Source organism: Eurytemora carolleeae, unplaced genomic scaffold (genome assembly GCF_000591075.1).
Source record: "Eurytemora carolleeae unplaced genomic scaffold, Eaff_2.0 scaffold167, whole genome shotgun sequence".
Lineage (NCBI taxonomy): Eukaryota > Metazoa > Arthropoda > Copepoda > Calanoida > Temoridae > Eurytemora > Eurytemora carolleeae.
In genome coordinates, this window is record NW_019396219.1 from 98,230 (window position 1) to 159,177 (window position 60,948).

General features: G+C 32.9%; 2 protein-coding genes and 1 long non-coding RNA gene across 6 annotated transcripts; all 3 read right to left on the bottom strand.

Annotated features, from left to right (window-relative positions):
* Positions 1 to 3,091: 3,091 nt before the first annotated feature.
* LOC111698479 (uncharacterized) lies at positions 3,092 to 4,843 on the bottom strand. The gene is made up of 3 exons (XR_002764542.1): positions 4,771 to 4,843; positions 3,999 to 4,097; positions 3,092 to 3,252 (listed from the first exon to the last, which is right to left on the bottom strand). It is a non-coding gene; the product is annotated as an uncharacterized LOC111698479 (long non-coding RNA).
* A 1-nt stretch (position 4,844) lies between these two features.
* Positions 4,845 to 7,509, bottom strand: LOC111698484 (uncharacterized). Its single transcript, XM_023468834.1, has 7 exons — positions 7,488 to 7,509; positions 6,705 to 6,816; positions 5,835 to 5,893; positions 5,744 to 5,782; positions 5,094 to 5,166; positions 4,932 to 5,038; positions 4,845 to 4,865 (listed from the first exon to the last, which is right to left on the bottom strand). The coding sequence occupies exons 2-7, from the start codon at positions 6,793 to 6,795 to the stop codon at positions 4,845 to 4,847; spliced, it is 390 nt and encodes a 129-aa protein (XP_023324602.1). The 5' UTR covers positions 6,796 to 6,816; positions 7,488 to 7,509.
* A 21,218-nt stretch (positions 7,510 to 28,727) lies between these two features.
* Positions 28,728 to 58,039, bottom strand: LOC111698466 (sortilin-related receptor). Of its 4 annotated transcripts, XM_023468812.1 has the most exons (39): positions 57,959 to 58,039; positions 57,213 to 57,286; positions 55,772 to 55,929; positions 55,135 to 55,237; positions 54,869 to 54,941; positions 54,445 to 54,598; positions 53,849 to 53,987; positions 53,129 to 53,205; positions 52,657 to 52,762; positions 51,907 to 52,008; positions 50,784 to 50,897; positions 50,379 to 50,458; positions 49,282 to 49,423; positions 48,640 to 48,753; positions 47,823 to 47,973; positions 46,847 to 47,073; positions 46,177 to 46,302; positions 45,510 to 45,789; positions 44,576 to 44,968; positions 44,182 to 44,301; positions 43,408 to 43,680; positions 42,809 to 42,905; positions 42,168 to 42,244; positions 41,559 to 41,684; positions 41,393 to 41,459; positions 40,873 to 40,960; positions 40,097 to 40,216; positions 39,699 to 39,791; positions 38,750 to 38,842; positions 37,985 to 38,066; positions 37,544 to 37,704; positions 35,547 to 35,740; positions 34,781 to 34,935; positions 31,971 to 32,234; positions 31,649 to 31,740; positions 31,211 to 31,261; positions 30,481 to 30,687; positions 29,911 to 30,035; positions 28,728 to 29,806 (listed from the first exon to the last, which is right to left on the bottom strand). In XM_023468812.1, exons 2-38 carry the CDS (start codon positions 57,279 to 57,281, stop codon positions 29,919 to 29,921), a joined length of 5,085 nt encoding a protein of 1,694 aa, XP_023324580.1. In that variant the 5' UTR covers positions 57,282 to 57,286; positions 57,959 to 58,039; the 3' UTR covers positions 28,728 to 29,806; positions 29,911 to 29,918. The 4 variants fall into 4 exon arrangements, with proteins under 4 accessions (XP_023324580.1, XP_023324581.1, XP_023324582.1 ...); XM_023468813.1 differs by lacking the exons at positions 54,869 to 54,941; positions 55,135 to 55,237; positions 55,772 to 55,929; positions 57,213 to 57,286; positions 57,959 to 58,039 and adding an exon at positions 54,805 to 54,828 and having other exon boundaries at positions 28,728 to 29,804; XM_023468814.1 differs by lacking the exons at positions 53,849 to 53,987; positions 54,445 to 54,598; positions 54,869 to 54,941; ... (2 more) ...; positions 57,213 to 57,286; positions 57,959 to 58,039 and adding an exon at positions 53,369 to 53,377 and having other exon boundaries at positions 28,728 to 29,804.
* Between the last annotated feature and the right edge of the window lie 2,909 nt (positions 58,040 to 60,948).

Genomic DNA, 60,948 nt, shown 5'->3' on the forward strand with positions numbered 1-60,948 from the left:
TTTGATGGCCAGCTCATTGAAAAAAAAGATAAACTGTAATGTAAAAAAATGGCCAAAAAAAGTAAAAATTTTGTTTTTGTTTTAAACAAATATCAAAAAGTGACACATGTTTCTACATCAATTTTACAAGGGTTTTTTAAAAATATAGTTGTTAGATCTGTAGGTTTAGTCACGAAAAAGATATTGGATATTTTAGACTTTTATTTTACACAGACCGGACTTTTACCCTAAATAAAAATGGTTTTTACAAAAATTCTTTAAATTTCTATTTATTAAAATCACTTAATTTAACTGTGATAGTGTCAAAAATGAGAGTGCAAGGATAAAGAAACTAGCCAGTTTATGGTTAAGTACTAGCCAGTTTAGGGTTAAGTACTAGCCAGTTTAAGGTTAAGTACTAGCCAGTTTAGGGTTAAGTACTAGCCAGTTTAAGGTTAAGTACTAGCCAGTTTAGGGTTAAGTACTAGCCAGTTTAGGGTTAAGTACTAGCCAGTTTAATGTTAAGTACTAGCCAGTCTAGGGTTAAGTACTAGCCAGTTTAGGGTTAAGTATTAGCCAGTTTAAGGTTAAGCACTAGCCAGTTTAGAGTTAAGTACTAGCCAGTTTAAGGTTAAGTATTAGCCAGTTTAAGGTTAAGTACTAGCCAGTTTAGGGTTAAGTATTAGCCAGTTTAAGGTTAAGTACTAGCCAGTTTAGGGTGAAGTATCGCCGACTCCTAATTCCCATGCTTAGTAACACATGAAGTTTAATGGTTGGAAGTTTTAATAAACATTATAGAGTTATTTTATATGTTATTTCTGAAAGATAAACTGTTATTTTGTGCAAATATGTAGATCAAATGTACTTCATATTAAATATGAAATATTATTTAACTTGACAAAGTTTATCCATTTCTATTGGATGCCGCCAGAAATCCACTCACTACAAGGGAGGCCAGGGCAAACAAAACCTCTAAAAACAAAAACAAAACAACTTTATAGTTGTTGTTTTTTCATCGATAAATGTGATAAGAGAGCCTCCAAAATATTGTTTTTTTACCAATAAATGTGACGAGAGAGCCTCCAAAATATTGTTTTCTTACCAATAAATGTGATGAGAGACCCTCCAAAATATTGTTTTCTTACCCAATAAATGTGATGAGAGAGCCTCCAAAATATTGTTTTCTTACCAATGAATGTGATGAGAGAGCCTCCAAAATATTGTTTTCTTACCAATGAATGTGATAAGAGAGCCTCCAAAAAAATTGTTTTCTTACCAATAAATGTGATGAGAGAGCCTCCAAAAAATTGTTTTCTTACCAATAAATGTGATGAGAGAGCCTCCAAAAAATTGTTTTCTTACCAATAAATGTTATGAGAGAGCCTCCAAAATATTGTTTTCTTACCAATAAATGTGATGAGAGAGCCTCCAAAACATTGTTTTCTTACCAATAAATGTGATGAGAGAGCCTCCAAAATATTGTTTTCTTCCCAATAAATGTGATGAGAGAGCCTCCAAAATATTGTTTTCTTACCAATGAATGTGATGAGAGAGCCTCCAAAATATTGTTTCTTACCAATAAATGTGATGAGAGAGCCTCCAAAATACAAACCAAAGTTTCCTCCGATTGCTGAGAGAAGGTCAATGAAACTCTAAATAATAAAAATGGTTTCCAATTATATTTACATAGTAGCTTGTACGATCACAGCGTTTCCCAAAACCTTCGTCTGATCAAGGAGAAATTGAAAAAAATGATCAGAATTTTACTCTTAGACGAATATGCCTTCCTCGTTGTTACTTGAACAAAGATTTAAATCGGACAGGGAAATCTACAAGAGAAGTTTCACTTGAAATTCCGTCTACAATCTCTGTAATACTAAATGTGCAGACTATCCTGTTGTTATTTGAGTATTCTGTGGTACTTCGTGAAAAGGGGTTTAAGGAATTGAGTATTTGAAATCCTATTTTTACTACTTCTTACTTTGAATACTGTTAGATCAAATAATCTAAGTTTAAAATATCAAAGGTCTACTCCATCAGGATTAGAAAATTTAAATTCGCCGCAAATAATCCGGCATGAAAAGATCACTCTTTTAAAAACAAAGTATACTTGGAAAAAAGAAAGCTGCCCCTAGCCCCCCAAAAAATCGCAAAATATGTCAGAATGGATCTTTCATTTAAAAAAGATTTTTCGCATTTGCAACTTTTTTGAAATTCATACTTTTTATCAGAAATGCTTGTTTCCGTTTCCAATCATAGATCTGGCGTTCTACTTCTAATTCTATTTTGCGTATTCAATACAATACAACAGTAGAATCAAATTCAGAAACCTTGTTTTACAAAAACTGGCAAATCTTATTGGTGAATCCCCTACCTGTGATTTAAACTCCATTAGACTATAATTAGACTTATTGGTGAATCCCCTACCTGTGATACTTCATTAGACTATAATTAAACTTATTGGTGAATCCCCTACCTGTGATTTAAACTCCATTAGACTATAATTAATCTTATTGGTGAATCCCCTACCTGTGATTTAAACTCCATTAGACTATAATCCATTCCATCCAAATAAATGTTGAGCATAACGTACCCTGTTGAATAAGTGATGTTCTGCAGCATTTCCGACATTTCCTGACAACAAAATTTTGAGTTGAATTTGAAGTTTTCTTTAAAAAACAGTAATAAATATTAATTAATTATAATTCATCTGCGCTACTATTTAAAGCTCTCTTACCTAGCCCTTGTCCTAAACTAACTTGTCTTTATAATTATACTTAACTTTAACTGAGGAAATAATATAAAGTTTTAGATTTTTGTTTTTTGATTTTTTCTTTAATTATCATATTTTAAACTTTAACTGAGGAAATAATATAAAGTTTTAGATTTTTGTTTTTTGATTTTTTCTTTAATTATCATATTTTAAGATTTTAAGAACCTGCATCATAAAATTTAAAATATCTTTTAGTAGCAATATCTGTTTGTTTGTTGGAGCATAAGACATTTTTGAACCCCTTGACTGATATGCCGCAAATGTTCATTAAGTAACTTGTTAGAACCACGGGAATGTTCCTAGCGTGGTTTGAACATTTAAGTTAAATAGGTTGACTTTTATAAAGAAAACTACCATCTTAGGCAAAGCTGAGTTTAACAGTTTTTTTTTATAAAATACTAGCTTTTGTCAAAGGTGAAGTTGAAACAGTAGATTCCATCTTCGCATGCACGCAGTCTTCAGGGCAGGTTCCCACTGGAGGTATTATAAAATCAGGATTTCTGAAATATTTTAATTATTAACATCTGCTTCGCAGAACGGGTCGTTATTTCACTTAATTGTCCCAAGGGACTTTAAGTAACTTTACGTATTACGTCCCAATGTTTGGGGAATCATGGGTCGGTAATGTTGGTCAAAGGGCGATAAAAAAATCATGATTTCTGAAATATTGAAATATAAAATCAGGATTTCTGAAATATTGAAATATAAAATCAGAATTTCTGAAATATTGAAATATAAAATCAGGATTTCTGAAATATTGAAATATAAAATCGGGATTTCTAAATTATTAAAATATAAAATCAAGATTTCTGAAATATTGAAATATAAAATTAGAATTTTTGAAATATTGAAATATAAAATCAGGATTTCTGAAATATTGAAATATAAAATCAGGATTTCTGAAATATTGAAATATAAAATCAGGATTTCTGAAATATTGAAATATAAAATCAGGATTTCTGAAATATTGAAATATAAAATCAGGATTTCTGAAATATTGAAATATAAAATCAGGATTTCTGAAATATTGAAATATAAAATCAGGATTTCTGAAATATTGAAATATAAAATCAGGATTTCTGAAATATTGAAATATAAAATCAGGATTTCTGAAATATTGAAATATAAAATCAGGATGTCTAAAATATTATATAATAAAATAAAGATTACAAGATTACTGAAATTTTAAAATTTCTGTCAATTTTTTGAAATTATGTTAGAAATCCTTTTTAAAAAAAATCTTTACTCAAATAATTGTTTTAAGTTGTGTATGAACTGGAGGGGGGAGCAGAACCCTAGAGACTTATCTATTTGTGAGTAGATAGGACTGATACAGTTACTAAACCTAAATAACAGAAAAAGATAGTTTTGAGTTTTGTTTTAAAACATTTAGGGTTTTTAACGTTAAAACTGCTCCATGAGGAATGTGAGTTTTTTATCTCATTAAAAAATGCTATAACAAAAAGTTTTCTTTTATTATGCAATTTTATTCTGTGATCAAAGATATTAACAAATACGATTTTTAAGACGATTTATTAAAACTATTTTTAAAATGTTTATGTCATAAGCCTCTTAAAGGTCTAAAAGATTTGAATGTTTAAAAGGGACCTCACAGGGCGTCCAGAGAAATATGGAAATTCAGTGGTAATACCTTATTTGTCATGCAGTTTTTAAAATCTTTTCATTTTCAAAACTTTTCAAATTTTCGGTTGACTTTTCATTTCCCAAGATGAAAATTGTGATATCTCGACCATTTTTAAACAGTCGGACAACATTTTTTTGGAAATCCCAGAATCAGGAAAGATTTTAATGTATCATTTGACACGTTAGCTTTTCTTCATCTTAATGATTAAAATGTGGGAAATTGAGTTCTAAAATTTTAATTCTACTGTTTGAAAAATATGCATTTTTAGAAGCTGTTTTCACATTAGGGATTATTTGATATATGCATACAGTATTAATTGCAAAAAATTGAAAGCTGATAAAAAAATTCAAACAACGTCATTTTTAGTTTTTACCTTTCAAAAACAATGCTACTACTTTTAACTTCGCATTCGGTTTTTGAGTAATGTGATATTTTATCTGCAACTATTTAAAACGATAAACAACAAAACTTAAAGATTATTTTAACATTTTGTTGGTGATATTTTTTAGTTGAAAATATTTTTTTTATATGAACCATTTGGCTATTGCTGCAATGACAAAAAATGTTTATCGTTAAGATTCCTAAATGCATGTATTCATTTTCATCAGACTGATCCACACAAGCGTAGCTATTTAAAAACCCTTGAAAAAAAATTTAAAATTTTATCATTTCTTGCGTTTTTTGTTTAATTTTTACCTCTTTTTAAATCCGTTTTATCCATCACGGATTTTGTTAGCAGAATGTCATTTATGGTGTTTTCTGACAGAATCTAAAATATGATTAACAGGCTTTTAAGAATTACATTTTTTAAATGCAAGATATAGTTTGAGGTCGAACTTAATGAATTTTAAAAACTAGCTGTACTTTAAACACGGGTAATTGAAACTTTGAACCTAGTTTAACCACTTCTTTCTGATTATTAAACCCAACCTCGGAGCAATTTTATTTAACCAGGAACCTAATTTTACAAATATAAACTGTTTACCGCCGCACCGGTTCAAATTTGAACCAGAAATTCAGCGACGTGGCTCAAAGGAATTGAGTCTTTGCAACAAACTCTGATTTTCTAGTCCTTTTATTGTTCAAACCAAATGTCGTAGACCTTCGATATTTCAAACTATGAAATATGTTAGCTCAACTTATCTAAGTTTGAAATATCAAATGTGTGCATCAGGTCGCTAAGATATTGGAATTCGAAATTTAAAGTTTGTTGCTAAAACTCAATTCCTTTATAACATACAATATGATTGCAAGAATGTAGAAGATACGTGTTTTTATGTACTAATAATTAATTAATTTGTTATTAAGCAAAAAATTTTAATTTGAAAAACATATTTGATTTTTACCTTATCATTGTTTAGCACTGATGAATACGTACTTAGTTTCTGAACAACAACAAAATTAAAATCAGAAATCAAAACAAAAATGTATTCTAACCGTATCTGCTAAAGTGATTCCCATTCCAGAATAAAAGATGGTGTTTGTAGGAGCAATTTCTAAAAAATACAAAATTTTAAAAGATTCAAACAAGACTAAAACTACCAAGGCTGTAATGCAAGGAAAGTGAATTGAATTTGCGTACACTCTGAGTACATATACTCTCTGGGCGGAATTTGTAAACAATAATAGATGCATCAGTGTTCGTTTTGTATCCGAGGGGGTTAAAAGCAATAAATTTTGATAATTTTTATAATTCACATAATAGTTTCCTATGACCAGAATATTTCATTGATTTTTTTTATGTGAAAGATGGATCCCATGTCAGGCTTCGACATCCGTCTTGTGTTTACATTACCGCCCAGAGACAGTACACTGCAGTACAAAAGATGCGTACACCTCTGAAATAACTTTCCTTGCATTACAAGAGCAAAAAGAGCATGGTAGTAGTTTCTGAGTGGATAAAAGAAAAAACTTAGTATGATCAGTTTGGATAACACATAAAACTTTCTCTTTATACAATATAAAAAATTATGCGTGGATTTAAAAAATTTTAAGAGATTAAAAATTTGTTTGTGAGAAATTATTGAAATTCTGAGCATCCAAAAACCTTTTCTGTGGTCATGTGAGTTGCCATAAAAATGTGTTGGCTCGGTTCAGCCGTTTCTTGGATAAAAAAAAAAACACAATTACAAGCAAAGTTTATAAATATATCGATAAATCTGTTCGTCGGCAAATCCTGCTTACAACTTTTAGGATTAAATTTATAAAGAGTTTAAATTCATATTTTAAATAAAAAGAAATTCTAAAGTGTTAAACTTTAAAAAAGGTATGAAAGTACAATGTGTCCCAGGAAAAAAAAATGCAAACCATGATCAAGATATAGAACACTACTTCTGTCCGTGACAACTGCAAATGATAATCCAGTCATTCTCCGACCAACTCTATCAGTATGCTTCATTTTACCCACGCTACTAAAGCACTACAAAATGTACTTTGGATTAATTTGAGGGAGTGACAGCAATTATCATAAATGTCAAAATTAGGAATTTCCCAAATGCCTGGGTATCTGGGAAATTTCCCAAATGCCTGGGTGTCTGGGAAATTTCCCAAATACCTACATATATTTCAGGGTGGTATATTTTTAAGATTTTGGAAATTTCTCAAATGACTGGAAATTTCCAAGATACCCAGGCATTTGGGGAATTCCCCAAATACCCAGACTATTGAGGAAATTCCCAAATACCCAGACATTTGGGGAATTCTCAAATACCTATAGGAATTTGGGGGATTTCCCAAATGCCTGGGTATTTGGAAAATTTCCCAAATGCCTGGGCACCGGAAAATTTTCACAAATGCCTGGGTGCCTGGGAAATTTCCCAAATACCTACATATATTTGAGGGTGGTATATTTTTAAGATTTTGGAAATTTCTCAAATGACTGGAAATTTCCAAGATACCCAGGCATTTGGGGAATTCCCCAAATACCCAGACATTTGGGGAATTCTCAAATACCTATAGGAATTTGGGGGATTTCCCAAATGCCTGGGTGTCTGGGAAATTTCCCAAATGCCTATTTAAAAAAATGTAAATGCTGTCGTATCATGACTATTAAACACAAATAAACACATTTTATTTTGAAAAAAAAGTTACCTTGAACTGCAATACATATTCACCTTGAAATTAGATAAAATTTCATCAATATAGCATATACAATATACATGTTTAATTGAATTTAATTGAACGATGCTTTTCATTTTTCTTAAAAAATTTATTTATATTTCACACTGTAAAGTAGATATATTTTAAGTTCTCACGTTTTTTTCCAAATTTTTATTTGATTTTTTGATATCTCCCAAATTTGTCCCATTTTTGATTTGATATGTCCCTATATTGCACCATTTTAATTTGATATTTCCCAATTTTGTCCCATTTTGATTTGATGTGTCCAAATTTGTCCCATTTTGATTTGATATGTCCCAATTTTGTCTCATTTTGATTTATTTTGTCCATATTTGTCAATTTTCTAGCGGGCGGGATCTATGAACAACTGAAGTGGGCACAACGAGTGACCACTTTGAGATAAAAAAACAGTTTTTGGTCTATCAAACTGTCCTTAATCGTTTAAATTGATCAATAACACAGAAAGAACTTCTAATAACTGTGATTTTAAATATTCCTCGATTAAAGTATTGGTTGCAGCAGTCTAAGCTAGAAGCTCCCAGTCCTATTTTAGTTCAGTGTTTTATTTGATCAATATATTTTACATGCTATCAAGTAAAACAGTGATAACCAGAAAACTGTAGAATAGGAAGACGACATTAATAGCATTTGATGTTGTTAATTGAAATGGCTCCTTTTCCTAATCTTGATTGTGTGGATAGTTCAATTCCATTTTTTTCCTTCTAATTCTAAGGGACTGCATCCATAATTTCAAGTGAGCCTTCATTTATGTCCAATTAACAAATGGTGTTTTTAAACTTGGTTTCTTCCGTTATCCATTTAAACCCAATAAAACTGCATGAACAATGAACATCCCTGTTTTGCACCAAATAACAACATCTTCACAACTCTATAGAGCATACCTTTTACTTAATATTCTGCTTTAATAATATTAAAGGGGGGTTGTGTATAGTGTGCACAATGTACAGGGCTTCCCAAAAGAGACGAAGTTCGGATTTTATTCATGGTTTTCTTACTTGTATAGCTAATTGCAGTTCTAAAACACATATTTCTTTAACAACTTTGTTAAGGCAGATGACCAAATTTAATCTTTATGTCATTTTATTTGTAAAACAGGTCTTCATCAGAGTCTTATCTTTTGTTGGTAACTTTGTAAATATTCAGATAAACATCCTTATTTAGATGAAATAGTTAAAAAAAATAGTTAAAACTCCATGAGAAAAATTTGTTTACCGAAAATGTTTTTTTTTAGCAGAAAAAAGTTCAAATCTATTGAAAAGGTTAGTGTTCCTTTGTAACTGCATCTAGAAGCTGAATTGGATCATTATTAAATCTTCCAACAGTTTCTTTATATTCAGCTTCTAGCTCATTCTTAAACTCATCTGTCCAGTTCTCAAACTTTTCTAAATTTAAAAATAACATTTAGAAGGAGTTATCAGTACTTGACTGTACACAAGCAGGTCGGTATATAGTATACCTGCAGGGGAATATATTTTCAAGAATTTATCCCCCCCCTTTTTTGTCTTACATTTTTCCAAAGGCGACTTCCCAAGTCACAATTTCCCAATTGGGATCTTCCCAAATGTGCAATTTTCCAAGCCGCAGGCTGCAATGAGGGCCAAGCGATACGGCTAGGATCTGCTAGAGGGCTGAGCGCTACGGCTAGGATGTGCTAGAGGACCGAGCGCTCAGGATAGAACATGCTAAGGGGACGAAGTAGCCATTTGGAAATTGCACATTTGGGAAGTTGTCACTTGGGAAAATACCCTTGAGAATTTGCCGTTTGAGAAAATACCCTTGGGAAGTTGACGTTTGGGAAAATTCTTTAGGGAAAGTTCCTAACATCCCCTCTTTTCCCTCCAAAGGAAATGAGACGATAGTTTCTAAATGAAATAAGAAAATTTAAATGCAATAAGGAGATAATTTCCAAATGTAATAAGGAAATAATGAGATAATTTACAAATAAAATGAGGAGATATTTACCAAAAGAAATGTGGAGATAATATGTGAGATAAGAAACCATTCTTATACTGACATTGTTTTCCAAACCCTTCTTATCAAACACTTTTCAAACGAAGTTTTGTTTTTCATAAAAATGAAAAAAAAATCACCTCTTTTCTTAATATTATAAAATTAATCATTTCATTGCTAAATTTCTAATTGCAAAAAAATGTTTACATCATTAAAACTTTATTTTCCTTGTATGCTTTCATATTTTCTTGCCTTTTTGTTTGATGCTTAAAAAGTTGAAAAATGCTGAAAGATGAAGAACCAGAGACTGAATTTAAAGAATTTGGGCAGGTTTGCTGAACTACCTTCTGCCGGTTCAAATGTGAAGCAATGACCCATGTTAAAAAAATAAGGAATTAGTGTGCAGATTTAAAAGAATTAGTTTTTGCCGCAAACTCAAATTTTCTAATACCTACATCTTTGCAACCAGATGATATTTTAAGCCAAGGCTATTTGATCTAACAGAACTCATAGTTTGAAATATCAAAGGTCTACGACATCGGGTTGCTAAGATATAGGGGGGAAACAGTTAGAGTTTGTGGCAAAAATTAATTTCCTTTAAACCGGCGGCAGTAAGCAGCACAAATTCAAAAATTCGGTTTGTTTCTTTGACCTGCCTTCCCCATCTAAGCATGGCATGTGTAAGAATTAAGATCGTTAAAATTAAAAATATGACATATTACGTAAAAAGTGTTCTGTTCCTTCTCTATATCAAATGGGTTCGGGTCACAGAAGATGAAATCTGGGAATGATATTCCTTTATAGAGCTGGGCATTCATCACACAATATATATTTCTAATTTCTAATCTAAAGGAATTGAGTCGTTGCCAACAACTGAAATATTTTCTAATCCCTACATCTTTGAAACAGCTGTATGTGAAACCTTAGATTGATAATTTAGGCTTAGATTATTTGATCTAACACAATTCATAGTTTGAAATATCTAAGATATTCGACATTGGGTTACAAAGATATAAGGATTAGAAAATAAGAGCTTGTGGCATAAACTCAAATCCTTTCGATTATTAATTAGTATAATTGTATTCATTGTAAAACGATATACAAAACTATTTATCCAGTTGTTTAAATTTTTTGTTTGGACCGTAATCTTAAATCTGAGAAAAAAAAGAATTCCCAACAAAAAGTTAAAAAAGAACCATTGAATAATTATGAATGATGGCCATCTCTATTCCTTGAACTGGATCTCCTTGAACTATTCTAATCTCTGAGCTTTGGCTTGGAGTTAATCTCTGAACCTGAGACCAGTTTTAATAAATAGAAGAAGTAGCTGAACTAAGTAGATTATATATTTGAACCACTTCTCTTCAGCTTAGCCCGGCTCAGGCGCACAAGAGGACTGGTTGAACTGGTGGTACATGGTTTAAATACTTCTACTATTTATTAAATCTATATACCCTGCAGACATAAAATTAATCTTTAAAAAAAAGCAAAAGCAAAATGTACAGTCACATATACTTCTGCAGATTAGTGACAAATAAACGTTTCGTTTATTTTGTAGTAACTGCTATTTTTTTTTATAAAACAACGCTAACAAAACGACGCATTGATATTGTTGTTGTTAATCGCTTTGGATCGTTTTGGATCGTTTTGGATCGTTTTGAATCGTTTTGGATCGTTTGGGATCGTTTTGTATCGTTTGGGATCGTTTTGGATCATTTTGGATCGTTTTGAATCGTTTAAAGATAAAAATCAATAAAAGTTCCAAGATTTCAAAACTGTAATATGTTAAAGTTTGCTTTTAAAAAACTTGGCAATAAATATTTTTATCCTAAAAAGTAATAATGGACAAAAAAATATAGTTTTTGGGTCGTTTTTGAGCCGGTGATATTCATTTAACTACAGGGTGAAAATTTAACATTGTGTAAGAAATGAAAATGTTCAAAAACAACAATTTAAATAAAGTTTGTGCTTCACATACAATTGTGAAAAAAAAAATATATATATATAGGTGGAAAACAGCCATAAAATCGTTTAATAGTGACCGTCACCCTGCAATTGTTCTTTTATTTTTGATATTTTATTTAATTTTGGCGTGTACACTTACTTGTATGAGATTCCAAGACATGACCAAGGCAAATATCGTGGATGAAGTGGTAAATAAAAACCAGAAAACCTTCTCCCAAACTGTTCTTGAATCAACACACCAATGATATCCATGAGCTGTTGTGGTACTCAAGAACTCACGGAGAATACTGAAGTAAAATTTTAAAAAGAACACCTTCAAGGATTCGAGTTTTTACCTCAAACTCATTTTGCCTACCTATATAGCTTTACAACCTTATGATGTAAACCTTTGATATTTCAAACTTTTTATTATTTCACTTTTTTTTATTATTTTATTTAAAAGAGATCATAATTGGAAATATTTAAAATTTATGACATTGGGTTGGAAAGATATTAATATCAAATTTGTTACGAAGTCATAACTCTTTTCAGTAAAATCTTAATTATTTAAATTTCTAAAATTAACCGAAAAACTCGAAATCAGAAGAATTTTTCTTTTTATTAAAATTCATGAAAAACTTTTTTATAATTTAATGTACGAAGAAAATTTCGCAAAATTTGTAAATGTATGATATTCTTTTATGCCTTGAAGGGGATTTAGTTTTGTCGGACATCTTGTATAAGAATATTAATCCAACTACAAGAAAACCAAATAAAACATGCCTCGCATTCACTAAACAAACATAGAGAGCTGGTTCCAAGAACTGTCTTATAAATTTTACTTAATTGGTTTATAGATATTATGAAGGTCATGCAGCTATGGATTATGTACCGAAGGGAGTATAAAAATCTACTATATAGTTTGGCAAAATGCCCCTCCAACCATGCAGCTATGGATTATGTACCAAAGGGAGTATAAAAATCTATTATATAGTTTGGCAAAATGCCCCTCCAAGTCCATGCAGCTATGGATTATGTACCGAAGGGAGTATAAAAATCTACTATATAGTTTGGCAAAATGCCCCTCCAACCATGCTTTAATTAACGTATTGAATATTTGCCACAAACCCTGATTTTCCTTTTCTTATATCTTTGTAACCCAATGTCGAAGATCTTAGATATTTCAAACTGTAAACTGCTCAACAACAACAATTTGCGTCAATCAAATTGTTAACTTTTACTTATTACATTAGTAAAAGCTGCATTTTTAGATAATTTTTGAAAGCTTTACTTTGTTCCATGGAGACCGTATAAAATGTTTTTTAAAACCTTTTAGAGTTTATCTTAATATACACGTAGAAAATGCCTAACTCCTCCTTAGTCTTTATCAGCCTAAATGCGCTGTTTTAATCCATTACAAACTCTATCCTCTTTACCTATCTAGGTGTATAGGATCAGTAAATAACAAGAGTCTGTGTTGAACTTTCCATATTTAGATATAAACAGGTAAATAAGTTGACCGCAACTAGGGTTAAGGAACTAAATAACGTATATTAACGGGTTACAAAGATATAAATTAGATAGGGGTTTTATTACTTAAAATTAAATGGTTGCTTCGGCTTGCAATTGCTTAACAAGGAATTACCCAACTCTGAAGATATAAGTGAATATGAATTCACTTATATCCTTAGTTAAACATATTAAATATATAAATAGTCATACAAAGAAATATTAAGAAATATAAACACACTTCAATATTTTGGCTTTGTATACTTAATTAATTAGTTTTCTAAAATTAAGCATAACATTTTTGTAAAAAAAGTACAGTGTTATCCAGAAATGATACAATTCATACGTAGGACATTTCAAAGATAGAAAATTGCATTGATAAGACATTTCATATATAACACAATACAGTAGACATTTCATATATAACACAATACAAAAAACATTTCATAGACATAACTTTTAATAGAAAAAATATTGGGATATAAGGTAAAGTATATTGTTTTTCCAAAATTATCTTTTACGTTGTCCAGACTAGGGGGGAGGAAACTTCATGTATGTGTGTCTGTAACAAAAGAGTGTGTGTAAGTAATAACGAACCGAAGTTGTGTACTGTAGGTATATACAGTACATATTTGTACAGTCTAGGAGGAAATATTTGTTTATTGTAAATTGTTTACTTAAAAACAAGTTTGATATACATGTAATATATCATTTATATATTTAAGTCAGCACTAAAAACCAAATTTTCATGCAAATTAATCATGAGAAAATTTTACAATAAACTACTCGTTATTCAAGCTTGATTATGATTGACGACATTGTACTGCAATTTTCTTGACTGTGGTCATGTTGTGTGTCTTTACCAATAGAGTGTGCGTGTGTAATAGCGAACTCGTCTGCAAAGCAGTGCGACTGGCTTTCTCATGCCAGACTAGCGCCATTTCCCTTCCCTTTATTCTTATTCCCTGGTCCAGACCTTTGTAGCTGAAGTGAACACATGTACACAAGGCTATAACCTCGCATGTACACATCAAACTAAAGTACATTGCACGTAAAGCTGAAATATTTATTATGTTTTCACTCAAACTCCTAAAATTGAAGAGTTATTGAGAAGACAAAAATTATTTTTAATTTCTTCTATGTGACCAAATAAATCTAGTCTGCAGTGAGTAAATGCATAGAAAACCGATTGCACATTGCAATCTACTGCATGAGACAGCTTGCAATATTATTGTTCAATATTTCCGATCAATCATATTTTAGGCTTGAATACAGGGAGTCTTGTGTGTCCCAATAAACATGGGAATTAAGTGACACTGAGATATTCATTATGCCAATACTAATTACATTAAAAAATCTGGTCTTTTACTGTGAACTGCTTTTTAAGCACCTTCAATATTTTTATTTATAATATAACCTAAATTTTTTAATTAAACATATAAAATATATATATTTGGACATTATATAGATTGTAAATTAAACTTTAAGATTGTACAATCTACCCTTCAGAATATGTATCATTTGTTCGATACATGTTTATTTCAAGTTTGTTGATCTTGCAGCTCTATTTTCATGTTTTTTTTATACCCTAGTAAAAGAACTACACTATTTAACCCTATCCCTCCTGGGGTACTTGAAAACCAGGATACGCTGGGGAGGGGGGGAGGTCTTTTAGAATCTTCAAACAAAATTGCGAAATTGCAATAGTTGACATTTTTTAGCAAAATCCAGTAATATAGTGCGCCATTTCAAATATTCAAAACATTTAGTTTGTTACAGGAAAAAATAGTCATTCAGGCAGTGTGCCTATGGACTCAGGCGGTTAGTATAAAAATCCCGGTTTTAGACCTAAAAGTAGGGCTATGGGTATTTAGGAAAAGTCAGAAATTTTCAACATCCTCAGATTAATGGGGGGGTGGCGGGGCAGCAGGAATAGGGTTAAAAGACATATTTTAATAATTTATTAACCTTAAATTTCTGAAACTATTACATTCTAATTAATCAATCATGGATATTTCGGAAAGTTAAAAAGTTTAAAAACGATAAAATTAAAGAATGCTCAACAATTTATAAACTTTTTACATAATTAATGCTTCAAATTCCACAAGACTTTCATCATTCACTCTTTCGAAACATACTTTAACATGCTTTCAGGGCGCTTTGTACCCCTCACCCCGCTCTAAAACTTGCATTATCCTAGCCGGTACAACATACACTGTATTATGTATATGCATTTACTCGTATACTGTCCAGTTTGGCTAACCAGAGTACAGTCGACTCAGCACGTTTTATGCAATGTTTCAAGAGGCCATTTTTTCTTCACAATCGTAAAACTCCAAAAAAACTGACAAAAATCAATTTTCCAGGCGGTGAATACATTTTATATTTCAAACTTAGATTATTTGATCTAATAAAATTCATAGTTTGATATTTCAAAGGTGTACATCATTGGGTTGCATATATATAGGAATTAGAAAATCCGAGTTTGTGGCAAAAAACAGTTCCTTTTACAGATTTTTTTGTAAACATTGTTAAATTTCTAAAAGTAAAAATAAATCACAAAACTCCCCTGGGGCCGTGTATGTTGCGCCATCAGGTTTCAAGGATACAGAGATTAAAAATATTAAAGTTTCAGGCAAGTTCTCAATTGTTACTTAAACTGGTTTTTCGTTCTGTGGATTTTTGTTTACAATGTTCTAACTGTCGTGGAAAAGGAAAATTTTAGCTAATTCAGATTTTCATTGTCATGTCCTGTGATTTCTATGTCTTTGTCATCATTTGTTTTGGTGTCAAACAAATCATTTATTTTGAAACTTGTCAGAGCATTTTAACATACGGCACTACAAACAAGACATGAAGGTAACATTTATGCAACATCAATGGTACGACTTTGTGACCTCCCAGCTCCTTGATTTCCATCATATAAATTAGAAATAGCACCTTGTATAGGTTACATTTTAGAAATTCAAAACATATTTGTTCTTCTAAATAAGTCTTTTATGCTAAAATTTACAGTTTACAAATATTACTTGAAAATAGAAGAAAAGTGAGTTTGTTTTTAACCTTTGTGACAGAAACAATCTCAAGAACTGGCGAGGGTCAACCCAGACCGAAATATATTTTCAATAAATGTGGAACTAACATCTACTTTGTTTACTCTACAGAGGTTTGGTCCATCACCATCACCGAATTTAAAAAGTGTTTCTTTTTATTCCATTATAAGGATTTTTTATCATTTTTATGTGGCCTCCTCTAGTTTTGATTTTACGCACAAGAAGGAGATTTTACGTAAAAGAATTGAGTTTTTGCCTCAAACTCAAATTTTAGAAGTCCTAAATCTTTGCAACCTGACGGTGTAAACCTTTTATATTTCAATCTTTGAATATTTTATCGAACCGAATTTATAGTTTAAAATATCAGAGGTCTATGACAATAGGTTGCAGAGATTTGGGGTTAAAGAAAGATTCGAGTTTGTGGCAAAACTCAGTTCCTTTATCCAGTTAGGAGTAAGACACTTAATAATTTTTTCAATAGCTCTTTAATTAAAGGAGTTATGTTTAATAACTATTTATAACACTGTTATTTTGATTTGCAGTGTCAAAAAGATTTTGGACAAAATTTTCTCTTTATCGAGAAGGCGCGAACCTTCCAGATTTAGAGAAAATTTAACTTTATATAGCACGTCGTGCCAAAATAATAGTGTTATAGGTAATTTTAGGAAACTGTTTCTAGATCAAATAAGCTTTGAAACAAAGCATATGTCAAAATATAAAGTTGATTTCAATTTCATTTTCATTTCAAATAAAAAAGTATTTTGAAAATATTCTAATTTTTTTGGAGAAAATCCGGGAACCGATCAAAACTGTAAATCACACGTGCTATATTTTACAGTTAATTTAACATTATAGCAATTAATTACTGCGCATGCGTGTTTATGAATACCCGTGTGAATTTACTTTAGATTGACGTATATTAATTACTGCGCATGTGTGTTTATGAATATCCGTGTGAATTTACTTGAGATTGACGTATATTATTTACTGCGCATGCGTGTTTATGAATACCCGTGTGAATTTACTTAAGACCCCTCGCACTCTCTGGTACGCCCCTAAATAGGCGGGTCTGGACTTTCCTAATGAACACTAAAAAATCGACCCTATATTTTTTATTATTTTTGTTACATACTTTTTTATTGACTGAATATTTTGAAATATGTTAGACAAAAAACTGGGCGAGTAAGCTTAATGTTTTCAGCGTTAGAAAACAGTTGCAAAAAATGTTTTTTTAAATACGTATATATACTTCAAATTCCTAAAGATTTAGGAAATTTTTCATTTTATTCTTGTGCTTCCAAGATAAGATTGGTCTGATGAAATAATTATAGCCGATAAGAAGGGATAGGATAGGATCAACTTTAATAAAACTAACCGATAAGAATAATTATAAAGCGAACAACTTTAATAAAACTAACAGATAAGAAGTGGTAGGAATGGGTATAAAGCGACCAACTTTAAGAAAACAAACCAAATACTTGAAACGAACTTAAAACTATTGTTTTTTCATTGAACAAACGAATTTTTCAAAAAAAAAATGGAAAAAACGTGCGAACGATTTTTTGAAACAAACTTTTTAAAAAAACTAAAGTTTTTTACTAATTGAACGATTTTATAGAACGAACGATTTTACTGAACGATCACGTTTAGTGAGAAAACTTAAACGTAATAGATGGGAAATTAACAAACAAAATTTATTTTTTAACAATTGAAAAAACGAACGAAATGGGCTTAGACCCTCCCCCCCCCCTGCTTACTTCTTATTGGTTAGTTTTATTAAAGTTGGTCCCTTTAAAGCGACTGTTTAGGTAAAATGTGCAATTGCTCTCGATAGTTAAGTGCACGCACATGCCACGTTGAATTACAAGACAGGCAGAGAGCCTGTTGTAGATACGGCGCTCGGCCCCCTAGCCTGTCCTTGCCGCGGCGCTTGGCCCCCTGATCTGTCCGAGCCACAGCGCTCGGCCCAGAAAGTGTCTTAACCTCACCTAACTCTAATATATATACTAATCTTTCTCTTCAATTGTAATTTAACGTGGCAAGTGGGTGCACTTAACCATCTTAGGCAATTGCACATTTTACCTAAACAGTCTCTTTAAAGGGACCAACTTTAATAAAACTAACCAATAAGAAGTGAGTAGGTGGGGGGGAGGGTCTAAGCCCATTTCGTTCGTTTTTTCAATTGTTAAAAAATAGATTTTGTTTGTTAAGTTTATGCAGTTTTATTGAATGTATAAAGTAGACTACATGCTGCGCTATAATGTCTCTATTGGACTCTAGCAGGAGATCTACAACTAGTAGAATATAAATAATATTTTTATACGCCCTACCCTCACATAACCAATACAGGGTGTTCAAGATAACTTGACTTTTCAAATATCTATAACCAAACATGAATGTAATCTGTTTTTATTGATTTTGTTTTCAATTGAGTTCCCAAAAGCAGGCCCATTATAGTTTTCAGATTGTTTGAAAATTCACTTAAATATTAATCCACCTTTTTTTTCTTAATAATCGATTTAGTAATTTTTTTCATTCTCCGGTAGGGTTTTTGAAGATTTGAAAAATTATACTTTTTAAAGCTTCTCTTCTGGGTAGTATTATTGTTATTAAACTCAAGCACCAACTATATAATCATGTAGAAGAGAAACGTTGGTAGATATATGTTATAGTAGACACTAGACGCGGGGTAGATACAGTAGACACGGTAGATATGGTAGATATATGTTATCATTGACAGTAGACGCAGGGTAGATACAGTAGACATGGTAGATATGGTAGATATATGTTATGATAGACAGTAGACTCCGGGGTAGATACAGTAGACACGGTAGATATGATAGATATATGTTATAGTAGACAGTAGACGCCGGGGTAGATACAGTAGACACGGTAAATATGGTAGATATATGTTATAGTAGACAGTAGACGCCGGGGTAGATACAGTAGACACGGTAGATATGGTAGATATATGTTATAGTAGACAGTAGACTCCGGGGTAGATACAGTAGACAGGGTAGATATGGTAGACACGGTAGATACAGTAGAAACAGTAGACTCATAGTGTCGACTTTGAACTGTCGAAACGAATTTTCAAAAAGTGATTTTTAAACGTTATTTTAATTATAGTTTTTACATCTTGTAAAGTTGTAATCCTATCATACACTTAATATTCTNACATATGAGTTTTAAGAGACGACTTGAAAATCGTCTTTAATTTATGATTTTAAAAATGGAAGAAAGTATATGAAATAAGATTGTTATACGTCTTATGAGCTTCCCAAAATGTGATCGATTTTCTTTGTATTAATAAAATTGACGGAGATATTGACTATTTGAAAAATTTGTTGTTTTTTAACGAATTGGAATCTGTGTTAATTAAATAATGCCGCGTGAAACAAAGTCGTCACTTATTATCTATATTTATTGGGACACCCTGTACTTCTGTTGTTTGTATTTTTATATTTTCATTTTTGTGTGTATTTGGTTTTATTCTAATTCTCTGTAGGGGCTTTTAACGTAGTTTGAGACTCCCTATATTCCCAACGTTACCCTTTAAACAGTCACCTGAGCAACAATGATGAAGAAATTAATCGTTTTTTTCCTCTTTAAATTCTGGCATTTTACTCCCTTCTTCTTTTTTTTTCGCTGTATAAATCCGCGGAACAAAATTAATTCGAAAAAAATAAAACTCAATTTTAAAGTGTGCCGTTGTTAATCGGGACGTTCAACTTTTTCAATGAAAGATGATGTGAAATATCGCGGATAGTCCCTTTAAAATCGTGTCTATATTATTAGCCTATAAATATTTGCAACGAAAACTAATAATTTACCCATAAAGACGACATTACTAAAGCCTAGGGCTTAAACCATAATAATAAAAAATGGTAAACAGCACCTAGTTAATGCACATCTACTCACTGAAATACTTCAAAAATATTCCACACCGGGTTTATTCTTCAGAAAAGCTTTAGTACGCCATACTTTTAAACGTTACTAGCTGTACAACCCGGAGTTATGAATTTACGCTCTATCACAGAGTATCTTAAACCTGATAATACGTGCAGTAATTATTAGCTTCGTTTAGTTGCAGAAAAAAATCAATTTTGTGTGAATAAAACTAGAGGTTTATAGATATATGAAGTTAGAAAATATAGAAAACATGGAATAGCATCGCAATGTTTAAACAAAAGATGTATTTTATGCAGTGTGTCCCACAAAACATGACAACATCATGATAAGTAAAGATGCATGTCGTCTTCTTTTACTAAAGGAGAGCATTTATTCGTTAACCTAATTCTATAAGTAAAATGATTTTAGAACAATAATCATAAATTTACTAGAATTTCCGAGAAGGCGGAATTAAGCGTCCTGTGTTTGTGTCTGTACCAAAAGTGTGTGCGTGTGTAATAATGAACCGAAAGGGTGTGCTGTCGGTGTATGCAGTACAGAAGGATCTCGGTATTTGTACAGTCTAGGAGAGTACATTTGTTTAATTGTTAATTGTTTACTTAAACACAAGTTTGATATACATTTAGTATATTATTTATATAGTTAAGTCAACAATATAAGCCAAATTTTCATGCAAAGAATATAATTTGATTAAAGTTTACAATAAACTACTCGTTATTCAAGCTTAATTATAACTGACAACATTGTTCTGCACTTTCCTTGACTGTACTCATGTTTGTGTGTCTGTACCAAAAGAGTGTGCGTTTGTGATAAGAAACCTGTCTGCAAAGCAGTGCGACTGACTTTCTCATGCCAGACCAGCGCCATTTCCATTCCCTTTAATCTTGTTCCCTGGAATTTCCCGAGAAGAGGCTGTGTCCCTAGGTGTACCGTTTCGTTTTGCCTGGTCGAGTAGTAGTGTACTGTACAGCTCCTGTATCTGGTTAGATGTCGGCCTGGTTCTTGAAATGAACCGGACTGAACAGTGAAATCCGCATAGCCCAAAATTTGCAATACGGTTTTTATGCTTTCCACAAAAACTGATTTTTAAAAATCTTTTAGGTACGTATAAAGAAAGTAAACTTCAGGAAATGTCACAACTAAAAATTCGTGGGTAATAATTTTTAAAAAGGTTAAAGACGATCTTGACAAGCCACCTCCCACCAAACGTGTTTACCGGGACACCCTGTACCGGTGAACTGCATCATTTCTCTCTACCCTGTAATATTATTAAGATTATTTATTAGAATAAGAATTATGGATTCTAAACTTGATCCAGTGTGGAGCTCACAGTGGGCCCTGCATACAAATTCATACTTGAGACTGAATTAAGATGTAAACACAACCAAGCACGTAGTGTGAACATATAAATCTATTTTAACAGCATTAACCATGACGTAAATATAAAAATTATACATTTTTATCTGTATTCTTTGCATAGTTAAACTGGGCAAGCAATGAAAAATCCGATAAAATAATAAATTTTCTATATCTAAAATTTTCTGTGATAACCAGAAAAGTTTAGAATTGGAAAACGACATTTAAACAAGGCTGAAGTGCGCTTGATGTTGTTACAGAGCAAATAGCCTTAATAGTAACTCATTAAATCACTTATTAAGTGTATTGGGTCTGGTTAAATTGCACCTTTGCAATGTCTCATGTTCATTGGACTATTTAAAGTCATAACTTGAGTCTAAATGTCGTCTTCCTATTCCAGAGTTTTCTGGTTCTCACTGTATGGGTTTGTTTGTTACCAATACATGTGAATCTGAATGTCGTAAATGCTTAATTTACCAGAGCTGGGAACTTTTGATTTCTGGATATCGGGATTAATGCTTGATCCACTCTTTTTCTTCATATCGAGATTAAATAATGCTTGTTCTTCTCTTGTTATTAATCTCCAGATTAATTAACCATTAACCATTAACCATTAAGGATGTCCCATTCAAAAGTTTTCAGCTCAGAGCTGGGAATTTTTGAATTGTAAATATTGAGATCAATTCTTAATCTACATACAGATTAATTTAATCTTTATTTGAAATCTATTGGTTGTTGTACCCACCTTAATTGGACTATCCAGTTTTTTTTGGTCTCTAATGCTACTTTCTTTAACCTTACCAAGTTGACATTTCATTCTTTTTATTAAAACCGCATATGCCGATAAAACTGTATGTTTATTGTGACCGAAAGACACAGATTGCTGAGATAAGTTATAAGTGCCCGCTGTGGATATCAAGATCAATCAATATCTATAGATTATGGGTTTCCAACACAAAGGTTCCTAAAGCTCAGGGAGCTCAGGTCAAACAAAAAATAAGCAAGACCTCCTGTTTAAGAACTAAATTCGGAAATCCACAATATTGAAAGCATAAAAAGCTGCTGAATATTAAATTCTTGTTTTTCAATAATATATTAGAAACATCCTGTAAATATAGAACAGTAGGGCCGGAGCAAAATATACACTGTACAGTGTACACTTGAAAGCTGCAGTACATACGTCGAGTACACTTTTCTTCCTTATCTGCATAATCTAAAATTAATAGACTGTTGTAAGTTTTTAAATAGTTGGCTCAGATTCTTTATATATCCTGCTAAAATTGTTTAGTAGACTTTTACTGCTGAATTACAATGCAAAAAATTGCACAATTGCGTGCTGTGCGAAGATTATCATCGCAACTACATACATATATGTCCTATAACGTCTTCAATCTATCTATAACACACTGTTAAACCATTTGAAAATAAAAGAATCTTTAAAGTTTTAATATCTACGGTTTTATTGATTTTTGTTTGTGAGCACAGTAATTCAAAAATCGAAGAAAGATATTTCTGATTAACGTCTTCGAATCAGAAAATCATGGAGTTTAACAAGATCGAGGCATTTACATAAAAATATTTAGCATGTTAAGCTCAAAACAGGTCTTTATAGGCTGGTGAAATCGACGGTCATATAACATATTTATGTGAAGATAAAAAATAATTTGGTATTCATTTTCCATAAAAGCTTATATATTTGCTTGAGCAAAATATCGCGCCAAAAGTTTTGAAAATTCGCAAAGAATGTAAAGCAGGCCGCCGTGATTTTATTACTCAGCAGGAAAATTGTAAAATATAGGGCGCGGCAAAGGAGCATGAAGGCGGTTAACGTATCGCGCTAATAAATATGCATGTAAAGCTGTAGAAATGGAAAGAATGAGAAGAATTGAAGACCTTTTAAACCGGGATACTCCTAACTATTGATCATGAGCTTGACAGGATAAGGCAGACTAGTATAGATACACATATATTTGGTACTACAGGCTTGCAATTATAGCATACAAGAAAGTTAAGGGGGGGGGGCTTTGTTGACCGATTCAATCCTTTTACTTAGATTACGTAGAAATACAGTAAGACCCATAAAATCTTGCAAGAAAAAATGACAATTTGTCAAATTTTAATGTCCAAATTCATTTGATAGATTGATTTTACTGAGTGCTATATTTGCATTTTAACAACATCAAATTTAGATAAGATTCCTTTCTCTTCTACAATGTTATCGGTCCCACTGTACACCATTGCGGTGATATCATAGTTCCAGATAAATTTATCACGCTGAGCCGTATTTCGGTTGTATGACAGGCACTGCACGGCACACCATTGAAGTCAGTTAAGGATATGCTAATTAGCGAGCAGTATATTTCAACCACCACAATACAAATATCATTCGTGTCTTTTTTTGCATCAAATTTATGTATTGAGTGGTGAATAAAAAGTGTGAACTGCAAATATGAATCCTAAAAGAGTTGCAACCAGGACAAGTTTTGGTACAGGGTTCCTCACAATGGATGAGATCTAGGAGACGACTGTACGATCATGGTTCGCTCTTAATTCTTACATTCAAAGTTCCCTAGGCAGCTTTAAACTTGCTTTTTTACCAAACAATTTGTCTAAACTTTCCCTAAATATTTCTATTTATTTAATGTACTTTGTTCTAAAAATAGAAAAGTGTCAGATTTCAACATCTTTTAAGATATAAGAACATTTCCTCAGTGTTACTCAATTAAAGATTTAAAGGGCGCAATTGTGAATCGGGCAACAGATATTTAAACTTTATATTATGTTGTTATTGATATAAATTCTGGAATTCTAGAAATGTTAGAAATTTTGAAATAGTTTAAAAATCAATCATTCCAGATTTTATCATGAACCGCAATCATGGGCGGCCCAACCATTAATTAAAATTAAATACCAAGCTAGAATTAATTAAATTTGGTAATTATAGATTTGGTTTTTTTCCTGGTTTTGTGATTGTAATGATGTAGAAACCATTAAATGTCGGGATAAATGTTTCTACACAATTTAAAAACCGATAAATTAATAGATTAGATTCCTCGCTTGATTAGAGGCCATTCATTAACAGAGTACTACAAATATAATGTATATATATATTATACTTATATGTATATATATATACTTTGCTTGTCTGTCTGTTTGTGTGTATCCAATAAACGCCAAAACGGCTGAACCAATCGTGACCAAATTATGTGTGCAGTTCGCATGACCCCATTATTATACCTAAACTATTTTGGTTGTATATTCTCGAAGTTTCGTGATTTTTCTTCAGACAAAAATAAATATTTTCACATATTTTACAAATATAGCAAAAATGGGATTTCTCTTTTACTTTGGTAAATCTTCTTCAGTTATTCTGTCATCTAACTATTAATATCTACAAAATTGCACACTTCTTGATACATGAAGCCAGGTTTCATGATGAATTACGAGACCCTGCATTTATAGTTACAGACTCTGGGGGAAAATAAAAACGAAACTCAGTCTCAACAGCACTGATATTGTTTATATTCCCCCCAGAAACTGAAGTAAACTTTTTATGAAGACAAAAATATGAGGTGTCGTGTATATCTATTATAAATTATAATGAATTAATTTTAGTTTTCCAACCTAACATTTAATTGTACCTCTGTAAAAAGTTAGGTGGAGTTGTTCTAAGTTCTAAGTTTTTCGTGTTTTTATTAGAACAAGTCCCACAACATTGATCGGTCAAAGGTTTCAATGGTACCGTTGTAAATCGGGCATTGCCATCTTTGCTTGGAGGGACATTTTAAATTACGCTTACAGTCCCTTTAATGCTCAATTATCCATGGCTGTACTGTACTGTACTGTACTGTACTGTACTATAAAACCATCATAGAATTGAAAAATGTAAATCACAGGAATAAGAAAGGTTATGCTTCTAGTTTTTCCTGGGTGGATTTCTACTAGGGTAGATCAATTTTTCACTATATAACAATATAAACTGTATTCTAAGTTTTAAAAAAGGAATGGTAATAAATTTTTTTTCAAAATTTATCAAAATTCTGAAAAAAAGACTCGTTTTAAACAACAAGTTCTAAAAAATTCGTTAATAATTCAATAAAATTGAGGCTTAATAAAATTACATTTGGTTAAAAATTTTGGTTCTGAAAAAAAACTTTTCTAGGTAAAAAAACCCAACAATTTAAATAATAAATAATAAATTCTTAGAAAGTATCCCAACATATAGGGTCCTAGGCTTGGGTCCACAATTGACCCGCCCTAATACATGCAGGGTTACCCATACATTCTCACACGGGGACTTACAAAACCAAAATTGATGGGTTTAAATCCGTGGCTTATCCCGTTCAGTGAATAGTGAATACAGGTCTATGGTGATAGTTGTACGGCTCTATTTTCATCTATAAATATAAAGTAAGACTATAAATATAACTTAAACTACATTTAAGTAAGCCAAAACTATTTATACAATAAAGTAAGCGTGAATTACAATAAAGTAAGCATAAACTATGTGAAGAATAAAGGAAGTGTAGACTACAATAAAGTAATTAAGCATAAAATACAAGAAAGTAAGCGTGAATTACAATAAAGTAAGCGCATACTACAATAAAGTAAGGGTAGACTACAATAAAGTAAGCGAAAACTAAAATAAAGTAAGCGTAAACTACAAATTAACAACTTCTCTATGTTTAACGGTTTAAGTGTTTATGCTGTTTAAAGGCTTGCATTGGTAGAAATCAAAATGAAAATAGAAAGTCGTCTTCATTTTATTGATATATACGACAACGATATATACAAATGTACAGTTAAATCCTAAATGAACCATACATCAAAAGAATTTATCAAATGTCGTCTTGACAATTTTTCAATGGTTTTATACTATTTTACGTAAATATCAGTATTTGCAAAAACAAATAAATAGCCATGAATATGCGGGAACAGTTTTATAGAGCTCCATATAATCATTTAATTAAAAAAACTAAATATCTGCAACATTCCATTATCAGAAAGTGAAGAATACGACATGAATTCTTTCGATGTATTACTTATTTAGGATTTAACTGTATTAAAATTCAGGTTTAGTCTACAGAGAGATACATAAAACTTTGAAAGAGGATAAATACATTTCACCAATTTTCAATTGTATTTGATGTTGAAATCTTGAAAATTTAATTATTTACAGTTGATCATGTTTGGTGGAATATTAAAAACCATAATTTCACTCTAGCCCTTTATTTCACAATTTTTTGGGTCTCACTGTATTTTACCATCGAAAGGAAGCTTAATACGCACCTTAAAATTTTCAAAGAGGTTTAGGTCGTCCTTGAAATCTCAAGCCTTGCACTGTAGTAAATCTCAAATATCAAAGAATACCATAGTCATCTTTCGACTGTCATGTTATAACTGGGAAACCAGTTTTAATTCTTATACAAATTTTTATATATAACTGAAGAGCCCGGCGTTGCCCGTGGAATATTTAAAAATTCGATTTTTTAAGCCTATGTTACCCCCGGGGTATCCCATGCGTTCCCTTAAAAATGCATTAGCGAAGAGCTTTATTATATTTATTGTTCATTAATTAATTATTTACTTAAAAAAACCTAATTTTTAGGAGAAGCAGAAAACGTCAAGTTTCTCTATGAACGGTAACGGTACAGGAAAAGACACTGGTAGAAGTAGTAGCAGCTGGTCAGATCAAAGAAATAAAGAGTTTAATAATATCTGGGGATCCATCAAATAAAGAGTTTAATAATATCTGGGGATCCATCAAATAAAGAGTTTAATAATATCTGGTTTAATAATATCTGGGGATCCATCAAATAAAGAGTTTAATAATATCTGGGGATCCATCAAATAAAAAATATTTTTTACAACAAACCCCGTCATAGCTCATACCAAAATGTACCTATAATCTCATCATTAAATGCTTCAATCGCAAAATCTATACTTTGTTAGTTGTTTTTCCTCATATATCTTCATCATGATCTTTATAGCTTTAATTCAAATCGTAATAATTTGATGTTTGTACAACTGTAGTAATTTTGACAATGTATATAATAAATGTTAAAGAACATACCTTTTATTCATAAATATCGCCTCAAATATCAGAATAAATAAGAAAATTATTCATGTTATCAGCTTTCTGAGTCTGACTAACCTCACAAAATGCTGCGACTTGAATTAACTGTGTCTTATTCGTCTGATATGTTTTCAATGTTGCTTTTTAAGTTCCAGTCCAGTAGTTGTATACTTTAATTCTTGTTAAAATGAATTTTTCAAAAAATATTTTATAGTCAAACTGTGATCTGTTTTAAGTTCCAGTCCAGCAGTTGTATATAATTCTTGTTAAAATGAATTTTTCAAGTAATATTTTATAGTCAAACTGTAATCTAAAATTCGGTGATAGTGATGGACCAAACGTTGACTGCAGAGTAAAAAAGTAGATGTTAGTTCCACAATAATTGAAAATGTGTTTCGGTCTGGGTTGACCCTCGTCAGTTCTAACGATATAATAACCATCAAAATCGATAAAAAAAAATAAAAAAATGTAAAAAATCACAAGAAGATAAAATACAAAAAGATTATTCAAAATAAAAATTTGGGCTGTCAAATGGAAATAAGGGAAACTAACTCAGATTATGAGATGGAAAAAAGATAATTTGCAAATATTCACTTACCTTTTAAAGAATTGGACATAAAAAACCTCTTTTTTAAAAAAGATTCTGAATTACGGTTTACAATTAAATAAAAACTCTTTTTTTCTGTTCATTCCTCTGAGTTCAGTCATAAAATCTCTGATGTATTTAGATTCTCGTACTTCAAGTAAACTTCTTCCGTGGTCCCAAACCTTCTCTAAAACGCTAACTTTTAGATGGTAGAGTTCATGTCCAGAAAGGTTAAAATGTTCTCCTGTAGGCTGGTTTGTATGGAGATTTCTAATGTAACCAATATGTTCTCTCACTCTTTCATCTAAAGATCTTGTTGTCTGTCCTATATATAGTAGTTTACACTGTTCACATGTTTGAAGGACTTGCAGAAGCCGTTGTAATGGCACTTTGATAGTGGTATCTGTGCTTCACATTAGTTCAGTTATTTTTTTTCTTTACTAATTTTTATTTGTTAGTGATATTTTTAGGTTAATTTTTATACTAGACTACCGTTAGATAACTAAACTTTACGCAGAGTCCTTTCTTTTTGTTCATTTATTCCGGAAGCTCTAAGCAAGTCGGATATACTTGATTTTTAACAGAAATTTTATTATTTTCAGTTGTGGTCTTATTCAAATATTCCTCAATGTTAAGTTCTCTACGTACGTGAAACTGTCAACATGAAGATTTTTAGGTTAACTTCAGCGAAGTCTCTCTTAAAAGATGAACTAATGACATCGAAGGTCATTAAAATAATAATAACCAATCAACCTTCATTCCGTAGACATCTAGTCCAAGCCCCTAGTGAAGTGATAAAACTATTTTAAATATGATATCCTTTATTTTCCGAAACTAATAGTATTTACAATGACATGATTAAATAGTAATATAACACTAGTAATACAGAGGGATCCTGTTCAAAACCATGTTTTCTGTATACACAGCGCCATTTTTGAGTCAAATCACATGTTCAAACTTGCTCCCCCTGGAACTACCTAAGCTCATATAATCACTACTGTTCGTGCTGTATAAATAACTAGATAAGTGAAATTGTTGCTTTTTAAATTTCAAATCAAAATTATTTTTTTTTTAAATATTTGAAAATAATTTCACTGAGCTTTATCACATGGTACTTTTACATTTGAAATCTTAAAGTTTAAGATGTACAAACTAAATCGACATTAATTTGGAAAATAAATTTAATGTTTGGAAAGGCATTAATATTAAAAGTAAGAATCTCGACCAACTAAAATATAATAAGAGCAGTGAATAGAAACAATTCACACATGAACTAATTTGAAATGCTAAACTAGAATCACATGATTTCTAAAAATATAAATCTGAATTTCACAACGAATGCCGTACGCAAATATTCAACCATTTTAGGCAAGGAATAATTATCTAGAAGTTTAAAAATACATGATCCTTAAAAACTGTGAACATTTTACAATTAAAATGTATAAATATTAATTTATTTAATCATAAGCTGTATGAATGGAATTTATTGTGAGCAGGATTATTAGAAATGCCGCGTAGGGCTATACATGTACCCATGTACCGTATAGTAGGACTGTACATGTATCCTTGTACCGTACCATATGGCTGGACATGTACCCTTGTACAGTACTGAAGGACTGGACATGTACCCTTGTACAGTTCTGTATGGCTGGACATATATCCGTGTACAGTATTTTAGGAACTGTGCCAAACACACTTACAGGAACCAACATATTTTACAGACAATTGTTCTTTACTTTTTAAATATATTTCTTATGTAAAAATAAGCTTTTAAAAAGTGTAATTAAACGTTTTTGAAAAACAATAAGTTCGAATTTTAGAAACAACTTCGTGCTTTGGTTCGCTACAATAATATCACAGTGTTCAAGCCTTTTCTCAATCTGAAAAAATACATGATCAAAAAATGTGAATTTAAAGGAACAATGTGCGATGTATATTATATACAATAAAATGAATATAGCAGAATAATAATCCTCTAAAAATTACCTCTTTTTTTAGGCAACAACGAGTGGTTCGACGTCCGAAAATCCACGAATAATTGGACTCTCGTCGTCTTCATCCAGTAAAGTCGCATGACCAGTGGCGCTACTGTAATGGGACGCGGCATATTCCTAAAAAAAAAATATATTTCTGTATTTTCCTCAATAATTTAAGGGAAATACAAGCAGTACATCTGTTTACTTGTATATCCGCTCATGACTAGAAACCACATGACCGATTTGCCTCAAATTCTGATTGGGAAACTCGGTAGAAACCTAGGAACGGTCTAAGCTCGGGATTTTAGAAATTTAAGGTTACTGGGCAAACCTGGGTTTCCAAACTGGTAAAGTACCAGTTTAAAAAAGCTTTTTGAATAATACATCTATCACCATAGTTTGACTGTACATTTTTGACCCTTTTCTAAATGACAAACATCAAACTGTAAAATTTCCTCAATTTTTGCACTGCAAATCCATCAATCGAATATATTAAGTGGATTTTGGGAGCTGTCCAACCATGAAAGAACGTTTTTAACGCCATTTAAATATTTAAAAATAAGATTTAATCATCACTAACCTGAATAGTTCTTCTAAGCCTCCTGTGTTTGAACATAAAATATCCGAGAGCTGAGACAAGAATAGCAATCACGAAGAGGACTCCGATCACGGTTCCGACGGCGCTGGATTCCTCGATCACTATCTCCCCTTGATGCTCCTCGGAGATATCAACCAGTAATCTAGAGGCTCGAACCCAGGCGGACATGTATTCGTATTGATTCACAGACTAAAATATAAAAATGCTCTGGATCCAAATAATTTTGATGGATGGATTCTGGTTCCATGATTATTGATTGTTTCTGCAAACTTTTTTTAGAACCTTTATTAAATATTAAAAACTCCTTATAGAGCTGTTTTAGTGATTTTAGAGGACAACAAATTGTTTTCCATGTTTTGGTTGATATTATGCCATCCGGACGCGAAAAGTTTGCGGCTCCTGGTTTCTAATGTGATCCAATGGATCCGAATCCAAATCATGACTTTAAAGGGAGTGACCGGCAATGTAGAATTTACTGTAGTTTTTGTTACATTTTTCGTCGTCGTCAATGAATAATTTTTAATAAATCGATTCTCAAAACGTAACCACCCAAATGTTTTATTTGAACGTCGACTTTACGCTCAATCTCAGTAATTATACATCATTAAAACGTTATATATGTCTCAAATGAATTCTCCGCAATACTACATTCTTAGTTCAACTACCATACATTGCCGGTCACTCCCTTTAAAGGTTACTTATTTCCTCTCACCTTAACAGTTGCAACCGCCACCTGACACTCGGTTATCTTACAGTGAGGATCCTGAATATTACAGATTACAGATTGCTAATGTTTGATTTAACAGGGTGTGCGCGATTTGCATCTATAAAAAGTTGCAGGTTCCATAGGCCTTCCAGAATGTCTTTTTGGACAATATTTGTAATAAAGTTAAATAATTAGACAATCTTGACATTTTAAAGATATAAAAATGGCGGGGAGGTTTGATCACAAACAGACATGAATTTGTTTTAGGGTTTATTAAAGGGACTGTAACCGTAATTTCAAGTAACCCTTCATTTAATAAGTGACATGTCCGATTTACAGCTTTGTCAGTTTGGTACGGTCGTGAATCCGGCATGCCCCTCTTTCTACGGAGGGTCACAGACAAATACAACGACAGTCCATTTAAGAGTGCACGCGATAATTTACCTTAGAAAATTCTATCATAATCTCAGATCGATGAATCGTGAACGGACTCTTTACTGTTGGGAAACAAAGGGTGCAGGGAGAACTGTGGCAGCCTTCACAACATAACAATTAGTTTGGCTTCATTTAAAAAATAATACTAATCAAAAATCACTAGAATAAAGGATCTTTTATAGGTTTTAATTCCATAAAGCCTCTTATTAAGTTTATTCTTTTAAATTTGGGTTTGTTTTGGTATTCCATATGATTTTAAAGAACTAAAAATCTGAAGTTGGAATTTTCAAAAAAATCTCTTCACAAAGATGTTTAAAATATATATATATACCTTTTGATAAATCCTCTGATGGCGATAATAAAACTGTAAACTGATCATCATTCCTAGCAGCCCCTTCCTTACCCCAGTGGACCGTCAGTGAACGATTTGCGAAATCGGCGTAAACGGCGGTGGGTGGCGGTATCACCGGTCCGTACATGAGGACGGGAACCGCCTTCTTGGCGTTCTTATGATTCTGTGAGATAGTGACGGAGTAGGTCGCCCCAGGAATTAGGTTGTTCACGTAGTGGCTGATAGTGCTGTTCCTCGTTCCAGCTGAAATATGATTAATAATCGGTTTTTTAGCATGGTTTTGACAGAGTTTTTTATAGCTTTGACAGAGGTTATAATGGTTTTGACAGAGTTTATTATGGTTTTGACAAAGTTTATTATGGCTTTGACAGAGTTTATTATGGGACTGACAGAGTTTATCATGGGGTTGACAGAGTTTATTATGGTTTTGGCCCAGTTATCATGGTTTTGACCGAGATTATTATGGATTTGACAGAGTTAATTATGGTTTTGACAAAGGTTATTATAGTTTTGTCTGAGTTTATTATGGTTTGACCGAGTTTATTATGGGTTTGAAAGAGTTTATTTTGCGTTTGACAGAGTTTATCATGGTTTCGACAGAGTTTATTATGGTTTGACCGAGTTTATTATGGGGTTGAAAGAGTTTATTTTGGGTTTGACAGAGTTTATGGGGCTGACCGAGTTTATTATGGTTTTGACAGAGTTTATCATGGTTCTGACAGAGTTTATTATGTTTTGACCGAGTTTATTATGGGCTTGAAAGAGTTTATTTTGGGTTTGACAGAGTTTATGGGGTTGACCGAGTTTATTATGGTTTCGACAGAGTTTATTATGGTTGTGACAGAGTTTATCATGGTTTTGACAGAGTTTATTATGGTTTTGAGTAACGACCGAATTAAAAATAATATTGGCAAGATTTTCTTTAGAGAAAAACGGGTTGAGGGTATTGAATAACCCTGCATCATTGTTTTCAAAATAAAACAAAGCATGACCTGAAAGAATAGAGTTGATTTTACGAGACATTTATATGTAATGAAAGAAGAGCACGGTAACAATTATGCTTAACTGCATTGAAACCAAAGCCTTCAGGAGAGGGAGGGGGGGGGGCGGTTGGGGTTTATCCCCCCCCCACCCCGCCTTAATAAAATATACGTAACTGGCAGCATTCTGAATAAATACAGGGTGTTTTAAAAAAAGGTATTTGCCCAAGAAATTTTAAATTTTACTGTTACAATTATGATGTTAATGAAGATTCTTATATTTAAGCTTTATAAAGGTCTCTAAAATAGGTTCTTTAAATTAAAAAATAAGACGTAGTCCGGTTAAAAAAAAAAAGTATTTTTAGATCACAGGAAAAGAAAAAAAGTCAGGGAAAACGATTTTTTGTCTTCTAATGAACTGAAAATAACTGGACAGTGGACAATGGACAATACCCCCACATATCCACACTATGAATTGAACTTTTTTTACGATGGTAAAAACAAATAAAACAGATTGGTTTCAAATTTATTTTGTTTTTACTTAGAAGATATTTTTAACATCGTAAGGCAAAGATTCTTTTCAGAATCTTGTTTACAAAAACAATAATAAACAGATTCATTTTGTGCATATAAAGATAAGGGTCAGCAACAACATATCAAATAATATATTACAGGGATTGCTTGAGGCATCCTTGCTTTGGGTTTCAGTGCCTTCTCTATTTCTGGATTTTCAGCCCGATATTTACAAAACAAAACAAAAACCTGTTGATATTGGGACAAATTGCGTTGCCTTGTTTATGAAAAATACTAATTTTTACAATTTTGTATTTGTTTAGCTGGCGGTCCGTCCACTTTGTATATAATTAATGTCAAAACTGGTGAATCGATCGGGTCAAAATTGATGACCCCAGAGCCCGCGATTCAAATGCTTAGACTAGGGGTTAAACCCAGGCTTAAGACCCAAATTAGACCCAAATTATAAATTATGAAGAAAGCTGCCAGCCCTTAGACTCGACTTAAGGACCTAATGACAATAAAACAGAACTTGGTTGGATTTATCTGAGAGTTAGTCGCAATTTTGAGTCTTATCTATGAAAATCGGTCAAATGCATTGTTAAACCGGTTAAATAAACCATATGTTGCAGCTTATTCCAAAGCTCGAGTCTTAAATTAGTCTCAATGACACAATACTTGCCACAATTTTATGAATTTGGACTCAGGGAAATTTATGATCTGTCAAATTAAAAAGTCCGCCATTAAAACAGAAAATCTGGTAAATGTTTAGAAATGTAAGAATGGTTAGCAGAGTTAGCAGGTAACAGAAACAATATAAAATATTTAAAAGAAAATCATAAAGATTTCTGTTAGCTAAGTAGGTGTCAATTTATTTAGGAAAACATAAAGATTTCTGTTAGCTTAGTAGGTGTCAATTTATCTAGGAAATCAAAAGATTTCTGTTAGCTTAGTAGGTGTCAATTTATCTAGAAAATCATAAAGATTTCTATTAGCTTAGTAGGTGTCAATTTATCTAGAAAATCATAAAGATTTCTATTAGCTTAGTAGGTGTCAATTTATCTAGAAAAAATCTTGGTTTTATATGTTGCTTTTCAAGTTGACATGTTTTTTTAAGTAAAATGAACTAAACTTCATCTTAACGACATTTATTATATGCCAAATTTTCTAGCGGTAATGACCCTTCCTCGAAGTCATGCGAGATATCACAAAAATGTTGGGCCCTTCAGTTGTTTTGGGTTAATGCTACTAACCAACACAAAATTTGATATGGATGAATTATATATATATAGTTACCTAATGATGTAAATGATGATTTGCCGGTAGTAGTATCGAGGATGGTGATGGTGTACCCGACCTCGTTCTCGAGGCTGGAACACGGGGACTCCCAGGTTACAAGGTTACCCTCTACACCTACATTCTTAGGAACAGCAGTCATACTGTACTCAGTCCTGGAAATGATGAGACTGATAAAACTAATTATAATAACGATAAGGATAGTAATATTAATGATGCTAATGACATCAATGATAATAATAATGATATTAATTATAACAAACAATCAAAAAATAATAATAACAATAATAATGATACTGTACTAAGTCCTATAAATTGGGACAGAACCCACAACGCCACAAACTTTTCAGACCAGACTGACATTTAAGTGTTCCAAGGCATTTGTTTGACATAATCAATTTTTTTTGTATCCTGGAACATAAATATTTAAAAGCACCTAACTCTTAGCCATTAGTTTGGGTTTGAAAATCAATAAACAGTTTTTGTTCAGCCGGTCATGGAAATATTTGAAAGCTGCAAACATATTTCCATAGCTTAGGTTTTTAGAAAAATAGAAGTCTGATAAATTCATAGCATTCACAGTTCAGGCTCAGATTATACAATATTTTGACCCTAATTTTTATAAGGATACGTACTAAATACGGACGAAGACCAATATTGTGAGCGCTACTGAGCAATACTGCTAAATATTGTTAATCCAAAAACGGCTGAGAACTCTTAAATAAATAAAATTCCTAGACACAGCAAACAATTAGTCTTATCTTACCTGACAGTTTTCTTGTTGGACATAGGCCCAATACCGGCGGAGTGATTGGCGGAGAGTATTGCCACGGCGAATATGTAATCAGTGCACGCATCTAGATCTGCGACAGTACCGTGGGATTCTATAAAGGTAAGACGAGGTCCTCCTTCTACTAGTTCACGTAGAGAAGCTCCATACCACACAGCGTAGGTGTACACCTAATATGTTAACAGTTTGAATTGAAGTTTTCTTTATTGTTTCTGCTGCAGATTTTCAGACAGAAAAACAAGGGTTTCTTTTCAAATACTATTTAAAAGTTGGTTCCAGCTTGAAGCTTTAGAAGAAAGGGGAATAAGAATTGAAATAGAAAAAATATATATATATTAGGATTCACTTGGTAGCAGTTAAATGGTATTCAGTATTTTACAATTTTAAGAAATCTATGATCACATTCATAGAAAATAACAAAATTTAAGAAAATTATGATTTATAGTTGTTTTAATAATATTCAACTATCTGTCATTTTACTGATAGTTTTTTCCTAATTGCAGCAAAAAGTTAATAGCAGAATTTTCTTTATGCTTTGCTTTGGAATCATTAAATTGTTTTAAAAATTGCAATTGTAAAACTGCGATTCATAGCAAGGAATTTCTCTTAAAATCCTTTTCTTTGAAAGTTGGAAAAATGTACACTTACTAATACTTTTTTCCTTCTTTGAAGGGAGTGTTCGAGAAAAATCAAAGAAGGTACAGACATACGGCGCTACTAATCTTACTTCTATCTGTTGCGTCTATAAGGAGAAAATTGTTAAAAACGACTTGTGCTGAATAACATAGCATCCACCCCAATTGAGAAAGTTGCAATCCACAACTTGGATCGTAAAAAATCAATTTAAAATCAAACAAATCATTCAGATATTACAACCTGTAGTCATTGATTATTTTTCGCCACATTTGTATAAAATTAATTTTTCATAATATGTTTTGCGTCTTTTATATACAATGCACTTAAAACAACGATTTTTTTCCCGCAAGGTGTCTCTGTCATAAGGAATCATTAAGAGCATCTAGAGCAAGAGCTACCTGGCGGACAAACTAATCAACGTTTTAAATGCATTGTATATAATACAAATACAAAAATTATGAAATATCAACTATATACAAAAACGTCCAAAAAAATCGATGACTTAAGGTTGTAATATCCAAATGATTTGTTTGAAATTAAATTGATTATTTTACGATAAATATTGAGCCGTGGATTGCAATTTTGTCAATTTGGGTGGATGCTACGTTATTCGGTACGAGTAGTTTTTAACAATTTTCTCCTTATAGACGCAAAAAAAAAGAAGTAAGATTAGTAGCGATCAAAAGCGCTTATTTTTCGCCGTTTACCTATACCCCCTTTCATTTTTCGCGAACACTCCCTTTAAAGAAGGACAAAAGACAAGTATGTGTACTGCTGACGTTATTTCTATAATGAACGGGAAATTAAATATTGTTCTAACACTGTAGATTAGTTTTCTTGTGTAAGGTATTTTCATAAAGCAAGAGTCGGAACTGAAAACTTTTGAATACACCGCATACGATTAGTTAAGTCTCTCCTCGCGAGCAGATCAACCGATCTCTTATTGGTGAACGCTTTTGACCGAGTATTAATAAATCAATCCGCAACGCAACTAAATAATGATTAAAATATTTACAACGTTACCTTAAAAGCTTTGTCTGATCAAGTATGAATTTCAGTTGCGAATTCACTGCGAAAATGACTTAGAAGATAAAAGAACTCAACACTTTTGACCAAGGGTTTTAAGGGTACAGTTGTAAATTAGGCATTGCCATCTTTGTACGGAGGGTGGCATAAAATTACGCATACAGTCCCTTTTAGAAACCCAGATTTCTGGCCTGGAAAAGTACAGCAATTGTGAAATTTCTTCCACGAGGATTTATGAAATAATGCAAAGTAAAGAAAAAGAAAAATTGAAACTCAATATTTAAAAAAAATAATTATTGATAAAAAATCACCTTGGCACTCGGAGAAGGAATAGACCAGACAAGTTTAACACTGGTTGGATTATCAGGGAGCAAAGCTGTTCCGTCTTCTAGTATTGTTGGAGCAGGCAGGGGGAGTCCCTCCGTCTTAACCTCAATCAGTTTAGGAAGCGTTAATCCATGTTCAGTGATTCCTGTGTTCAAATACTATTCTACAAACTTGTTTATATTGGACAGTCGACATGTCATTGTACAGTAATCGTAATGCACGTTTTCGATCATTTTCCGGCTGCAGTGTAAGCGAAAAGGGAAAAGTAAGAGTATAATTTGTAATAATAATAATAATAATGATAATGAAAAAAATAAGTATTATAAAGAGTGTCAACAATGATAAATAAAGATGAATAAAACAACAACTGATAGAACACTATTTTGATTAGAGGAAATTAACTGAAATTAAAGAATAGTATTTTCCTGAGATATAAACAGTATACTTTGTACCAGGGGCTAGTCCTACCAGAGATATCTTAGTCTGCGTAGAGTTCACGTTGGTACCCTTCAATACAGATTATATTATTATTAATATAGAACACTGCGTAGAGTTCACGTTTGGTACCCTTCAATACAGATCATATTATTATTAATATAAAACACTGCGTAGAGTTCACGTTGGTACCCTTCAATACAGATTATATTATTATTGATATAGAACACTGCGTAGAGTTCACGTTGGTACCTTTCAATACAGATTATATTATTATTAATATAGAACACTGCGTAGAGTTCACGTTGGTACCCTTCAATACAGATTATATTATTATTAATATAGAACACTGCGTAGAGTTCATGTTGGTATCCTTCAATACAGAATATATTATTAGATTATTAGCACTGAATACAGATTTTGTCTATATAATAATAAAAGTAATAATCTAGAAAATCGAGAGAATCGAGAGAATCTAGAAAATCTAGAGAATCTAGAGAATCTAGAGAATCTAGAGAATCTATAGAATCTAGATAATGTAAAATTTTTTAGAGAATCTGGAGAATTTAGAGAAATCTAGAGAGATAGAGAGAATCTAGAGAATCATCGCTTTACGTACGAGGTTGCTAGAGCGTCGGGAAACACGTCGGTCGCAAGGTGCAATTTAAGCTTAGAGAATTTAGAGAATCTAGATAACCTCAACCACCTAACCACCCCAACTCTCTATTGAAGAATCATCTACCCCCTAAATTGACCTGATCAAGCTGGTTTACAGTCTGGAACTTGATGTAGTACTCAGATATTTCAGGGATGGAACTCCAGTTTAATCTGATCATACTCTCAGTTACCTTAACATATAAAACCTTCATTTGTATCTTCATAAATAAAGTAGTAATCTCTGTTTGATGTCCGTTCATAACTTCAAATTTTTATTGGGGAACTCGTTAGAACTAGGGAAATGTTCTTAGCTTGATTTAACAATTCATAATTATATGAATTTACTTTTAAAGACAAAGTTTAGTTTACAGGCAAAGCTTAGTTCCAAAGCTAGTATTAAAAGACCTAGAACTGTAACCAGTATCAGAAGAATGAAAGTCGTATTAAAATGTTCAACCTTAATATCAGAAATATAAATAAAGATTTTACAATTTTTAACTGTAAACAAATGTAAACTACTGGTCACTACAGTAAATTACAGTAAACTACTGTAAACTATTGTAAACTACTGTAAACTACTGTAAACTACTGGACACTACAGTCAATTACTGTAAACTACTGGTCACTACAGTAAATTACTGTAAACTACTGTAAACTACTGTAAACTACTGTAAGCTACTGTAAACTACTGAAAACTACTGTAAAGTACTGTAAACTACTGTAAACTACTGTAAACTACTGTAAACTACTGTAAACTACTGTAAACTACTGTAAGCTACTGTAAACTACTGAAAACTACTGTAAAGTACTGTAGTAAACTACTGTAAACTACTGTAAACTACTGTAAACTACTGTAAAGTACTGTAAAGTACTGTAAAGTACTCTAAACTACTGTAAACTACTGTAACTGTAAACTACTGTAAACTACTGTAAACTACTGTAAACTACAGTAAACTACAGTAAACTACTGTAAACTACTACTATTGTAAACTACTGTAAACTACTGTAAACTACTGTAAACTACTAGAAACTAATGATAGTTCTAACCTGGAGAATAGTTATAGTCTCAATCTCCTGATGAAGAGTAAACTCTAAAGGTTCACTTGCAGAACTCAAAGCAACCTTATTCATTGCGTACACCTTCATAGATAGATAGTCATTAATGGATAATAAAACTTAAACAATTTCATAGAAAATATGCAGATTTTATTCAGGAAAGGCTGTCAAGAGGTAAGTCCCTTTTCTACGGACTTATGAAAATGTTTTAATTGGATGATTTAAAAGCAAAAAGAAAAAAAGGACTTTTCAGTCTAGGATCCGGAAGAAGGAAAAAATGGCTTAATTGGGAAATTCATTTTGGAAGAACAAAAAAGATACAAAATGAAAAAGTAAATCTGAAGCCGGGACAGTAATTATTATTATACCCCTAGTGTAAAATTATTTACCTGAAAGGTGAACTGACTTCCTGACTCTAGTCCCCCGAACCCTGCAGAGCTTGGCTGAAGTGGATCCTTTACTTCTATATCAGCACTAGTGTACATGTTCCCATTATGGGATACAGTCACCTAAATATATACAGTGTACTGTACAACTATATCAACACTAGTGTACATGTTCCCATTATGGGATACAGTCACCTAAATATATACCACTAATGTACATGTTCCCATTATGGGATACAGTCACCTAAATATAAACAGTGTACTGTACAACTATATCAGCACTTGTGTACATGTTCCCATTAAGGGATACAGTCACCTAAATACATACCGTGTACTGTACAAATACATCAGCACTTGTGTACATGTTCCCATTATGGGATACAGTCACCTAAATATATACAGTGTACTGTACAGTGTACAACTATCTCAGAACTAGTGTACACTGTACATGTTATATTGAATAAATGTAATAATGTAAACCAAAATTTTTTTGTAAATAAGAGCAAAACTTTCTGAGTAGTGCATAAGGGCTGGGCATTAGCAATCATTATTTCCTATATGTTGTTTGTTTACAATAAAACTAATTCTTGAGTAGCCCTAAAAAGTCCCAGTAGAATGTACGCAAGTCCTATACTCATCTCATTGGTTCTAAATCTGATGGAATTTCCTAGCAAGTACCTACCCCCCCCCCCGTATTTCAAATGCGCAAAGTTAGTGATTCAATCTATCTATCCTAACCTAGCCTAATAGTATGTACATCAGCGAGGAAAGATGTTTACCTTATAGTGTGTGATGGTCCCTTGAGGGTCAGCTGGTGGTTTCCAAGAAAGTTGTACACCAGATCCTTTCTGTTCTATACTCAGATCCCTAGACACAGCATATATGTACAACTGTACTGCAGTGTTCACATTTCACTGGGGCAGCAGGCTTCCTCTATGGATCAAGTTTTGGGCATAACAAGTTAGGCAAAAATAAACTTGGACAATCTTGCTTAAAGGGACTGTATAGATTATTACGCTTTTTTTAAAAGATAACTTTGCTTGCAATATTAATATTTATTTTTTACAAATCTCTTATCTTTTTATTTTTTATAAATCTCTTACAGGATTTTCGAGAAATATTGATATGTAAAGTCAGCTAGCATACACTCGACATTTATCCAATAATTTTAATGGTTTAAGGTCTGAAATCTGACAATATTTTTCACTTTGTATGAAGGGTCGCATCCTTTCTTTAGAGAACAGTAAATACCGAATCCAGGATCCGGATCAAAATGGAATGGATTTAAATAATAAATACCTAGGTGGGGTAGGAACACCGTCTAGGGTCTGGGTAGAACATACTGGGGCATGATGGTATTCACGTCCTAGAATATAACACTTTAAAAACAATGAATACAACAAGGGAAAGGGGGGAGAATGAGGGAGAAGAAGGGAGAATGGGAGATGGGGAGATTGGTACTAACCTGTCTGAGAGTTTTTAACGAAGAGTCTGATCTGATACTCTGTCCCAGGGAGAAGGTTATCTACAGTATCCTCCCAATCCTCCCTAGACACCCAGTCCTCAGTCAGGTTCCTCCAGCTACTCAATCCTATATCAAACAAGATCAAATCCAACCAAACTAAACCTAACCAAACCAAACCAACAAAATCTGAACACTCTCTACCAACCCCAACCCAACTATATTTTTTACACATCTTGCCAGGATACCAATCTCAGCATCAACAGATTTAAATCAAATATTTACAAATTTACTTTTTATGCAAAGAAAACTTTAAATAAAATTAAGGCGTATGCAGGTTTCATTATTTAGGAAGTTGGGGGGGGGGGGGTGGGGGAAGTGTCAATAACAAAAATATAATGCTATTCATATTCTGTTATTTCACTATTTGCATATAAATATAAAAGTAAAAACTTATGAATATAAAAGTGAACACATTCAAGTATGTTTGCTATTCAAGTTTGTATGTTTGCTATTCAAGTTTGTATATTTACCAACTATGGCTGATGGTACTGATCTAAGATTGAACCTTGAACTTGAAACAATTAACCTGCATGTTGGGATCCAACTAACCTTGTATTGTGTAAGATAGTTTGTAAACAAACATTGTTGCGTTTCCGACCAGGTCACTTTTTGGCCACCATCGTACCCTTTAAATTAAACATTGAAATTTTACAATATTTTAAAATATTTTGGCCACCATCGTACCCTTTAAATTAAACATTGAAATTTTACAATATTTTAAAATATTTTGGCCACCATCGTACCCTTTAAATTAAACATTGAAATTTTACAATATTTTAAAATATTTTGGCCACCATCGTACCCTTTAAATTAAACATTGAAATTTTACAATATTTTAAAATTTTCATTTTCAGGAGGTTCATCACGATCAGGTACCCTTCAAAGCTCTGATTAAGAAAAAAAGATGTTTCCTAGCATTTCTTTTTGAAAATTGATCATTTAAAAAAAAATTTCTAACTCTTTAAGTGATTTGCGGATTTATACAACAGAAAAAAGAAGGAAATTGCCAGAATAAAACCTAAAAAGCTTAAAAAGGGACAAAATCTCTTCCACATCAATAAATAAAATATTTAAAGATTACTGTTGTGAATCGATAATATCTCTTTCAAAATGAAGGGACACTTGAAATAACGCAAACAGTCCCTTTAAGCTTAAAAGAAAGTTTTTTTTTGTAAAGTTTTCAAGTTTTCCTAACACTGTGATCTGTTCCATCTTCATCAACAGGTTCTAGCATAGCTATAGCAATATCCTCCCCCCAGTGCTCACAGAGCTCTTCATCACTTCCGTCTAATAAAGATAGATAGAAATAGATATATAGATATAGATTATAGACAGATATCTAGATGGTTGGTCGTTAGACAAGCATATAGATAGATTGATCCATCCGTAGTTAGAAAGGTACATAAATGGATAGATAGATAAGACATAGAACAAGAGAAACACTTGTCGGAATTGGTTTTAAAAATATTTATTATTAGATGGACGAATTAAATAAATTAATGGGTACATGAATAGATTGTTAAATAAAAGAATGCATACTTTGCGTAGGGTATAAGAGAAAAATACCAGCATAGAAAAATATATGGCAAATAATTTCAGATTTAAGGGTAGGCAGTAAGTAGATTTTTTAGATAGATAAATATTTAATGGATATATATATATATATATATATATATATTTATAAAGATATAAAAGTAGAACCCAGCGCTTCTTTCTTGTTCGTGCAATACACAAACTGAACATTGTGAAATCAAAGACGATATTAGTCCTAAGAAACTTATTTCCTCACCTCTGCAGTCGAAATGTCCGTCACATTTATGCTTCCACGGTAAACAGACAGAACCCCTGTCGCAGCTAAACTCATCGACACCACAGCCGACATGAATCTCGTCATCTGATGTCGGCAGCTCGCGACACTGTTGTTCATCCGAGCCGTCGTCGCAGTCCTGTTTTCCGTCGCATACAGCTGTTAAGGACACACAGCCCCCGGTCAGCTTACATAAGAACTGTCCTGGTATACAGCGGACCTTGTCCTTACACATTTCCTTGTCCTCATCCTCTCCTAAAAAGTACTTAATGTAACTTAATGATACAAAATGAAACCCAAATTTTATTCCTCATCCGAGTAGATGAGCATAAATTCATCAGTTGCTGGGGCAAATCTTTTCAAAATAAAAGTTAACATGTTTTTACAATATAACTGTTAAAAAGGACAATAACTGGATAATACAATGTGGACAGTGGACACGCTTATGTCAAAAATAACAAATTATCTATTAGGTTTAAATTGACGTGTATATACATAAAATGTATAATACTAAGGTTAGGAAATGAGGTTTTATATCAAATTCATGACTTACAAATAGTTCTATAACTTGAGGGGACAAGATCAATTTCCCCTCCCTTCCGAAAACCCGTGTTTGTGTGAAGAGAATTTTAGAAAAGTAAATTATCATTTGGTAAATCATCTTTATTTAGAAGTCGAGACTAAGTTCATCCTTTTAAACAGAATTCGGTAGATATTATTTAAAAATGTTAAATTGGATTTGATATTAAAACATACCTTGAGTACAATCTTGGTCTCCGTCACAAAGCCAGGCAGACCAAATACAGTTTCCGTTGTAACATTGAAACTTGTTGGTAGGACAACCGACTACAGCTGGTTCATCTCCTGTACGGTTACCTGGACATAAAAATATTATTCTTGCTATCAGAGTAACTGTATGTGTAATCTCATTTAAAGAGTGTCATGTCCAATTCACAACGGTACCCTAGAAAAACTATGTGGAAGCTGTTTTTTTATCTCGAAAATTATCCCTCACATATACATCTGCAAGTCACTTTTTCAGAGCAAAACATCAATTTATAGCTAGAAAAAACGGATATCACACTTGATCATCAATTTAAATCAAAGTTACACATTGCAAACATCCCCGGCAGCTAGTTCGTAACTGTACCTGGAGTAAGGTTTGGTTTAATAGAATCCTCTCCACAGTTCTCTTCATCTGTTCCGTCCGAGCAGTCCTCGACTCCATCACACTTCCACCAGAAGGGAATACATTGTCCTGATCCACACTTAAACATCCAATCATTACAGTTCCCCTGGGGGAAGTTAGGCTGGGGAGGTGGAAGTTGAGGATCAGCTGTAATATTACAATCCTTCTCATCACTACCGTCTACACAGTCGGGTTGACCGTCACATCTCCAGGTAGAGAATATACAATGATGGTTGTCACACCGGAACTGCCAGTCTTGACATGCCTCGTCGATGGTACAGTTGTGCTCGTCAGTGCCTCCCGGACAATCCTCGTCTCCGTCACATCGCCAGGCAGAGGGAAGACAGGAACCTCCTGGAACCACGGGAATATATTCTTCAACTAAAATTTTCCCACAAAAAGAAGTGAAGGTAAGGAGGAAAGGGCTTCATTTGTGTTAACGTGACATAGAGGAGCTAGATTGTTTCGAGACAAAACCTAGGACTGTACAGAAGGAGGGTAGGGCCTGGGCAATATATGATACAGGGGTGTATCATTTCTTAAAATTCTTTTACTCTTTCCTCTTTGAAATCCCCCCCCCCGAGGTTTTTTTTCGCTATATTGGGGAAATAAATGATTTTAGAGGTAGATTATCGAAAGGGGGGGGGGGAATGTATCAAAAAGGATGAAAAATTTGCCATTTTACAATTTTTCATTTAATTCTTAAAACTATAAATTGTAACTCATAATTGTCTTCTTATAATAAACAAACAACTTTTTGACCTAAAGAGTTCAGATTGTTGAGAAAATTTTCCCCTCGCTCCTTAATTAATTACCCCTTAAGTAAAGAGAGTTCATATGAGGACTAAACCATGTTGAGAGAATAATGTACTTTATAAAATATATATAACCCTGCCTATTTCACATTGCATCTGATCATCTTTGCACTTTGTTCCTTCCTTGGTACAATTCAGTTCATCACTGCCGTCGTAGCAATCCTTCTCTAGGTCACAAACCCACTTCTTGTTTATACATTGTCCATTGGCACATTTAAACTGTGTCGCATGGTCGCAATCCGTTCGGGGACAGTTTAGTTCGTCGCTTTCGTCAGCACAGTCCTTTTCGTTGTCGCAGCGCCAGTGTGCCGGAATACATTTCTTATTCTCGCATTGGAACTTATTGCCGGGACATTGGTCCTGAAAACATAAATAAAAATGAAGAAAAAATCTATTTCGGTTGATTGTAAGAAAAGGACTTGACTTTAATAGAAAATTGTAAAAAAAAATTTCAGTGTCAAAAGATTTTGATTTCTTTGGATCATATTAATACTAGCATTTTTAAGATGACGAATCGGGTTATAATCTTCAAATCATTGTATTTGAAGATTGAGGTCGTTATTTAAATCTCATTTGTTTTAGGTAACCTTGGACCGAATTTAATAAATATGAGCTTGGTTACTAAACTACCTATTACTGCCGGTTCAAATTCAAAGTTTCATAAGGATTCGAACCAGCAGTAGATAGTTCAGCGATCTCTCCAATTCATAAAATTCGGCCCCATGTAAATCAATTATAGCGACAAACCTTGAAACAGTCGTTTTCGTCGGACATATCTCCACAGTCGTTGCTACCGTCGCACTTCCATAGGTTGGGGATACATAGATTGTTGTTACATTGAAACTGTTGTTCAAGATCACAGCTTCCGCCAACCTTCAGAATATATAGTTATCAAACAAACAAAGATCATATTATTGAAACAATGAGCGAAGCAACTAACAACATGTCAGCTAATTATCCATAACCTAATAACACATCAATTAGCTTAGCAATCTTCAATCAATCTATAAATATATATATATATACTTTGCTTGTCTGTTTGTTTGTATCCAATAAACGTGATAACGGCTGAATCGATCGGGCCCAAATTTTGCATGGGACCTCACATGAACCCAGGGAAGATTTAATGATGCTCAGAATTACAAAAAATGTTTTCCGAATTTATTTTATTTTCGTAAAATTTAAAAAGTCCACGAAAAAGTATTATTAAATCCGCAAACTTCTTTTTTATCAATTACTACATTATTTACTACATCCATCACTACACAACTAAATTAACTAAATGAATTGATCAAAAAATTACTAAATCAATTTCCAAATCCATCGACCGATCAATTAATATACCAATTAACCAATCAATTAACCAATCAATTAACCAATCAATTAACCAATCTATTTAATAAATTAACTAATTAACCTTAGCGGCTGAACATGTTCCATTTGGAAGAAGTTCCTGATTGTCCGGACAGATACATACTGTTCCTGTTCCTGTTCCATTTGCTTTCATTCCATCCGGACACAGGCATTTATACTTGTGTTCCAGGCCGGGGGGTAGAGAGATACATAGATGAGAACAGGAGTGGGAGGAGCAGGAGTTCTGTTCTGTCAGGAGGTGGGGGGAGTAAACCTTCAGATCCATAGCACCTTATCAGGGGGTTAGTTCAATAAGTTAGCATAAAAATTCTGCTTTTATTACAAGAAAATCTGTGGAACGAGAAAACAGTGGAATGAGTGTTTTTTATATATATAAATATTGTGTAATTTGTTATTGATTCATCTTAAAAATATTTCCTGAACAAATATTGCAGACGTATATTGCAGAGTACACATTTTTTAACAAAGTTTATAGTTTAAATTTAGAAGGAAGAATACACTAATTTCTTAATAAATCTATCTGCATTACCTGGTAAATCTGTCAATATTGCCTTGAAAATCTGTCTATATTACCTGGTAAATCTGTTTATATTATCTGGTAAATCTGTCTATATTACCTTGAAAATCTGTCTATATTACCTGGTAAATCTGTTTATATTACCTGGGAAATCTGTCTGTATTAACTGGCAAATCTGTTAATATTACTGGCAAATCTGTCTGTATTAACTGGGAAATCTGTAAATATTAACTGGCAAATCTTTCTATATTTCCTGGGATATATGTCTGTATTACCTGGGAAATCTGGCAAATCTGTTAATATTACTGGCAAATCTGTCTGTATTAACTGGGAAATCTGTAAATATTAACTGGCAAATCTTTCTATATTTCCTGGGATATATGTCTGTATTACCTGGGAAATCTGGCTATATTACCTGAATATCTGGCTGTATTTACTGGGAAATCTGTCAATATTAACTGGAAAATCTGTCTATATTACCTGGGAAATCTGTCTATATTACCTGGGAAATCTGTCTGTATAAGCCTGATATTTGTCCCTCGGTCCTTGTTTGCACTGTAGATTGATTTCCTCGTCCAGTCGTCCCAATACACCTCGTCCTTCAACACTGATACAGCAAAGGGATGTGCAACTTCAAGCTGGTTAAACACAACCTGAATGTTGAATATGTATTATGTGTTTGTGTATTTGTATTATGTTTGTGTGTTTTTGTGTGTGCGTGTTTGATATATTTTTCCAGCCAAGCTTAATAAATCAAAGATTTAAATTTTAAAATTGTGTAAGACATAATTTTAAATGGGATGTGGATTGGGCATTGGGCATCAGTCTCACAATGGTGTTGCGGTAAAAAAAACCCCAAAATTATCAATCAAAACTCTTTTCAAGTACTTAAAGTTTCACTTTAACAAATCTTCATTCTGGCTGTCGTTCATTCTATGAAAATAATTTGTTCTTAGTAGTCTGCCGTTTTTGTATCTTAAGAATTATGACTGAGATATTGAGAAATTAGTCTAAAATCATTAAATACAACCAAGGTTGGTTAATTCTTAGTATCTCCGACTGTTTTTAGAAGGAGGCTAAGTTTTAAAGACTTACAATGTTTTATATATTCTTTCGACAAAAACTAACATTCCGAAAATTGTAAGTGCAAGGTCCAATTTCTATCGTACTGCATGACACCCCACCCGGAAAATTACACCAAACCTTGACTATGATATATTCATTCTATTATATATCTATGAAAAAATATACTGGAGGCAAGTTTTTTAACTTACATTCTTATAAGTTGAATTTCCCCAATTAAGATATCTTAATTTCACCTTCTTAAAGTCATTGCCATCAAGATTTGAGCTGGCTATAAAATCCAGCGCGGCATCTACCCAGTACACGCGCTCAGATACTGTGTCAACCGTTATACCATTCGGCCATTTAACCTGAAGTAGAGAAATTAATCAAAGAAACTGGTTCCTCATTATTTCAAGAGACCCTTTATTTAAAGATGGGCTCTTCGGTTCACAATGCATATGATCCCATTTGAATCTTCGTCTATAAATAAATGATTTCAATGTCCTTGTTTAATAATTTGTCTAAAAAATGAAAAATTTCTGTGCTGTGGTTTCTTCATACAAAAGTGACTTGCGGATTTATGCAGCAGAGACATAAAAGACAATTGTCAGAATTTAACACTTTTAATAAAGAAATAACGAGGATATCTTCCTCGTATGTGCTATGAGATAAAGGTTTGAGGGTTACCAATGTGAATCAGGCTTGCAATTCTTTAAATAAGGGGTAACCGTCACCGTCACCGTCACCGTCACCGTCACCGTCACCGTCACCGTCACCGTCACCGTCACCGTCACCGTCACCGTCACCGTCACCGTCAACGTCATTCAATGTTAAAGCTACCCAAGTCAATGTCAACTTGTTAAGTCTACAGTCAATCAAATTAATGGACAACTAACCTGAATCATCCCCCTCTGATTGACCGAATTGATAATAATAGAATGATTAGATCCGTCCAACAGTGCTCGGCCCACACAAGCTGCCTTCTCTGCCCAGTCAGTGTAGAACATGTATCCCTGCTTAGGATGCAGAGCTATACCTCTGTAAAACAAATATTTATTAATTTACTGTCAACTAGACAGAAGAAGGTAAAGTTTACGCAAAGTTACCGATAGGCCTTTGTGACCTCGTAGCTCGTCTTGGTTAATTTTAATCACAATTTTGCAGCAAATAAAAAGTTGACCCGGTAACATATCAGGAATCCGAAACCTTTTTACTTCTCAATAGGTCTTCAAAAAGAGGATTTATAGTTGAAAACATGTAAGATGCAACTTTCTTTGGGTTTACGTGAATTGAAAATTTGGAATAAGAAGAGTTGATATTGTGGTACTGGTGGTACTGTGGACAAAAGGTTAAGATTGTAAGTATTATGTTGAACATTACAATACATGTTTAGTACAATAAATCATTAAATGGCACCTTCATAATAGGGTTGATATTAGGGTTGCAGTCTGATTTCCCACAAAAACCTAACAGTCTAATATTGTTCTGTATTATGTCATATATTATTTTCTTCGTGATTGTCTATTGTCTAAAAAGATTAAATCCATTCAAACTTTTGAAAATTTCAAAAAATTACTGAGTTAGGTCCAAAAAAAAACTTTTAGGAAAAGTACATTTTTTAGAGGTTTTTTGAACATAAATTCAGTCAATTTTTGAAATTTTTGTTAAAAGTTTCAATGGATTTAATCTTTTTAGACAATTACGAAGAAAATGATATTATTTTGAGCTTAGTAGACTTTTTTTGCGATCTGAACGGGCCTTGCACGACCACTTCCGATAACCAAGATCAATAAAAAAAAATCCTGTGATAACTGGCATCATAAAGAACAATTTTATACTGTTAGGTATTAGTGGTGCAATATTTCTATATTTTCCTACAAAATGGGGTCACCCTACTCCATATCTCAGCTTAAAAAGAATAAAAGACACGAAATTAGAAACACAAACATACAGAGAGACAAAAGAAAGTAAGACATGACCGCCAATTATATACCTGGGTTTGCTGGTGTGACCGAGCTGTGCACGCGTCAATATAATCTTCCTTATCCTGTGTCCGGTAGGTAATCCGTCAGTCTGGGCAAATATTCAGAAATAAATACAATCTCTCTTTTTAAACAATGGAATCAAAATATTCTCAATTTAATAAATCTTAAGGTCTTATTTAATGTTTACTAAAATTATTTTGGTGAAAAAAATGAAAAAAACTTGATATCAAAAAAAAACTTTTTGACACTTTAAACTAAAAACCAAGACTGATAGTATTAAGCAAAAAGCGAAAACCCGATTCAGCTTTTTAAAAAGAATTATCTTTTTAATTGCTTCAAATTGAATACTTCACTCTGGAGACATAAACGCTCATAAAAAGTGTACAGTTAGAAAATAATAAATTTCTGAATTCCTTGACGAGCTCGATAGTTTTCTTGAACCCGTCGACAAAGTAGAGAATCTTGGAGATCTGATCGAACGCCATTCCTTCGACGGAGCTGAGACCTGACCCAACGAGCTCTTCAACCTGAAGTCAGAATTTTCAATTTTGGGATCAAGCATTGATCTACATCTTATGCAGATCTACAGATTATTTTAATTCTTCCCGTGAAGGTCGTACCCGTATAGGGATAACTTCAGATGAGGGATCAAGATCCTCAAATCTAGAAGGACCCACATTGGATATCGTCTAAGATAAACAATATCCAACCAAAAGTTCCAATATTTGTACTAATTGATCATTCAATATCTTCTGAAATGGGCTATATTGCCAAATTATCAGGGGTGTATATTCTAAGTTGTGAGACTCATATTCCCCCCCCTTCCCCCCTTTTCAGAATCACATTTTTTCCCCAAATCCACAACTTTAAAAAGGTATATCTTACAGGTTTCTTAAGCCCACGCAAGAAGTTTGCTGCGGCGGGGGGATGCAGGGGTGGCAGAGCCCCCCTTGCAAAGATTTTTTTTGCATTTCAGTAGGATAATGGAGCGTTTTTTGAAATCATTTCTGATACTGTTTTTTGTGTGTGGTTTTTCCCTTTCCTTACCCCTCCCCCCTCCCCCTTTACCCTTCTCCTCTCCCTATTTTTCCCTTCCCTCTTCCCCTTTTCCCCTTTACTCCTTTTTCCTCTCCCTCTTCCCCCTTTTCTCTTTTCCCTTCCCGTTTTCCTTTTCCGCTTCCCTTTCCCCTTTTTCCTTTTTTTCTTCATTTTTTTCCATCCAACCAATTAAAGCTCATATTTCCCCCCCAACAAACAGAAAAATATACACCCCTGCAAATAATATTTTTCCTTATAAAAGCCACGGTTTAGAAAGTATAAAATCTCATGACTTATGATTAAAAAATCTTACTGTATTTTTCATTTTAATTTCTTTTAGGATAAAAATACTCCTTTATTTTGAAGAAAAAAAATAATAGTAAATACTAATTTTTGACTTATAACATTTAATGATTTTTTTTCTTTCATTTAAGGATTGAATATGAAGGCCCAAAAATAAATGTTATGTTACTAAAAATATCTAATAAGAACCCCTACCTGACTTGAATTAGTCAAACACTGTTTGTTTATAACATCTGTGTTCATGTCCGCCCATATTACACACTCACTAGCGTAGTCCATATCCATAGCGATCACGTTCTGATAATACAAAGCTTAGGAATAAACTCTTAAACAAATACATAAAATAATCTGTACAAACTTCATTTTGGTAACCTCAAGAAGAATGAATATATTAATATGTTTTTATAAACCAAATATCACCCCATTTACATCATTGCTTGGACGTTTAGTATTTTTCTGTATTATTTCAAGTGACCTACCACGCAAATAGGGCGATGTCTGATTTGAATTACAACGGTTAACTTAAAGCGTGTTAGTCGAGTACAGAGATATGTGTGTGTAAACTTATTGTAAGCCGCTTGTGTACGCTGTGTTTTTTGCAGGGTGTAGGCAGTGTACACTGAAATTTTCAGCCGCATACAAGCGGGTAAACATTAAACAAGTTTACACACACACATTCCACACATGTTTGTGTACTCGACAAACACTTTGTGTAATACGAGAACCATTGTATATCAGGCAGTCATCTTTTCATGGAGGGTCATTTGAAATTTCGCTTTCAGTCCCTTTAAATAGAAAATTAACAACATTTCTAGAACGGTGCTAATCAAATTGAAATTTTATTTGAATTTTTGTTAAAAACACAGATTACCAAATCAATTTTTGGATCTATTGAAAACTTGATTTTTTCTTTCATGTTTCTTGATTATTGTAAGCATTGTATCCCTGAATACCAACCAGGGGAAGAGTTTCCACAGTAGAATTGTTCTCCTTCAAAGAAACCTTGACTATCTTGGTTCTCTGTGCCACCAGCATATACGTCTCATGTCCACTGGACACAAATTATCAATGTTTTTTTTTTTAACAGGAGGGGGGTGGGAAAAAATTCACAATTAAAACCCCCTATGTTCGATAAAATTTTAAATGTGAATTACATCCAATTTCTTTTGACTATTAAACAAATAAAATTTCGCCGACTAATTGAACTTTTGGTTAAAGTATAATTAAAATAGAAAAAAAAAATAAAAACATATTTAGTAAATAGAAGACTACAAAAAAAAAAAAAACCACGAGGACCGAAATATAGTCGATTTTAATTTTTTTTTTAAAATCTTGAGTCATTTTCTTAAAGTACAGGGGCTGAAGTTGGAAGAAAGCCAAGTGATAAATACAGAAAAAGGGTAACATTTAGTCTTACTTGATATCAAATGGACAGGCCCGTACTTCCGGTTCGTATCTAGAACTTTGTCCACCTTCACAAACATTTCCGGTCACCTGACATTTATAAAATTATAACTGAGATGGAACTTTATTACTGAGGAATAAGTGGTTAAGCTGATATTATAGAATGTATTCTACCACTGTACCTTGATGTGTTCTAAAACTGTACCTTGACATATCCCTTGCTGATATTATAGAATGTAATCTACCACTATACCTTGACATATCCCTTGCTGATATTAGAGAATGTATTCTACAACTGTAACTTGACATATCCCTTGCTGATATTATAGAATGTATTCTACCACTATACCTTGACATATACCTTGCTGATATTATAGAATGTATTCTACCACTATACCTTGACATATACCTTGCTGATATTATAGAATGTATTCTACCACTATACCTTGACATATTCCTTGCTGATATTTTAGAATGTATTCTACCACTATACCTTGACATATCCCTTGCTGATATTATAGAATGTATTCTACCACTATACCTTGACATATCCCTTGCTGATATTATAGAATGTATTCTACCACTATACCTTGACATATCCCTTGCTGATATTATAGAATGTATTCTAACACTATACCTTGACATATCCCTTGCTGATATTATAGAATGTATTCTACAACTGTACCTTGACATATCCCTTGCTGATATTATAGAATGTATTCTACAACTGTACCTTGACATATCCCTTGCTGATATTATAGAATGTATTCTGGGGACAGGGTGAAGGTATTCCAGGAGGATGAATATTAAACTCTGGATCCTTTATACATCCAGACAGTTTACCAGAGTCACGGATATATCCGAAATCACATCTTAACAAAACTCTGTTTATATTTGTAAAAAGGAAAAGGCGTCTCAAGCCTCTAATTCTCTAATCCCCATACCTTGGCTACCTAATGGTGCAAAACTAATCATATTTCAGACTTTGACTATTTAATCTCGCAAAATTTTTAGTTTTAAATAGGTTGCGAAGGACATAAGGTTGCAAAGATATACAAATTAGACAATTTGAATTAAAGGTAAGTGACTCAAAAGGCAAATGAGATGGGGTTGAAGTAGATACTTTTGGGTTGAGTCTCAAAAGATAAATTTGTATTAACAAAAAAACAATACTAATTGAAGAATAATTCAATAATTTTGATGTATCAATATAAAAAAATTACTGATGATTTATTATTTGTGTTCTCTATCCCATTTTCAAAATTGCGCCTTGTCCTTTGAGTCTGTTGTTTTGATTTTAATTATTTCTTTCGGGAATAATTTTCTGACCTGTAATCCAAGTGAGTACACTCGCACACCTCCATTCTCTTCGCCCTGGTGTAGTCCTCGCCATTGAAGCAATCAGCCTTGGGTGATCTCCGCCGATATACATCCCTCCGCCCCAGGACACACTTAGACATCAATCCGTCCTCCGAGTAGGACTCTAAACATGAAGATATTCATTATTCCGTCCTCAGAGTTGGACTCTAAATATCGGGATATTCAGCAATTCGTCCAAAAAGTAGGACTCTCGGGGACCAATCCTTGTATTACCAGGGGGCTTCGGGGAACAATCTTTGCATTACCTGGGGGTTTTGAGGACCAATCCTTGTATTACCTGGGGGTTTCGTGGACCAATCCTTGTATTACCTGGGGGTTTCGGGGACCAATCCTTGTATTATCTGGAGGCTTCGGGGACCAATCCTTGTATTACCTGGGGGTTTCGGGGACCAATCTTTGTAATCTTGGACTGTACAATTCCTCTTGAATACACTCGATAAATCAACCTGGAAAAAACAATAACAATGACAGTTCAAGTAACAGAAACAGAAAAAATGAAATTGGCAATGGCAATTACAATGAAAATGACAACGATAGTGACAGTGGTGATAAAAATGATAATGATAATAACAATAAAAATAACAATAAAAACAACAATAAAAATAATAACAACCAAAATACAACAAAAACTTTATTTACCTTTATAATGATCCAGTCTATAGGTTTCCCAGGTTGAAATTTTGTCCCAAACATTGTGAAGATTGTTGTGTTCTCTCCCGGTTCAGTTATCAAACCAAATATCCTTTAAAGAACATGAAGAATATAATTGTTCACTTAAACCTTGAACTTAATAATAACTTTTGATTTGACTAACATTGAATGAAACATCGACATTATCTTCAACACACAAACTTACATTTAGGTTGACATTAACTTCACATTTGAAAAGGGCTGAAAGTACGTTCAACATCATGTAGTAGCTAGGGATGGGCAATAGCCAGATTCGTTTTACAGAAACTTGTAATGTTCTTAGACTTTTCAAATGTTTTACAACAATATGAGAAACTTCCAACAATCTAAAACTTTATTCTGTAGAAGTTTGCATTTATCAAACATGAAAATGTGTTATACTAGAAAAAAATATACGTCAAAAACGATAAGGTTTTTCAAAATGATAGTTTTGGTACATTTTTGCCTTATATTTTCAACCAGGATAACAAATTTGCATGTTTGATAAAGAAAACTTTAAAAAATACAAAAAGATTACGGGTCATTTGAAATGACGTGTGCAACCCCTAAACATAAGTGTTAATTTCAACATAAGGCTGTGCACTACCTCATAGGTGTTGGATAGAACTGATGAGATTTCCAATTAAGTCCCTCGTCAGTAGAGTACATGATTTCATTAGTAAATCCTTCAGTTTTAAAGTATTTAACCGCCACAAGAACTCCGCCATGATCGCCGATATTGTAATAATAGTTACCCTGAAGAACCTGCAAGCAAAAAATAGATGATATAACAGTTTTTAACGAGTTTAGACTTAAGTTTTTAAATTAACAAATAAATGCACTGACATGAGGGATGAAGATTTCCTAAAATACTTCTTGAAAATAGTGTTGGGTGGAGTCTGGAACATAAACATTGCCCCACCATAGCCTCCTAAAAATATAGGCAATTCAACCAACCTCCACCCCCCACCCCCCCTCGAAAAGATCCTGGTGGTGGGGCTGAACAGAACCAGCAACTTTTAAATAAAAAGAAATATATTCTTTCTTAATCAATGTTTGCGCCAAGCATAAAAAGCAAAGTACACCCAAAAATAAATATACCCATGCTCCTGAAGAAAACTTAATTTTAGTTTTATATAAGTCTGCTGATTAGATGTTTTATAATCCCTTTGTTTTAAATATGTAAATCAGGAGAAATATTTATAAAAACTTGTCTGTCACATTATTGATAAAAAGTGCAAACAAAGAATTCCTTTCAGACACTGTTTCTTTACCAGGACTTAGTAAAAACTATTAAAGAGAAGTTTATTGAACCCGGGTCGCCTCCTAGAAACTTTAATTAAAACTTAGTTTAGAAAAAATCAGAGTGAATACTTTTATGATCTGGAGAGAGAAGTTGTAGAATTAACAAAAACTATTTAAATTATAATACACAACGTTTTTTTGATTTGGGTCAACAGCTAACCCCTAAGTTCAGCACATTAAAGAGACTGTAAGCGTTTTTTTAAGTGAACCTCCATGCTAAGATGCCAATGCTCCATTCACATCTGTACCCTTTAAACATTTATCTGCTCAATAATGTGGAAGATATTGTCGTTTTCTAGATTGAAACGTGTTTAAATCTAATAATTTCTTTATGTTTTCGGTTTCCAACATGAGAAATGCGCAAGTCACTTTTGTTAAGAATTCTATTTCATAGTTGATAACGCTTTTAAGGGTACCATTGTGAATCGGACATTGCTGTCTTCGCACCGAGTGTTCCTTGTCCAGCATTCTCTCTCTCTAGCATATCTTTCGAGTGGTAAAATAGGCTTAGATGTAATGCTAATGTGTATTTTAAAATATGTAATCAATCCCTTTAACTAAACTGACTTTAAGCGTAATTTCAAGTGACTCTCATTGCAAAGATGCAAATGCCCGATTCACAACTGCACCCTTAAAACCTTTATCTGGTTTAAGGGCAACATTGGGAATCGGGTGCCATCTTTAAATGGAGAGAAACTTGAAATTACGCTTACAGTCCCTTTAATGATTCTAAATGTATTGACCTGATGCCAGGATAAGCCTGCATCCGCTGACATGTAAACACTCGTCTTAGTTTGCAGATTCCGGCCCATATTCCCTGATAAACATCATAATATCATAAACAATCTGTGCTCTCTGTGCATTCCCCCTTTAAGCTATAGGAATATTGTTTAAGTAGTAGATAGAGAAAGAGCCTGTATTATTAAGTATTCATAATTACAGTGGGACCTATAAAACCATCACATAATCCAGACTGGACAAACACCAGGCTCGAATATATTTAGAAGACGACATTCTATAAGTCCATTGAAGCCAAGAGGATACATATTTGTACAATTAAGATACATTAGTACACCTTGCAATACAAATTCGTGTCATTTTATAACGTAAATGTTCCCCCAACTCGCATAGTTTAACTGTAATGATTACCCCACCTCGCAGGAATAATTTAAAAAACATTTTAAATGTCGTCTTCATATTTCTGATATTCTTTCAGCCTAGTGTTTGTTCCGTCTGGATGATGTGAATAGTAAGACGACATCTTAAAACTTACGTGAATTTGATGTTGTTGTGAAGCAAATAGTTTTACCGGTAGCTTGAAACTGAACTTATTAAGTGAAATGGGTCTGTGTACAATAAAAAATCTGTGCTTAATGTCGTCTTTTTAATCTAATATGGGCCCATTGTAATATTGTAAAAGGTTGTAAAAGTTGCATTAGGTTTGTTTTTATTAGGAAGATTAAAATAAAATGCCGTCTTTGTTTATTACCTGTAGCTAGCACTACTCCTGGTGCTGCTTGTGTAGTTAGAATTGGAATACTTCGTGTAGCAGGATACTTTCTACTCAGTTCCTGGGCTATATGCAGGCTACAGTAGATACAAGTTCAAACATTTCTAAAATCAGCTGTGGCATCAAAAGAATGCATCTAATTTTAAATATACGTGCACAAAATACAAACACCGAAATGCCATATGACCCTTTTTTCTTAATACTAAGACTATCAATAAAAATAAAAATTTTATCAATAAAACATAACAATGTGTCTTTCTTCTATTTTTCCAAATAGGGTTTTCGAACTTCCTGTCATCCTTCCATCTCTAGTGCAAGTTGAAGAAGGGATGTCTTGGGAAATTATCAAACACACAGAAGTTATTTAAAAGGAAAAATGAATCAAATTTTGGATAAATTCTTGAGACATATTGGAGCAGAACTGGGCGAAATAAATGGGTGTTATGCCTAAATAATTGAGTTTTTGGGCATTGTTTTTTAGTTTTTTCACAAACCTTTATTTCATTATTTTTATCTAAAATTATTTTTATCATATTAAACACCTCATAGGTTGATTTGAGAAGAAGAGTGGGATTATTGTACAGTATATGTTATACATTATCCACTTAAATACAAGAATTCAGAATTTACAACAGGTAATATAAAGTGAAAAATATTAAATTGATTTAAGTATTTACAGTGGAATTAACTACACAAAACCAAGTGCAGACAAACACATAATAAATATAAACTCAATCAAACCTTTTTCTTTCTTTGAGAATACAATTTGCTCACCCCAGATCTATTCTGAATAAAGATATCCTTCATTGAACATTTTTGCAATTTACACTAACTCGCTTTGCCCCCCCCCGGCCCCCATGCAATAAAAACCGACCCTAACAAAATCAAAGTTTATCGAATATTTCTACTTCGAATATTCAAATCCTTGATTTATCATTCAATGATTCGAAAAGTTTTAGTTATCTCTTATTAATTCATAATTGAGGCATAAATTGAAATGTGTTGATCTAGCTGATCTAGATCCTCAGGACCAGTTAGGTTATGCTATGTTTACCTGTATATAGGTTATAGGACAAAATTAGGTGGTCAGGTTTACCTGGTAGCAGCCCTGTTTAGTGGTCTGTGGTAGGACCCATAATAGGAGGTCAGGTTTACCTGGTAGCAGCCCTGTATAGGATGTCCCTGGTGATCTGTGGTAGGACCAACAATAGGAGGTCAGGTTTGCCTGGTAGCAGCCCTGTATAGGATGTCCCTGGTGGTCTGTGGTAGGACCAATAATAGGAGGTCAGGTTTACCTGGTAGCAGCCCTGTATAGGATGTCCGTGGTGGTCTGTGGTAGGACCAATAGTAGGAGGTCAGGTTTACCTGGTAGCAGCACTGTATAGGATGTCCCTGGTGATCTGTGGTAGGACCAACAATAGGAGGTCAGGTTTACCTGTTAACAGCCCTGTATAGGATGCCCCTGGTGGTCTGCGGTAGGACCAACAATAGGAGGTCAGGTTTACCTGGTAGCAGCCCTGTATAGGATGTACCTGGTGGTCTGTGGTAGGACCAACATTAGGATGTCAGGTTTACCTGGTAACAGCCCTGTATAGTTTGTCTCTGGTGGTCTGTGGTAGGACCAATAATAGTAGGTCAGGTTTACCTGGTAGTAGCCCTGTATAGGATGTCCCTGGTGGTCTGTGGTAGGGCCAACAATAGGAGACCAGTACCCACCAGCATCAAAGCTGATCAATGTTGATAGATTGGACGGCCTAAACATTATTTAATAGATATTACAATGATAAAATCAGGAAAACTACTTTATTGTAAACAAAACATATACAATATTAAAATATCAGAGGTTTACAATAAAAGGTTGCAAAGATGAAGATCACTGCAAACTAGAAACTTGTAAATCCCAGTTATAGGACAAGCCAAGCGGATACGGCGAAATCACTTTTAAAATGTCGTACTTATAATGAATTATTGAAATTAATCCCAGCAAAGTACGAGAATAGGGTGGGGCCAGTACATGACATAGTTTCTAACATTTAACAACAGACTTGTTAAGATACTAAGTTTTACAATAATTTAAGGCCCACAAGTTTACTTCTAAAGGCAAAGATATAATTTTGAAGAAAAAAGGTATTTTTTTTTATGAAAAAAAAATCGCAAAATAGCCCTAGTGCTGCCATTTCCTAAATGTGGTCTGCCTTTTTTGTGCTTTCAATATTGCCCGAGATATGAAGAATTTCGTTCAGAGTATGCCAATTTTTAACTTTAAAAATACTAGAGATATAAAGAGTTTTGTATAAATTAAAATTTTAAAAATGAAACCATGAAAATGTCTTATTCTAAACGAAATCATTCATTTTTATTATTATTGTTAAAGGCCAACCCGTCATATATCCGGTAATCATGAAAACGAAAAATGGCAGGACAAGGGCTATTATGTGATTATTGTTTTTTAAAAAAAAAATATTATTTAGGTTGCCTCTCGTGAATACCGCAAACTATTTCTAAAGTCAAAGACAACTTTAAAGTCTTCAATCAACTAAAATTAGTCCGGTTTATTTAGATTAGGGGTGTATGTGTATTGTGTATGTAAAGGGTTGGGATCCATGGATGGAGGGGGGGATATCAAAAGGGGAAGTACTAATGGTTACTAGGGGGGGGGGGGGGGTAAAGAGAATGATAGATATTTACCTGTCTATCCATGAATTTCTCCAAGTAGTTCTGGGTGTGTAGAACATTATTCTCTCTAGTGACAAGGTAAACTGAACCTAAAAATAAATTATTTTTTCTATATAATCAAGAATTTAAAGTGTTCTAAACAGACTGATTTTAGACGTTTCAACTTTAGCAATTTTGCAACTTAAAATCAACTTAAACCGAAGGAAAAAGGAAAATAAAAAAAAAATTTAAGTAGCCTGATGCCTTATAAACAAAATGTAATCGAAACCCCCGTATAAATGTAAAATAATCGA

What these genes read in the sequence shown, in the direction of transcription:
- LOC111698466 (XM_023468812.1), bottom strand. Translation starts at nt 57,281, where the DNA reads ATGGGCCGGAATCTGCAAACTAAGACGAGTGTTTACATGTCAGCGGAT. An exon ending in AGACTATAACTATTCTCCAG is followed by an intron (nt 38,843 to 39,698) that starts GTTAGAACTATC and finishes TTATATGTTAAG; the next exon opens with GTAACTGAGAGTATGATCAG. An exon ending in TGGCGGTTGCAACTGTTAAG is followed by an intron (nt 30,688 to 31,210) that starts GTGAGAGGAAAT and finishes TTTATATTTTAG; the next exon opens with TCTGTGAATCAATACGAATA.
- LOC111698484 (XM_023468834.1), bottom strand. Translation starts at nt 6,795, where the DNA reads ATGAAGCATACTGATAGAGTTGGTCGGAGAATGACTGGATTATCATTT. An exon ending in TGTTCTATATCTTGATCATG is followed by an intron (nt 5,894 to 6,704) that starts GTTTGCATTTTT and finishes TGTATTTTTTAG; the next exon opens with AAATTGCTCCTACAAACACC. An exon ending in GAATCACTTTAGCAGATACG is followed by an intron (nt 5,783 to 5,834) that starts GTTAGAATACAT and finishes GTTGTTGTTCAG; the next exon opens with AAACTAAGTACGTATTCATC.